Below are 72,089 nucleotides of genomic sequence, written 5' to 3' on the forward strand. Positions count from 1 at the left end.
CAAACACAATACGCCGCGTATAGACCTATACGCGGCGTATAGGGTACGATACGAAAAGCCTATGACTGTCGTTCAGGCTAGATGTCAGATCATACACTATACGCCGCGTATAGGTCTATACGCTACGTATTAAGGGGTGTCAAGGGGTCCCTAACAGGACCCTAATAATCAACGGGAAGGGAGGCGGCCCATGTCTAAAGTCTAAACTCACTCTAAACTCAAAAACTCTTACCCAGTCTACACTTGTTTATGTGTAGCGTATCAACCGAAGAAGAAGTAAACTCTAAAAAACAACAATAATAATATTCAACTCCACCACCGACGCCACCGGTCTCCGCCTCCGTCTCCATCTCTAATCCTCACACAATCACAATGATCTAATACATCTCGTCTCATCTCATCCCATCCCCCTTTAATTCGATTGAAACCCACTAATAATTCATTCCCATCCATCCATCCAATGGAAAACATCTTCTCCCAGCTCCCGCAAGACATACTCCACCAGATCTTCTCCCGAATCTCACTCCGCCAAGTCATCATCTGCAAATCCGTTTCCAAAACCCTCGACGCCGCCTTATCATCGCCGGCCTTCACCCAACTCCTCGCCGCCACCTCACCCTTCCCACTCCTCGCCCTCCGCCCACCCCATCGCCACCACCTCTCGCCTTCGCCTGTCCTCCACTTATTCGATCCAGCCGCCAATAAATGGCTTCAATTCCCTTTATCCTTCCTACCTTATCCCTCCGCCCACCCCATCGCGGCCGCCGGCGGGTTACTCTACCTCTGGGCCGACTCGCCGGCGTCCGATTCAAACAAATCGTTAGTCATTACAAATCCGTTGACTTTAGAACACAAAACCCTACCTCAACTCGGTTCCGCCTGGTCCAGACACGGCTCGGTGTTAACCGACTCGGTCGACAGCCAAGTCATTGTGTTAAATGAGCTCGCGGCGTTGTATTACTCGAATTTGAACAACGCGTGGCTCAAATTCTCATCGAATTTGCCTTCGAAGCCTAGAAGCCCGATTCTTATTAATAAGTCGATAATCGCGTTGTGCGATGTGGGATCGCCGTGGCGGAGTCAATGGAAGCTTTTTATTTGTTCTTTAAAAAGCCTCCAGACGTCGCAGCCGTGGAATACTTTGGAGAAGCATGAGTGGGGGGATGTGTTTGATATTCTTAAACGGCCGCGTTTGTTGAAAGGGTTTGGGGATGTGGTTTTGATGATTGGGGGGTTGAAGTCGTCGTGTTCGCTTAATGCGTCGTGTTCGACAATTTTGATATTGAAGTTGGATTTGGGGACGTTGGAGTGGGGTGAAGCGGGGAGAATGCCGTTGGAGATGTTTAGGTTTTTTCAGGAGTCGAGTAAGTTTAAGGTGTTTGGAGGCGGGAATCGCGTGTGTTTTTCGGGGAAAAGGATTGGGCGGTTGGCGTTGTGGGAGTCGGGTGAGAATGGGAAGGAAGAGTGGAGGTGGATTGATGGGGTTCCCGGGAATGGGGATGGGTTGTATCGCGGGTTCTTGTTTGATGCTCGGTTGGATGCGTCGCCTTGAGGGAAGTCTTGTTTTTGTTTTTGATTTATGTTATAATTGTTCATGTTTGATTTGGTAATTTGGTTATTTGTTACTTGGTTTTATGAATTGTTATGTCTTTTGATGCATAAACTGTTCAAACTTCAAACATGCTCTTTACTAAGAGTGATTATTGTTGATTTATATTGTATGATAAGTGTGTTATAGGTAGGAACAGTTGAGACAATTTTACATGTTTTGTTGATAGTTACTTGGTATTCTTCTTCTTGGATATGTGTTTTTCAATTGATTGTGATGATTTTAAAAATCAAACTGAGATTAGTTACTTAGAAGCTACATGTAGGGATAGTTTACTACACCGCCTTGGTTTAAAAAGGTGCGAAAGAGGCATGCTTAGGCGCTAGGGGCGCGCACTCAAGGAGATATCGCTTCTGACTGTGAGGCAGCAGCCGCACCTGAGGTGCCGGCTGCTTGAGGTGACTGTCGTGTACATGTGAAGTTTTATGTATAGGAGATGATACATATAGCGTTCATTTCAGAACTCCTAAATAATTTAAGAACTTTAAGCACTTTTAACAGCCAACCAATTTTTGTAGATTTTTTCGTATGTTAGTATTATTTGAAGATAGTTTTGTCGGTTATTATATGTAATTTTATGATTACAATTATGAAAACATATTTGAGCTAACGCCTTTAGCTCCAAACTTGCCTTGATTAGCTAACCTAAGCTTGGGTTGAACTTATATAAAAGTCAACTAGCTGATCTCGTCTCGAATGTTTATACAAGCTTTTTACCAAGCTAACTGTGAGCGAGTTACTGTCTTAGATTTTAGGCAGTGGTGAGTGGTCTGTACTTGATACCAACCACTTTCCTTAAAAACAGAAACCAAGGAATCTTTAGGCAGCAGCAAATATTATGTTCTTTTGGCAGCAAACTAAGCTTGATTGTATTCGTGTGGGTACAAAAGTCACGGGTCATATTTTTACCTTGACGCCTCCAACATCTGAATTTGAATCATATCTAATATGAGAAGTTTTGAAACACCAAATACAAACAAACATTGTTTCTTTTTTTTTTTTTTTTAATTCTACTTTTCATGGTTATTAGTTTTAAATAATACCGTTATTATATTTTTGCTTTCATGTAATTTTAAAAGCAAAATTATTTTATGCAAGAGATGACCCTTATTGAAACTTGTAAAGAGTATAGAGTAGAAACTTACACCGGATTCAATGTTATTAATCCTATTAATCCTTTAGTTGATTGCATATTTGCATGCCCTTGCCCAAGATAGATGAGCTTAATTGGTGTTGAGTCAGCGGCTCAGGCTCCTAAGGTTTACCAACCAAGAGTTGAAAACGAATTTTTCAAAAGTTAAGCTAATAAGCCTAATGAAAAGCCTAATCTTAAATCCAAACATGAACCAATAAGTTTTATGCATGGCAAAAGTAAGCATAGGTCAACATTCGAGACCAAAAACTTCAGTACCAAAGGAGTGGAAACATCAAAACCAAGTTGTGAAGTAGACAAATTTTGATGTGTGCTCACGCTCTGCACAACTCTAAGCAATCATACAAGTGCTGAAGCATTTAATTGTAAAGTGCAACTTCTCAAGGGCTTTAAGCCTTGTAAAAGGGTATGTTTCCTTTAGGATAGCAAAACAAGACAAAATTGTTCAAGCATGTAACTTATATAATGGTGAGAAAAGTTGTTATGAAGTTAGTTATGTTAAAGAGCTCTCAAGAAACAAACCCTTGAGCATACCTTAGCTTTGTTGTAAGAATTTAATATTCTTTTCACAAGACATTGCAAACCAGAGTTTTAATCCAAATTTAAGATTAAAGTTTGAAACTCATTTTATTTACTTCTTTTCTTCAACCCGAAAAATTCTTTTTAATTAATGATGCCTTGCTCAAAGTTGAGAGAAGATGGAATATATATATATGCTTTGGATATATATGAAAGATATGTCGGAGTGACATGTTTCCCTTTTCCAATGCATATATAGTTAAACATCTTTATGGCACAGAAAGTGAGCATATTACATATGTTAACCTCAAAATAATTAACAAAATTGATAAATATGAAATAAATTGAGTATTCTTACGAGGATCAGTGCACTATTTGCATAAAGATTAAACAATATCATGAGTAGTCTACGAAAAAAGAGGTATTACTTGGTTATTGTTGTGATTATTTTAGGTTCATGTAAGTTTTCTTCTAATCCTCATAACCAAGAACGAAAAGATTGTGAAACCACTAATCATATATCAAGAGACTCATCTACTGATCTACCAATGCTACCTCATGAGAAGTACTCAAACCAGTTGGCCAAAGTGCTTGCTAAGGTTAGGAGTTTCCATTCCATATATTTAAGCTAATTAACATGTTACACGAGCAGTTGTGAATTATCAATGATGCCATGAAATATAATTGGACAATGATGTGTGTGCTTACAACAATTAACAATTACAATTGGCACAAAATTTTTCATAAAAAAACAAATTGTTTTGTGGTTTATATATGAAAGATAGCTAACATTAAGCTCCAAAGATTCATTTCACACCTAAGGTTAATTTACTTTAAATAAAAACCCAGTCTACATTACGACATATAGATATAGATCGATTTTGAATGGATTACCCGACGACAACTTTTCTTTTGTGAATACAAAAGTAATAAAATAATTAAATAGATTTTTTAAAAATCTAATACTACTTACCCTTTATCGAACAAAGTGATCTAATAAACATTTGTTTTATGGAAAAATGGACAACGTTGAGCCACATGAATCATGTGTCTTGGTTTATTTTATTTTTATTTTTTTTTCTGATATTTTAAATGTTGTATGCATATAACTATATAAGTCTTCTTAAAATAAATATATATTAAATAATTTGAATACATAGTTATTGCAAATTTGAATAAATAAAATTATTGCAAATTTTGTAACAGAATTTCCCAATGTTGTCACGATTGAATTTTGGATCAGTCAAGCTATTGTGCGTGCCCGTCAATCAAAACCTGCCCAACTTGCAATTGTTAACATAAGTTAATGGGGTATAAAATATACTATATAAAATGGTTTGAATGTCTTCGTTGATAATTACATTTTTACAACATCAAAAAGAATATATTAAAACAAAACAAATTTATATTTTATATGAGAATAATTGTTCTAGCATGAGGTTGTTAAGTATTTAGAGCATGAAAGTATATCACAATGAATGATTATTTAGTACTTTCTTCAAAAAAAAAAAAAATAGAACGGGCATTACACGCACTTCTTAATTTCACACCACCTAAATACATAAATAACTTTTCAATCTTCACCACTTGTATGGGAAGAATTCACCAATGTCGTTGGGCCAAAGGTCTCCTGACAAGTATTTGGAAGATGGTGTTGTATTTACGATGGTGTGATCTGGTGACAGGTGATACAATTTAATGTTATATGCTGAGGACTTTTCTCCTGCCATCATTGGTTGTAACTAGGATTGTCGACGGTTATAGGGCCATTATTCTGTTAAGTTCCGTAATGCCAACCACGCTCCTTATGTAGCGTAGAAATCCAAATGTTTAAGGTTATGAAGAGTGCGTCATGTAGTATATTTATCGATTGTAGAGATCCAGATATGGATCATGTGTACATACCATTGAGATCTGGTAGTTAGCTGTGGAGTTTAACCAAACATGCGAAGTTAACATCATTGCTTCGGACCATGTGGCCTAGTTATTCATTATATCTGCAGGATCGTCGCATATTAGAGTTCTAATTGATTGTTTAAGACATAACATGGGTAATTTCATACGGTTTTTTGTCGTTTTGAATATAATTTAATTGGATTGGTTGGCGTGTAGGTGTTCCAACACTGAGGTTACGGGTTTAACTTGTGTCACACCCCGACTTAGGGCCCGGGTGCGACATCCCGGGTTGGTACCTGTTTCGAAAATATATCAGAGTTGCGGGTTATTAGCGGAAGTCTTTAAAATATAATATTCATTTATAAAATGTCGGGTTAGAATACCCGTTGAATATTGTATAATAAAATATCAGCGGAAGTTTTTCAGATAAAATATTATTATATTAAAAACTTGGGAGTTGAATACATATCTTTTGAAAATATTATTCTTTATAATATTTTGAATATCTGAGCCATAATGACTATGTCTCCAATCTTCTATCAGTCTTGCCTGTCAGTTCTATTCTTTACAGTTCCCTGAAATATGGGGGAAAATACGTCAGCACACAGCCGGTGAATGACGCTGACTCTATAATACCATTGTATAAACAATAGTAATACCTTTATGACAATACTCATTAGGCACCCAACTCAATTGGGTTAAAATTACCCTACGCACATGTACAATTAATCATATATACAATATCATTTCTCTGAACAGTCCGTAGACTTCCACAGGCGTGTTTGATGATATGCATGGCCTCGGGGAACTCCGAGTCACCATGTATGAATGGATCCAGACACATGTATATTCTTAATCTGAGTATGCCCGTTTCTTATTATTGCAACACAAAGTTTTAAGGATTCGTAAATCCTATGTAAATAGTTCAGACTCTAAAAGAGTTGTAAAAGTTTGGGGCGTATTCACCTTTTATGATTGTAATCAGTTTCTGATACTGACTCCTGTATATTGATCAGTTTGGGTTACTGACTCCTGCATGTAAATCAGTTTCTGTTACTGATTCCTGTTTCTGTTTTCAGTTTTTTGATTGATTGATTGACTGCTATCTCGGACCTATAGTACGAGATTAACATTTGTATGAATATCTAGATCAACGATCTAGCTTCAGACCCCGTAGTCTGCTTTGTATAGCTTTAACCTTGACAATTCGTTTGTTCAAAACATGTGGACCTTTAGTTCCTTTGTTTATTTATTAATTATATATCAGGTTTCTTCTTTAGGAAGAAACATTATTTTAACTATAACCTGTGTGAATGAATAGTATGTTTCTTAATCATAAATAAATACTATTTAACTATACCCCTTGCATGTACATGATTACGTTTTTTAATCATAAAGAAACTATAATTTGACTATAACCTTTGCCTATGAAAAGTTATATTATACTTAACAGTGATCAAGGTTCGGGCTATACCCCCGACTATGGACTAAGCCATAATAAAATATTATTTAAACAGAACCCCTACCTTGTACGGGTATTTGGAGTTAGCTAGTTAAGACTGATCGAGCGGCACTTCTACTCTATATCGCGTAATACTGCTTAAACCGTCAAAGCTTCGGAGCTTGGCACGTAAACCGAGACTAGTGTGTGAGAATGTGTGTGTAAATGTGTGTGTTTGAGGTGTGGAATGAAGTGCCGTGAGCCTCCATTTTTATAGCCGAAATTTGGTACCATCGCGTAGCGCGATGGTCCCTTGTCTTAAGCCATTGCGTAGCGCGATGGCAGGGGGTTGACGCGTGGCTGCTGACTAATCCCTAGCGTCTGCCACGTGTCCCCCTGTCGTGACACGTGTTGCTGCGTCATCATAGACCATCGTGTAGCGCGATGGTCCTGTGTGCTTGGGCTCATCGCGTAGCGCGATGGGTTCCGAAACTCAAATTTTTATTTTTAGTCCCTCGTCTTTGATAACTTGCCACTTCTTGATCATACTCCCATTTTCCAAAAATACTAAAGCGGCCCTTATGCGGCTCGCGGCGATGCGAGCATGCGAAGTGCGCCATTAAAACGCCACATTACGCTCATCGTCCGTGTCCGTGCGCGTCGGGTGCTTCACACTCTCGGCTAGGACTATGAGAGTGATTAGCCATATTAAAACATTTATATGGAAACTTGCTTTTTTATAAAGAGCTTTCATTTCTTTTTTTGTTTCCATGTAGGATGAAAATTCCATTCCTTATTCATGCTAATATGGAATGCCTCCACTTTCTTTCATCTTTCCATGTGAGATGGAAAATTTTGTTATTTCCTTAAGATATGATGCTTTCCTTTTCTTATCTTATTTTTTCCATTACTTGTCTTTGTAATTATTTTTTAATCATTTAACTTTCAAAGTTGACAACTTTAGCCCAAAATAAATATGGGTTTTCCGAGATGTTACAACTTGAGGCGTGGCGGTCTCCCTTTTCTACCCCCTCCCTCCCGCGTTTATTTTGTCTCTTTTTATGTTTTACTTTTAAATTTAAATTTTTTTTGTTGTTTAATTTTATGTATTTTTTTAAGTTAATTATCCTATATTACTTAAATTTATCTAAACCCTTTTTAATAATTTACGAAATGACTTTTCTCTTTTATTATTAAACTAAGATTTAATAGAAAAATGAATAATCTGTAAATTTTTAGGCTTGTTACAACTATATTTCTGGAATTTCTATTTCAGTTGTAAGTGAGTGTACTGAAACCGACTAAGTTTCTATCAATTCCATAAAAAATAAAAGTGGTTCATATATGTGATACGTATATATCTGGACAGCAATGCAATAATGCAACAATCAGTGATTAAGAAAAATATTTAAAGAATCAACTGATAGTCAATTACAATTTTCAAATCAAACTCTAAAAAGACCATTAAACCACAAAAATGATCTATAAAAATATAAAACACTCCATATTAAAAATTGTAAAGAAAAGAAATATATCTATAAAATTCACATTTACATGTACAATACAAATAACAAAAATCTCGGTGAAATGTCTTGAAATGTCGATAAGATATAAAGTAAAGTAAAGTAAAGTAAAGTAAAGTAAACGAGGCCGTGCTTATTATATTCACGGTAAATGAAATAAACCCATAGCACCATTACCCATTTCCGTCTCACGTCAACTTCAACTCTCTTTATCCACTATTTCAACTCATTCTCTCTCACACACAAACACCATAAACACACAGTGACGTCTTCTCTTGCTCTCCTGCCATTTCCCCAACCCAAACACTTTTCATAATCCTCAATCCTTCCGTCACCTAACCGTCAAATTTCACCTCCGTTTTCTCTGACGGCGACGTAACCGTAACGTTTTCCGTCAAATAATATCATTGATTGTAGATAGATATGTAGTAATTAAACGGTTGTGCATTTGAAGACATATATACATATATACGTACAGAGGTAATTACACGATTAGGTTATGGATTTGGTTGAAGGAGTCGGTGAGAGTTCATCGCCGCCGAGGAGTTTCGGAAGCTTTAGCGGTAATGAAGTGGTGGATGATGTGTTTAATCGGTTGCTGGAGATTGGCAACGAAGATGCTGCTAACTGTCCTGAGTTTCGTCAGCAGTTGGAAGCTCATTTCAGTCGGTTTCCGGCTAGGTATATAAGTTTGTTACGGATTTTGTATCAGTTTATATTACATAGTGCATGTGTTTAGGAATTAGGATTACGATTTAGGTTGAAATTGATTTTGTATAAGAGAATTTGTTCGCCAACGCTTTGGTTTTTGACAATTGGAGTCAAATTCAGTGATAATTTGTTAATGGAGAGTGTGTTTGTATTCCATTGCAAGTTAATGATGTGAAAGGTGTGGTAGTATGTTGAACAATTCGTATGAATTTAGGAAATAGCGTGATAGTATGTTGCAAATTAGTGCTGCTAATTGTTCCGAGTTTCGTGAGCAGTTGGAAGCTCACTTCAGTGAGTTTCCTGCTAGGTATATAAGTTTGTTACGGATTTTGTATCGATTTGTTGATAGCGCATTTGTTTTCATAGCACGATTTAGGTTCAAGTTGATTTTAGATAGGATAATGTGTTGTGACCGCTTTGTGTTTGCATGATTGGAGTCAAATTCGGTAATAATGAGTGTGTGTTTGTACTCAATTTCATCGTTTTCATGTTTGGACTTGAATTTTGAATCTATTTGGGGGGGGGGGGGGGGGGGTAGATTAGTGATGTGAAAGGTGTGGTAATATGCTGATAAATTCATATTAATTTAGGAAATAGTGTTAATCTAGATTCTAGATGAAAGAAGATCAAATTTGGTGTGCAAATGGTAAAGGGATGCTGTACACTGCTTTTGGTGGTGGGGTACTTTGACACTAATTGCAAGAGTGAGTCATGACTTCATGGTTTCTTTTTCTCTAAACTACTCACATATCATGTTTATGATACTTCTTTAATTGGGGTTTCAATACCAAGTCAATTATTGCATAGTTAAAATTTTGTTTTGAACAGGAAGATTATTGTGAAATTGTTTTTTCACCAAAATTGGATAGATAATCAATGATATGTTTATGCTAAGTTTGTTTTTAGTTCATGATTTGTATTCATTTGAAAATTATGAAATATGAGGATTATATGTACTAAATTACTCAAAATAGTTATCACTCTTAATGCACCAGTTATGCACTGGATGTGAACTTGGACAGAGCTGAAGATGTGCTTCTGCATCAGAAACTACTTGTGCTTGCAAGAGATCCTGAGAATCGATTAGCTTTTCATGTTCGCCTTTTGGAGGTAATGAATCTAACTTTTTAAGTTAAGGTTTCACAATACACTATGAATGTTATATTCCTCATCTTTAAGTAAAAATGTATGGTATTCTGTCAGCAATTTTCTTATTAGTTGTGTTTTAGCATGAATATTGTTTTATCTTCTACCATTTCTAAGCTTGGCCCTCAATTTGTGCTTTGTAGAACTTTTGGACTAGAGGTGATGATGGTGATCAACAAGAATTAACAGAGGTGGGTTTTGAGCCTTGTTTTAAACTTGAGGACCTAAATCTGGAGGTCAGAAAAGGTTGTATTGATAAGGATATAAAGAATCTTGAAGGAGAATCTTCTAGAAGGTACTGTGTATGAGAGTTTGGGTGTATGCATTCTCTTACTGTTCACTAATAGTGTTCTTTTATTATGTCATCTTCACTGTTAAGGGATTTTTTAAAATTACAGAAATAATTAACCTGGTTTAGTAGGTACTTTGGAATCTTTGTATACTATATATACATGTATAAACACACACACACATATAAATATACATATAATGTTTTTGGTGTTGTGTCTGTGTGTTTATCTTTTGTTGATTTTTTAATTTAGATCATAGATTTTTTCTTTATATGAGGAGAATGAATTGCCATGCAATGAATATCTGCAGAGTGGATGTTCCAGATATACCAATTCTTGAAGTCATATTTTCTGCTATTGACAAGCCTAAGCTCCTCAGTCAGGTATCTGGGTGAAAGACTACATGTTTTACTTAATCAGATTTTTTCACTGCATTCACATTTTTGCAAATCAGCATTTTGCGTGCCTTCTTTTGATCAAATTTCCTTAAAATCTTTCATGGGCGACTCTTATTTCCCATGGCTATGCCTATCTAGCATTTGATTAATTTCAGTTTGGAAGTTGAGTTAATAATGTAATAAGGGTATAAAATTGAAGTATTAAATGTTAAACACATCTTATCTGTTTCTTGCTATGTTATAAAACACGATCATAATTTGTTTCTTTTATTTTGTTAAAGCTTTCAGCTCTGCTTTCAGACATAGATCTCAACATCCGTGAAGCACATGTGTTTTCAACAACTGATGGTTATTCTTTGGATGTATTTGTTGTGGATGGATGGCCCTTTAAGGTACTAATTATGACTCGTTTTATATTGTTTGATATTTAATTTTTTACTGAGCTTCAATGTGCCTGGTTTTTTAATGTTATGGTCAGGAAACTGAGGCTTTACATGAAGCAATGGAGAAAGCAATTGCTAGAAACGAGGTACTTCATTTCTTGCCATCTTATTTGTTATTCATGAGTTTCGTTATGGGTCGCAATCATGAACCATTCTTTATATAATGGGTTGATTTGAGCAAACATAAGTTGTACATGGGTTAGCACCACCATGACCATTTTTGTCTCCACCACTGGTACCGTCGACGCAGATGACACCGCCATCAACACTGTTGCCGCCACTGCCCGCCATTTCCGCCATCGAAACCTTCGCCACTACATCCGGCACCGCCACTGCTCTACCACCACTTGAGTAGAGACAGTCTAATTTGTGCGTGTAATGCAACAAGCAAAAATGTTGACTTCTGTGTAGATTATATAACTATCATATTTAGTAGAATTGCCATTTGGACAACATGGAAAAATACAAAATAATTTTTTACTTCTTAGCGCCATATACATATGTAGTCTGTTTTAACCATATTGGTAGCTTTTTTCTATAATTACTCATTTGAATCTAACTCCATTTTGGCCAGAACCCGTTTTGACCCGAACCAAATCGATGCCTTTTTTAATGACCTGTTTTGACCCGAACTCATTTTGCTTAGAACCCATATCGACCTGAACCCATTTTGACCCGCACCCGATCCGCCAGTTTGCTAGGCCTACTCCCTACTCTGGATATAAATGTGCATCTGAAAAATCTAATATATTTTCTAAAATCTATCATTTGGAACATAATGATGAATGGATTCTTTAACATTTGGATATACCAATTTTTAATCAAGGAATGAACCTACATGAGCGCATGGAAACTTGAATAGCCTTTGCTACATGTCTTGGAGTTTAGAATATGCTTGTTAGTTCTATGATGTAAAATCATAATTTCTCAATAGCATTCCTTTATTATGTTCTTGAGGGTGAAAAGGGAAGAAATTGTTATGTTCTTGTAGGGTTCATGGTCTGGTTCTTCACATTTCAAATCAGCTGTTGAGAAAGAAGCTGATCATGCTGATGCAGAGATAGATAGAAGATTCCTAAAGATTGGGGAAAGAGTTGCATCGGGATCTTGTGGAGATTTGTAATCGATAATATTTTCTAGTTACATTTTTTGTTAGTATCTTGATCTAACTTACTATTAATATGCTATTGGATGGATTTCGTGGAGAATACTTGGGTCAGGATGTTGCTATCAAGATTCTTAGATCTGAACATTTAAATCAAACATTGGAGGATGAATTTTCTCATGAAGTAGCCATGCTCAGGTAGTGTTCTTATTATAACTGAGGTTGCATGTTATGAAGTTAGTGGTTATAATTGAATTTACCTTCACAACACAAGTATATAATATATTTTTACATACCACGTGGTATTTAACAATTCCACCATAGATATAGGCATATAGCTGTTGTCATTGGTTGATTCTTTTTCATATGAGGCGTTAGTGTAAACGAGCCGAGTTGAGCCCTAGCTCGCCCAAGCTCAAGGTTGGCTCGTTTCAAGCTCTTATGCCTAATGCTCAAGCTTGGGTCATTAATAATTTTTGTAGCTCCAACTTGGCTTATTTATTTTTAATATACATTCAGTTATTTTATTTACAAAGATGTGTGTGTGTAGGATCATGATCATTTCAGAACTTTCAAATAATTTAAGAACTTAAGAACTCTTCAACAACAATCATTTTATATATGTTTAATATTATTTGAGGCCTTTAGGGTAGTTTTGCTATTATTATATGTTATTTTATGATAGCATTTATGTAAATTGGTTATTACACATGTGTAAACTTCTGATTACATATATATTGTGAAGGTATATTTAATTACAAATGTTAAAACTACCCATATATATATATATGTACTAGTTTTAGAGCCCGTGTAACACACGGGATGATCTGAATAATAAAGTTACAAGTAAAACAAATAATTACATAATGTATATGGAAAAATGTATTACATCTATGTTTGTACCTATAATATGTGTACATAAATTGATTTTATTTATATCACAAAGTGACTTTTTTAAATAAACTCAATAAAAAAAGGTATATGGAAAAATATACTCGAGAACGCTCCTATTGAAAATTCATTCTCGGTATCATATATATACTTGAAAGAATTTCGGTTATGGACTAATTTCGAGAAGATTACTTTTCATACAAAAGTAGTTATGACCACTAAGCCTAAATATAGATGGAGCGTTATATTTATTGATAAGTCTATCAATTTACCACACATAAAAGGAAATGAGAACGTTAAATTGTAACAACGTATGCTCTTCAAGAACCATGCTTATATGTGCTACACTTGAAAAGAATTTTGATAAGTTTGAAGGGGCTTCTCGATTTGTCATAATGATAACATAAAAAATAACATGTTAACCCATTCAATTTTGTGAATATTTTGCTCATTTGAGCATACTTTTGCATAGTCGAGGGGAAAATAGTCCATTTGTCAAATCCCGAATATTTTGATTATTTTCAAAAATGCCATTGAAAATAAATCTGAAATTCGAGTCATGTTTAAAATTCTAACTTTCTTTGTTTGACATTTTCGAGTCAATATTTTGAACCCGTAACAAATTGACCATAAATTTATTTGTATTCTCAAACTTATAAAAATACTCAGATTTCCCATTTTTGACCCGTAACAAATTTTGAGCCAGATGTAGTTAACTTGTACCAAACAATCTATTTACCAACTTTTGATCTATAACAATCAAATTTAAGTTTCACAAAAAAACCCAAAACAATCCTTGATAATAAAAAAAACCGAAAAACTGGATCGGATTTTAAGCATATATTTATAATTTAGTGATTAAAAAATCGCTTTGTAAAATATATATAGTTTACTAAATTAACCAAAAAAATAAATGGATAGATTTAAAACATATTTTTAGAATTTATAAATTTATAGAACAATTTACAAAATAATAATAAGAATAATAATTGTCAAATGGATTGATTTTAAAAAAATAGATTGAATTTTAAGCATATATTTATAATTTAATGATTAAGAAAATCCCTTTGTAAAAAGAAAGCATATTCGAGTTATGTTTTTCTTTACAATCTTCAAAATATACATAGTATAATATGTTAACGATGACATTTGAAATTATATTCTTTACAATCTTTAACAAACATGGTTTTTTGTTGATTTTTGGATTTCGATAAGTATATTTTGAAATTTATCGTAACATAATATGTTAATATTTATTTTTATTAATTAAAATGTATGGATATACTATAAATAAAATGTAAAAGGAAAGTGAATAATCATTTATCTATAACAGATATTAGATTAATTAAGATATTAGTTTAGGAGGGAAAAAAATTGTGGGGTTTAACCACAACGCGACACGTGTCACAATTATTTTCTTTTATTAGAATAGGTAGATATATATATATATATATATATATATATATATATATATATATAAATATATAAAAGTGATTAGTTGTTAAGAGTTCTTAATAGAACTACCCTTGTATATATAATAATTAAATAAAGTGATTAGTTGTTAAGTGTTGTTTGAGTTTTAATAGATCCAAACCATGTGTGTGTTTATATATATATGTATATGTATTTATTTTATGCCGTTTCAATAAAAGGTTTAAATTTTATGTATATAACAAGATATACATTATTTTGTTTTTATTTTCACAATTGTATAAATAATAATATTTAATATGTAATTATATATTTGTATAAAGCCTAGTCAAGCCTGGTGTACGAAGCTTGCGCCGATTAAACGAGCTCCAATTTAGGCTCAAGCTCTGGATTCGAGCTTTTAGCTAGCCGATTTTGGGTAGGTCACAAACGACTAGGCTTATTTACACCTACTTGTGTCTTCGCAGGGAGGTTAAACACAGTAATATTGTTCGTTTTATCGGTGCATGCACAAAACAACCTCCTTTGTGCATAATAACAGGTAAAAATTTCTTCAGCTCTCTTTTGCTTCTGTTAAATACTTTTTTGGATTATTTTATACTTTTATTACCTGGATAGTTGCAAATTCCTTGCTAATGCTTGATGCAGTCAGTATTGATGTTCTTTGAAGATATATAAAAACTTGTGGTGCAGAATACATGACTGGAGGGAGTCTTTATGAGTATCTTCATAAAAATCATCACACATTGATGCTTCCCCAGTTAGTTAAGTTTGCTATAGATGTCTGCAAAGGAATGGATTACTTGCACAAAAGCAACATAATACATCGTGATCTGAAAACTGCAAATTTGCTCATGGACAGCCAAAATGTAAGTGTTACATTATTCATCTATTAGAAATATTGTAAAGGATGCACTTAGCTTTTTTCACCTTATTAAGTATCATTATTATTATTATTGTTATTATTATTATTATTATTATTATTTTGTTTCATAAATATCTTAGGTTGTAAAGGTGGCTGATTTCGGGGTGGCTCGGTTTCTGAGTCAAGAGGGTGTTATGACTGCTGAGACTGGAACATACAGATGGATGGCTCCCGAGGTTTCTAAATTCCTTTAGTTTCCCGTTCTATGAACTATCGGTTTTTTGGATTTTATTTATTGTTGTTTTTATACGTTCTTTCTGTTTGCAGGTTATAAATCATCAACTATATGATCAAAAGGCAGATGTTTTCAGTTTTGCTATTGTTTTGTGGGAGCTTGTGACAGCTAAGGTAACACATAATATTAATATCTATTTAATTTCTTATTGATATAAAACTAATATGTATTTGATAATGTAAGTACCGTATGAAAACATGACACCATTGCAAGCGGCCTTGGGAGTAAGACAGGTCAAAGCTTTCCACATGTTTAATATTGATAATAATAATAATAATAATAATAATAATAATAATAATAATAATAATAATAAATGTATGTTGCAGGGACTTCGTCCAGATGTTCCTACGAATACTCACCCGAAACTGGTGGAGTTGATGCAGAGGGGTTGGGATTCTGATCCCGATAACCGCCCTTCATTTTCTGAAATCAAAATTGAACTTGAAGGACTAAAGGAAATTCAGGTAAAAACTTTTGGAACTCTTTGTAATTATTACTTTGTTCATACAGCTTCTACTTTATTTATAGAGGAAAAAAGTGAAAAAATTAGTATTATAAAACCGTCTGTATGGCCACGCTAACCATAAAATGGTCGTCATTTGATCATAAAATATGTTTGAAAGCACAAAATGCAACTTGAGCTATTTTAGATTTTGAAACCAATAAGAGGGTGACATGTTTTAGATGGAGAAAGTAACGCGATATGGCATACTCTTTCGTGGTATTCTTTTAGACGGTCATGGTATCCATAAATGTACAACCACCAAAGAAAAATGTACAATGCTTGACACATACACAAAATACTCCAAAGCTTTTGAAGAACATCTAGTATCTTGAGAATTTCATGATATGCAAAAATTAACGAGATTTTTAGTATGACATGTGTTCATATTATTGGTGTAGAGTCGCTCCATTTTCATGTTCTTGATTTTCAAAGTGCTTTTCTTTTTCTTGTCAAATAGCCATTTAATATCTTTTAGGTCCACTCCCAAATACTATCATGTCAATACTTGTTAAAAGTACAGAAATAATGGTATGCTTCCTTTACAGTTAAATAAAATAACTTTTGAGAAATAGTTTATTTTATTATTGTACTTTGTATTATATTCCAATCATCGGTTACAAAAAAAGGCCTACATTTTTGGACACTTTCTTCTTTAGTAGGAAAATAGGACCAGCTATGGTTGGGAAACGAGGGACAACCTTTATTGTATAGTGGCCAAAGTTTCTTACTACATGTATTTAGCCCAAAAGTAGGACTATTGATAAAACATTTAGGGCGCGTTCGTTTCACGGACTTTTTTTTAAAGGATTTGGAATTGGAATTGGAATGGAATGGAGTGTTTGAGAATCCCTATCATGTGTTTGGTTGGTTAGTATGTATTGGAATTGGAATCTTCTTTTGTTTGTTTTTGGTCGGTTACAGATTCGTTTTCGGCCTTTTGTTTCGTTGTGGTCGGTTTTTTCAGTTTCATTTCTGTTCGGTTTCAGTTTTTTTGTTTCGTTTTGATTGATTTTTTCGGTTTCTATCAATTCGGTTCAGTTTTGTTTTGTGTTTCGTTTTCGTCGACTTTCGGTTTCAGTTCATTCCTCGGTTTTTTTTTAAGAACGAGGGCAAAGGCGGAAACATTTTAGTTTTTTTACATTTTTCGTTTTTGATGTATATTTTGATTTATGATTTTTTTATTAATTTTTTTGAATTTTTTTTTAGGGGTTTTTATTTTTCATAACAATCCTTTCAAATAGGCGGGATTTTAAAATCCCATGAAATGTGGGATTTAATGAGATTTAGTTTCCATTCTCATTCTTTCATTTAATGAAACGAACATATCAATTTATGGGATTTAAAATGTCATTCCTTAGAATTCCTTCCAAATCCTTGAAACGAACAGGACCTTAGCACTTAGGTCTACATGGCACATATATTTGTCGGTGTCAGGGTTGACACGAACACGGCCCGTTTATCTCTCAAAACTATTTTTGTATATTAAGGGTATACGTAGTGGAAGTGAAAAACTTTTCGCCACGTAGACATGAGACTTTTTCTAGTTTTATGTGTAATGGTTTTAAGTCATGTAATGATTAAATCATGTTTAAATCAATTAACCAAATAAAAATTAAAAAAGAAAAGAAAACGATGTGATTGGCCCTTTGATCAAACTCTCCACCCAAACGCAGCTGGAAAAAATGCCTGGAACCAAAATTGAAGAAAAACGCCCCACCGGTAGTGGTGTGGGGCCTTAATACTCTAAAACTGCAAATAGGAAAAAAAAAAGTGTATAATGCCAATTTCCCAACTTTTAAATTTTGCAGTAAAAACTGAACCGAAGTAAGTTTAAGTTATTACATAAAACACAATTTAAAAATATAAAGTAAATGGGTGTACCTGCTAATCTGAAGCCAGCCTGTTTAGCTAGACGTGTTGGCTCATGAATTTTGTGCGAGGTACTTGATGTGTTTTCTTGTCATGTTGGAGGTTAACACCCAATATAACATGTAACCAGAACATGTTGCCCATTCAACAAAAACATATTGCTTGTCCAACAAAACTACGCACTCCTCTTCATATAAAACATGTGTATGATCATACAAAAATAATAAAGTAGTTTGTGATTTTTTTTCTCAATCATAGAAGCAACTTTAATCACTATTCACCTTAATTGTACCAATCAGTTCATACAATAATAACCAAAATTATTCGGTCTTAATCTAGATCAATCAAAAATATTTTATGTAAATATTGTAACTCATTATTTATGATTGTGGGTTGGTTGACAGGACTCGGGCGAAACACCGAATGGCAAGTAGGCATGTTGTACAGATCAAATTTACTTCTACGAGCATCCGTTAACTTTCCTCGTTATTCTAGGCATGTTGGTCTTTGTTTTCTTTTTAATTGGTAGCGTGCGGCATTGCTCGTATGAAGAGATTGAAAATTAGGCGTGAACATATGTGATGAAGAAGAGAAGCAATGTGAATAAATAGATATAAAGTTGTCCAAAAGTGTGGATGGGTGATCAAGTCATATATATCTGATTGATAAGTGTGTTTCTTTTATCTTTTGAAAGGTAAATTTCTTGTATTTGCTGTGACTTGAAGAAACCTGAGGCATTTTGATTTTTGAGGCATAATCTATGTTTTGGACCTCCACATGATGTTTACCTTAATAAGTTCCTAATATTTGTTCTTAGAATTTAATTTCCTGCTACTCTTCTCCCCTTAGAACATGTGGATTTTTAAGGAATATATGAAACTATGTCCTGCTTTTGGTATACCCTCTTTTGGAAGAAACGAAGAAATTAGAAGATTCTCTTTAAACAAAATAAACAGAATTTTTTTTACACGATACATATGCTTTAGTTAAAAGTAGGGATGAGATCGGTACCGACCGCCACCGGTACCTATACCAAAAATTCCAATCCCGAAAATCGCAAATTCCAGTACCGAAATTTTCGGTTCAGTACCGGTACGGTACCGGTATTTAAGGTAAATTTTGGGAAATTCCGGTACCGGTACCAATTGGTACCGCTACTGAAACTCAAAATTTTGGTACCGATTCAGTACCGACGTCCGACGGTACCAAATCGATACCGAATTTGCTCATCCGTAGTTAAAAGAGTCATGCGTCTTTAACTGTACGTTTTATGAATTATGATTATGATTATGATTGGACTTCACACAAAATAATTATAAACTTCAAACCTATTTTTAGACATGATGGTGACAAGATTGGGAGGCAATTATTGATTATTTTGATGATTGTGAGACAGAATTTGTTAATAATAACTATGAATAATGCACCGTTAAATGACGTTGCAATTGTTTTTTTGTTTTTCTTTTTGTTTTTGTTTTTGTTTTTTTTAAGGAAAAGAATACCAAAGTTTATACGTAATAGTAAGCATCTTCATGATATGTAACAGTAACAGTTGAGTGTATCTACAACGCAGTTAGATATGTCACACATTCACTTACTAGGCGTGGCATCTTTAAATTTTGTATGACTAAAAATCTCTGTCAATTCTACTAATGATATGTTAGAACTTAGAAGAGCTGTAAAATTTGAAAACATTTTGGCCTATTTGAGGTTAAAGCTCTAAATCAAATATATACATATATATATATATATAGGGGAGGGATATTTTAAGAACTATGTTGTATTTTAAAAACTTAATAACTCAATTCTTAGCAACACATTTTATTAAATGGATTGGATTGTGTGGTTGAGATTAAATCTGACTAAAAAGTCAAAGTAGGAGAGAGAATAAAGTTGCAAGTGATTACACTAATTTTTACGTCCGTTACACATGTGTAATAAGTCAACTCGGCGCGTAAAAATTTCTGTAATTTTTTTACGTGTATACAACTTACATATATTATGTATGTGTAAAAAAAATTCGAAAAAAAAATCGTTACACTGAGTTCTTTTGAGTTCTTAAAACTCAAAGGGAACTCATTTGAAATCTTCTCTCTCTATATATATATATGAAGTGACGTGTCCTAATTGACTGACGTGTTTGGTTTATGCAAGATAGTTTGTGGAGTTACTAAAAATCTTTTAGTGTACAACTATAAAGGTTACGGGTCCAACGTATGTAATAGCTTCAAGCTTGTCTTTTATGAAGTTATGGATATTGATACTAATTTAAATAATTTGATGAATGAAGAAAACATACACTATCCACAGACGAATATGACTAGACAAAGGTTTGGTAAATGTTGGGGGAGATAAAGATATATATATATATATATATATATATATATATATATATATATTTTCCTTTTGTTGTTATATTAGGATCTCTTCTGGAACCTAAAATTTTCGAATATAATTTTAAGACAAATTTGATTTTGAATAAAAATATGATGCCAAAGAAAAATTATGGTTAGAACATGTGTAGTGGAAAAATGTCAAAACACCCCCACCTACTTCTTCATTGGTTGGCTTCTCTGTTTGGCCCCACCTTTCTCTTCAAGTTGCCTTGTGTAGAGAAACGTTGAGAGTTTTTTTTAAGCTCAAAATGCCTCAAAACTAGACTCACGAGGAAGTTCTTTACCTCATCCTAGTTGAAGGCTTGAAGAACTAAATTGCAAATATAGATGGTTTCAAAAGTCATAAAGGACATTATTGATGTGAAGGATGTCATGGAAAAACTCACCGTACTGGTTAATACTCTGCTAACAACGAGATCAGTTAAATAAGTGGAAGCAAGATTCGATGCCGAGACCTCCTAGAGAAGAATAAGATGTTTACCACTACACCCATCTAAAGGTTGATATGTCATTGAAGAGATGATCTATATACTAGATTCTTAAGTTTAAGTTAACGAAATCGAATACTAGCTACAAATGTTAAATATGCTTAAAAAAATTAATTTTAGATTCATATAGTTAACTATGTATCCCCAAAATGACACTTGAAATATCCAAACATGTTGATTGCCTATACATGTGATGTAGATTATATGGTTAGCAATGTTCTGGATGATCTTCTAAATTGAAGTATTTCAATGGTATTCTTGAAATCTCATTGTGATAGTTTATAAAAGAATCAAGAATAGTCAGAATATACATTTATATTACGAAATTGCGTGCTCTTGAAATATACCAAGACTTTCATTTTATAGGTTAGGAACCATCATAAGATTTACTGAATGACATAATGTCTCATGCAAGAGTTTTGGAAGTTTTTATAATTATTGTAAGCAAGAACTTTGTTTGTTGTTACTTCGTATGATTGACTGCTTCTGTCAGCAGTAACTTAGTTGTATGTTACCCTGTTGATTAGTTAGTTCCTACCAATCAATAGTTCATATTGATGACAAGTTCCTGCTTGTAGATTACTTGGTACTAATGATAAGTTCCCGTGGATTATCATTTCTTATAGATGACTGATTAATGGATCAACCAAACGACGTGATCTTAAGCAAGTTTGACGCGCTCTTAGCTTTGTAATCTAACTTCTGCTTGTTGTGGGTGTTTCAAGGGGCTCAACCTTTGGACCCCAGAAGGGCGCTACCAATGGACCTCGCTAAGGAGTGCTGCCTCCTTATACAGGAAGGTTCCTTGGTGTTAAAAATCAAATTAGTCTGCAACGAGCGTGCCTTTCACCCCTCCTAATTGTTATCAATATTTATTCGGATTTCCCATTCGTCTTAAAAGTAAATTTCAATTAACAAAAATGATTTGATGACACTAAAATAAATAAAGTAGATGGATTGTAACAAAGTTGTAAATGAGTAAAATACGTCCCAAGTGAATGGAGAGGTTATGACATGTTGTAAAACGGTTGGATGGGTGAACACATAAGTTATAAATAATATAAGTTGTGTAACTTTAACTTTATATAAGTTGAGAGGTTAACCAAATTAGTTTCAATACAGTCTACTTATCCCGCCTAATAATGTCAAACTAAAATGTGACATGTTTATTCAATAATAAGTTGGTGTAGAATTATCTTACTATACTATTAAAGCAATACAAGATTTCTATATGGCATTCAACTAGTATGTCCACATAGGCTTCCAACTAATCAATTTTTCATTTATATAATTTTTACATGTTAATTTGAACGTTAATTTTAATCATTAACTCCTAAGTTGAAGAAAGTTTCAAAATATATTGTTATAATCATCATTTATTGAGTAATAAAAATAATTAATTGTTTTTATGGTTGTTTTTTTAAAATTTGGGACTTTGTTGTTTATTTTTTTGAATTTTGGGAAATTATTTATGAACGTTTGGACTGGATGTTTGGATTGAAATAGTGGTCTAAGTCACGATGTTTAGATTTTATTATTGCTTTATTAATCGCACGGTTTAATAATAATTATATCTCATTGCTATATTCATATTTGTATTTTTTATCTTGTGTATTTAAATGTTTTATAATTTCAATAAAAAAATAGTTTTTATAACACACAACCTATGTTATAACATCTACATGTTTACGCTTCATAGTTTATAACATATAACTTTAGTAGATGATGAAGTTTTAACTAATATGTTTTTTTGTTTCATGGTATAAGTTAGAAATATGTGCCATAACTTAGAATTGTGTTTTAAATTGTTCTATTTCTCTATTTGTCTTTGTATGTTGTGTTCTTTTAATAAAATTAACAATATGATACCTTATAATAATCTTACTATACTATTAAAACAATATAAGGTTTCCACAATGTATTCATCTATCATTTCCACATAGGCTTCAAACTCATTAATTTTCCATTTATATAATTTCCATATGTTAATTTCAACATTAATTTTAATCATGAACTCCTAAGTTAAAGAAAGTTTCAAAATATATTGTTATAATCATTATTTATTGTGTAATAAAGACAATTAATTGTTTTTATTGTAATTTTTTTTTATTTTGAGACTTTGTTATTATTATTTTTTTTGGATTTTGGGAAATTATTTATGAATGTTTGGGCTGGATGTTTGGATTGAAATAGTGGTTTAAGTCACGATGTTTAGTTTTTATTGTTGCTTTATTAATCATGCGGTTTAACAATAATTATATCTCATTGCTATATTCATATTTTTAGCATTTCTTATGTTGTGTACTTAAATATTTTATAATTTCAATAAAAATAGTTTTTATAACACACAACTTATGTTACAACATCTACATGTTTACGTTTTATAGTTTACAATATATGACTTCAGTAGATGATGAAGTTTTAACTAATATGTCTTTTTTGTTTCATCCTATAAGTTAGAAATATGTGATATAACTTAGAATTATGTTTTAAATTGTTATTTTTCTCTTTTTGTCTTTGTATGTTGGGTTCTTTTAATTAAAATAACAATGTGACACCTTATAATAATAATAATAATGCTATAATATCTGACGTTTACAATTTGTTAAAATGTATAAACTCACACGCGCTCGCGCTCGCACACACACATACAAACACAAACACGAACGCACACGCGCGCACACGCGCGCACACACAAACACACACACATATATATGAAGTTTTATATATTTTCCGTCTGTGTGTAACACGGGATCTAACCTAGTATATAGTAAAGGGATTGTAGCTTATTAGTATCTAGACGTAAAAATATGATGTCACTTAAGTGGGGTGAGGGTTCAAGTCTCCTTATAGGTAAATGGTGTTGATTATGGATGAGCAAATTCGGTACCGGTACTGAAATCGGTATGGTACCGGTATTTCCCGAATTTTTACCTTACAATACCGGTACCGAACCGAATATTTCGGTACCGGTACCAAAAATTTGTGATTTTCGGGATCGGTATTTTCGGTACCGGTACGATACCGAGCTTATCCCTAGTGTTGATTTATTGCTATTAAAAAAATAGAGTTACATGTTTTATTTCTTCTTTACATTTAAAGATTTTTTTTTATGTTTCTTTAAATTTAACACTGATTAATTAATATTATTCTATAATACTATAACCTAGTTAGTCAAAAATAGTCTGCAATTGTTAAACACAACTGTTAAAAGTTATCGATAAATGAATGTGGTGGCTTGAAATCCACGTACTTGGCTTAATATCACACGTACCTCATCATCCACTTCAATGCTGGTTTCATTAAATATGTTTATGAACACTAGCACTAACCATTCAATCCACCTACCATGTTTTGGTCTTGAGTCACATAAGGACCTTTTCTCATTAATAAAAGACGTGCAGGTTATCTCTAGGTACAATAAAATGAATCTAGAGCTTTATATCTTTATTTTTATTTTTTAAGATCTTTAATTTTCAAAACAAAATTAATAATTATACATTTGTAGGAATTTGAATTAATACGTGTGATTTGAGCGACATTTAATCTGAATTATGTATTGTTGTATGAAAAGGTGTGAGAAATTGCATTACTCATGTATTTGCAAAAAAAAAAAAATTTAACTGATTTATTTAGAGTGAAAGCAATATAATTTTTTTACAACAAGACCTTGTTTTTAAATATCGTTTAATCCACCTTGATTTATTTGGAACTAGTCTTTTCTACCCGGCACGTTGGGCCAGGGCAGCTGGCAAAACCGCAGCGTTGAAACACGGGCGTTGGTAAAATCCGAGCGTTGCGACGATGAATCGACACGAATTTAGTCAGTATCGGTTGAGTTCGTTATGATATGGACATGAATTCGGTCGGTAAACTTGCCTATTGGTAAAACCCGAGCGTTGTCGGGCATGGGCTTTAAATAAGGCCGCGAGTATGCATGAACTCGGTCGGTTTCTTTCAAGTTTGTTGTGTTACCGGAACAAATAAAACAAAAAAAAAATTAATATTTGGTCGGTTTCCATTACATTTATTATGGTAGCTGAACTAAAAAACAAAACTTATCGACCAATACGGTGCCGCCAAGTGGCCCAATAGGCCACTTACGGCACCAAACTTCTTGTTTATATCTATCTAACTAATATATTAAAGCAAAACCAATTTGTCCACTTGTCATTTTCCTAGGGTGTCCACCTAATGTTCCATGTCATTCATTTTCCATCCTTATAATTTCAACATAATTAATCAATTAATTTTAATCATAATGCTAGTTAACATTTAAACCAATATATAACACAAGCATTGGTCAAACTTAACATTTAAAATTTTGAATTCATAACTTAACATTTACTTTGACTTTATTACATTTAATCTAATCTAACTAATATATTAAAGGAAAACCAATTTGTTCACTTGCCATTCTCCTAGAGTATCCATCTAATGTTCCATGTCATCCACTTTCCATCCTTGTAATTTCTACATAATTAATCAATTAATTTTAATCTTAATGCTAATTAACATTGAAACCAATATATAACACAAGCAGTGGTCAAATTTAACATTTAAATATTTGAATTCATAACTTAACATTTATTTTGACTTTATTACATTTTCTAGAATCATAAACTCACTAATTAATGTTTTCTAGAATCATAACTAACTATTTCTTTTCAAACGATTTAAAAACTGATTTTGACTACAATTAATTATTTATAACTAATTTTTGCTACCTTTTTTAGTATGACTATTACTTTAGCAATTTAATGATTTGTATATTTATATAGTTTCTCATTCACACCATTTATACATATTTTTCCTACATCTTGTGGTTTTACAGAAAGCAATGTAAAGAATTCTTAGGATAGCTACATATATATATATATATATATATATATATATATATATATATATAGGGGATGGTTCATGAGAGAAGTCATTTTATTATGAGAATGTGAGAAATCAATCTTAGCCATTGATTAAGTGTAATCTACGGTGCATAATAAAAATGGCAGTTTTGTAATTATAAAGAGTTTTTTATAACTTAATTTTATATGAAAAGGGTAAAATCGTCTAATTTGTGTAGCAAAAAAAGGAAACGTAGCAGTCAATTCCCAATTTTGTTGCCTTAATTAGTTTTGAAGACCTCACACATTAATTTCATCAATCTTTAAATTTTAAGATGATACGATTTAGTTAGCAAAATGGCATGTTTCAAAATATTTTCAATCATTATGAGATACTCTAATTTGTGAATTTTTAAAATCAAACCTCAAATAATCTGTAACATTATATTAAATGCCTACATCTGAATTCTTGTAATAGTACCAAACATAAAGGCATTAAATTTTCGTTAATTGGGTTTTTTATTAGTTCAATTGTAGATATACCTTTGTCTGCATATTATTTCACATACTTACGCTCAACTACACATAGACGTTGTGAAGGATGAATTTTAAATTCTAATCTTAGTAATAGTTATAATATATATTAGCTTCATTTGTATTGTTTAAAGATTCTAAATAAGCCTTTATCCCATTCAGTAACACATTAAGGGCTGTTTGTTTACATCTGAATGGAACCATTCAGATGGAAACATCTGTTTCATTCAGACTTCAGACTGTTTGGTTCCAGAGAAAAAGACATCTGAATAGTTAAAATTGGGTCTGAATCATTCAGACTCATGTTGTTGCTGGATGGGACAGAGGTTTATTTAGATCTGGCTCATTCAGATCTAAATGAACCAAACAGCCCCTAAGTCTGAATGATTAGACTCTTAATTTTATTTAGATGTTTTTCTGTCTGAAACCAAACAGGCTGAAGTCTAAATAAATAAGTCAGATTTTTTCATATGAATGGTTCCATTCAGATGTAAACAAACAACTCATTAGTCTATTATAAAGCGTGTGCCTATGTAAAAAAAATTGATGGTATTCATATGTCTACATATATGGGTGGCTTTTCTTTATATTGTGACGGGATAAAAAATGAAAAAGTATCGGGATTAAAAAGTGAAAAAAAATATGACTAATTTATAAAAATCTAAAAATTTTGTGTCCATAATTGAATTACTGACACTTTTTTTTTGTTTTTTTTTGCAATTTAAAGTGTAAAGGTTTGTAACTAAAATAAACAACCTATCTATAAGTCTATTCAAAAATTCTTTTATACAATATACTTATATTTATATACAACTATCAATCTATATAAATGTCTAACAAAAAATTCATAGGTGTTGCTCTTTAGTTGCTTCCCACCCTCTCTCAAACTACCATATTGCTTGATTTGTGGTTTGAATATTTTCATATATTTGACCCGAATTCGCGGATATGAGTTTCACCAAAACCCGTGTTGCCCTTAAATGAGTTATAACATTTCATTTATCTGTGAAACATTTTATAATCAAACAATAATTTTCGTGGGTCATGGGTTTCACTAATGCGGATAGCCTTTAAACAAGTCATAGAGACTCATTTATTTGTGAAATAACCCCTTAATCATCATACAATAGTTTTCACGGGTCATGGGTCTCATAAAACCCAGATAGCTCTTAAACCAATTATAACATTTCGCTTATTTTTGAAACTCTTTTATCATCAAACCTTAATTTAATTTCTCTCATTTACATATTCTCCGTTGTCGGTCTATCATCTTCATCATCGGTTAACTTCCTATAACCACCCACCATCGTCAACCCCATCTCTCATGCATCAGCCACCATTGTAACCCACATCAACCGCCCCTTTCTCATAAGACAAATATTTATGTCACGTTTGGTCGTTTAAAAAGAATCAACATATTCATGTTCGTTTATGTTCATTCGTAAAAATCTAAAAAACTTATACATCTCACTAGAAAGAGCTCAAATGTTAAATAAATACAATGAACATAATAAACTAATACATCTATATTAAATCAAACTAAAACTACGTTAAAAAACAGAACAAATCATTACAAAATATAAAATAATTAAAAACATAACCTAAATAAACCCCGCAACAAAAAGGACTCGACCTTGTTATATGATATATGAATACTTTATAAATTGTGACTTCACATCCACCTAAAAAAATGACATCATTTGAAACATATTTGAAGCAACATTTTTTATAATTTAAATTAACATTTTAAAATACTATTCACTTTTCAAAAACATTTATTTTAGTTTAAACATATCTTGGTCGGTTATGTTGTGGCCATATGAGTTAAGATTGTTGAATTAAAACATTGTTCAATATTGAACGTATGAAGTATAAAATGTTAGATTTAACTTGTAAATTATTGGACCGAAAGTTATTAAAATAAAATGTACCTCACCTCTTAATTTTAACACCATTAGCACAACTATACTCTCCTACAAAAACTTCAACATGTTTTACTGTGGCAGATGTAGCACACAAGCAAACGAATACCGAAATACTTCTTAACTTTTTTAGCGAAGTGTAAAATCAGTGTAATTTTTTTTCTTCTCTGTTTTATATGTCGGGTACTCTAAGCAAATATTATAATATTCTTAGGTTTAAAATGTTTCTTTTAGACACCCTTTAATTTTTTCTAGACTCATTATTGTATGTTCATATATTGTGTCTATAACATTAAATATGCCACCGTGTATCTCATCTATATACGTCCGTATACATGAACACATGAATGTGTAACCATATCTATCTGGCCGTATAACTCTATCTTTACGTCCGTATATAGATATTGAATCAAATCACAACAGGAGCATGACATATATGCGTGTATAGTTAACCGATGTGAATTATAATAAAACATTATATTCTTAACTTTAATTCTTTTTTATTAATTTGCTAGTTTTAGAGCCCGTGTCATATATGGAATAATTCAAATATAAAATTATTAGTAAAACAAATAATTACATAGCGTATATGAAAAAAAAATGTATTGCATGTATGCTTGTATCTATACAATGTGCATATAAATTAATTTTATTTATATCATAAAACGATTTTTTTAAATAAACTTAATAAAAAAAATGTCCGTGCAAAATCGTACCCGAGAATGCTTCTTTCTATTGAAAAATTCATTCTCGGTGTCATATATGTATAATTGAAAGAATCTTGGTTATGAACCAATTTCGAAAATAAGACTTCTCATACGATAGTAATTCTAACCACTCAGCTTAAATACAAAAGAAGCGTTACCTTTATTGATATATTTATCAATTTACCACCCATCAAAGGAAAGTAGGATATTAAATTGTAGCAATGGATGCTCTTCAAGAACTGTGTTTTTCTGAGCTACACCATAAAAAAGATTTTGATAAGTTTTAGAGGGCTTCTCGACTTTGTCATAATAACAACATAAAAAATAACATATTAACCCATTCAATTTTGTGAATATTTTGTTTCATTTGAGCATAGTTTTGCATGACATGCTTCCCATACAACGTTCTGATCACTATTGAAGGAAAAATTAATGTTGACATAAATATTTCAAATTTGATAAAAGTTAGAAGCATTGATAGGCATGGGGTGGCATGTCGAAAGTGTTCGCAATCTTTTCTTAAATTTTAATAGTTGAGGGAAAAATATTCAATTTTCCAAATCTCGAACCTTTTGATTTTTTCAAAAACGCCGTTAAAAATAAACTTGAAACCCGAATCATGTTTAAAATTCTAGCTTTCATACTTTTGACATTTTAAAGTCAACATTTTGAACCCATAACAAATTTGACGATAAATCTATTTTGCATTCTCAAACTTTTAAAAATACTCAAAATTTTCATTTTTGATCCGTAACAAATTTTGACCTAAATGTAGTTAACTTGTACCAAACAATCTATTTATCAACTTTTGACCCATAAAATCAAATTTAACTTCCACAAAAAACCCGAAACAATTTTCATTTGAGAAACATGATTTGTTGTTGATTTTTGGAATTCACCAAGTATTTTGAAATATATAGTAAAATAATATGTTAATATTTATATTTATAAAAATATATAGATATTATATAAAAAAAGTGTAAAAGAAAAGTAAATAATTATTGATTAATTACTTTTATTAGGATATATTAGTTTTGGAGGGAAAAAATTATGAGAATTAACAAAAACATGACAATTGTCCTCATTTATTTTACTTTATTAGAATAGGTAGATAATTAAAAAAATGGGTAATTTCATAAAAATAGTAACCAATTTTAAAATAAGGTCACTCAAGTTTAAAAAGTGTTCCAATTAAGTTACTCAAATTTCATATTTTATTAAATTAAAGGTTTTAACATGTTTTTTTAGCATTTTCTTTTTTATTTCACATAGAAAATCTTTTTATCTTTTTTTTTTAATAGAAACCCATGGTCGATCCTCACATGTAATATTTTGAGAGACATAGATAACTTAATGAAAGAAGATATATTTATGATTTTTGGTTCGATCTTTAAGACGTATGGGTTTTACCACCGTGCGAATGATTTTTTTGCCATTGAATTAGGGGGTGTTTGTTTTTTCTTCAAACATCTTCAAGGGAGCTAATGTCTGCAGGCGCGCAGACATTACCCTTGAAGACTGTTTGTTTTTTTTCTTAAAACAGATCTGAAGTTATCTTCTTTCATCTTAAAAGAAAAGCAAGGAAATCTTGCTTAAAACATCTTCACAAAAAAACCCTACTCTTCTCCCTTTGCAGCCACCCTCTCATCCACTGCTCCTACCACCGTCCGCCAACACCACCACCCACCGTACGCCACCACCACCGTCCACCACCCACCATCCATCACCACCACCGTCCACCACCCACCATCCATCACCACCACCGTCCGCCACCACCACCACCATCCATCACCGCCACCACCACCATCCATCACCCACCACCACCACCATCCATCACCGCCACCACCACCACCATCCATCACCGCCACCACCACCGTCCACCACCCACCATCCATCACCACCACCGTCCACCACCCACCATCCATCACCACCACCGTCCGCCACCACCACCACCATCCATCACCACCACCGTCCACCACCCACCATCCATCACCACCACCATCCATCACCACCACCACCATCCATCACCGCCACCACCACCATCCATCACCCACCACCACCACCATCCATCACCACCACCGTCCACCACCAACCAAAACCATCCATCACCACCACCCATTGTCCACCACCACCATCCACCGCCACTACCCACCGTCCGCCGCCACTACCACCATCCACCACCACCACCTTCCACCACCCACCAAAACCAAATCGGCATGGAAAGCAAAGACTAAAAACTAGATGTAACTTGAATAAATGACTTCTATCTTGTGAGATAAGTTTGACAGTTATGCAGACAGTATCAGCTTATAAAAACAAACAGTCTTATATTTTCAGCTTGCAGATCTTCAGACCACATCTTCAGTTGCAGACATAAAAACAGATGAAATCAGCTTGCAGACAGTTTATGTCTGCAAAAACAAACAGCACCTTAGTGTATAATAATTTGTGAATAGTTAAAAAGAAAGAAAATAATAATAATAATATAAAGGGAGGCAAAAGAAAAAGCAAGCTTTGGAAATAGAACTTGTCTCCTTCATTTCATTATTCTTGTAATTAATATTAACAATAATAATAATAATTCATTTATTTTCTTTGCTGAAAGGACGAATTCTTCTTCTTCTTCTTCTTCTTCTTCTTCTTCTCGTTTTCGCCATCTTTGACTCTCAAATACCCCCCCCCCCAAATTCTATACCATACATACAATATCTTCCGTCTGTTATCATCTCAATTTCAACTGAACACCATCCCTTTGAGCTCAAGCTGATCATCCAGGTCGCGTGTAGATCTAAGTTTTGGACTGTTTTAAGCTCTGCTGTTACGAGGTGAATTTGAAACTGAAAGGTTGATGACGGCGATTGTGTGTGGTATTGATTCATAATGACCGACGGAGATTACAGGTGGTCCGGTGAATGGATAACGCCGATCCTCACATTCACCAGGTCTATGTTATTTATGGATATATATTTGAAATGCTTGATCTTACTAGATTTTAATATAATTCATTCATTCTTGTTAAATTGGGATATTTTAGCGCATATATATATTGTTGTAACAACTTGAAAATCTAGGCCTTTTTTGAGAAATTTTATTTAGTTGATAATGTTGGGGAGTTTGTTCATAAAAAAGTGTTAGGCTTTGTAACTTTGTGGTGTTTTTCTTATATGGTTTGCACTTTGAAATAAATGTCGATTCGGGTCTTATCGTGTTTACCAAGTTAGAAACGGCACTCTTGACACAAGTATCAAACATGAAAATGACTATGTTATGGCTATAAGGCAGTTTTAAGTTTCATGTACCAATAAGGAGAAATGAAATAATGGAGCCTAGCCTACTATTTTCAATTATTTAAAAAAATCACATAGCAGACTTGGGATTGAGTTTGAAAAATGCTTATTGGCTTTTTCAAAAAGCCATTTTGAAAAGCCAGGGTTTGGGGCTTTTGGAAAACTGCTTTTTAACCCTTTCAAAAAGCGAAAATAAGAAAAGATTTTTGTGATTGCCAAGCACATTTTAACTTTTTGGCTCTTTGAAAACACCAATAAGACAATAAGCATTTTTCAAACTCAATCCCAAACATGCTCTTTTTTGATTAAGAGGTGCCCAATTGACAGCCCTAGAAATAATCATTAAGGTTGCACCATTTCCTTGTCGACCTACCTTAAAATGGTCAAATATTTCATTTTTACATTTAGCCTAGGGTCTTAGGGTGTATTCTTCTGTTACCATCAGCGTAACATTTTTCTTAATACAGTTGATTTGAGTTCTGAATGGTTTGTAGTTTATATAATGCTAAACTTTTGTATTGATTTTTAAACTTTGTAATCCACATGATAACCATGGTCTTAATGACACAAAGCCGCAAACTAGTAAATAAGGCGTGGTGTGTGGGACTTGCATCGCGCTTTACTGATAAAACGGAAGTACATTAGTGATTAAAGTAAATCTATTAGAGTATCTCTAATGATGTTCATCATTCTTATCTAGTTCTCTTATCTTTTGCAGGCGTTAATTGCTCTGAAGAAAGGTGCACACTTACTTAAATATGGTCGCAAGGGGAAACCGAGGTTTTGTTCATTTAGAATTTCTCATGTGAGTTTTTCATCATGTTTTCTTCATCTTACCGCTCTTTTGCTTATTAGTTATTACTATTTTTTTTTTATTTTTACGATTCAATCCCTGATCCCCTTAATCATTTAAAAAAGAAAAACATGCAATGCGATATTTAAAAAGCAAAATTCACGAACCACTGATAAGTGCATAATGAATAGTAAACTATTAACAATAAACATACTTGTTTATATGCGTAATTGTAGGGAAAAAGAAGCACGTTTTGGTGTACATTGAGTTTTATGTATTTACAAGTGTACACATATATCATATATGCATAATGAATGCAATAGATGGATAATGTTAAATGTGTGCTTCTTTCTAAATACCAACTGCAAACATAGCATAAACGCCAAATGGGTTATCTGAGTATACGTGCATAATAAAAAATAATAACTGATATTTGCTAAGTGATCAACAGTAAATTATGCCGATGTTTGTGTTAGGCAAGACTATGAAAACTGCGGCCATCGACTTATACCACAACTATTACTTGCTATGATAATTAAACTTGCTTTCTGCTTGTTTCTTTGTTTTCATCTTTAAATACTATTAATGGCTTGAATTTTTAATGATTAAATCCACAGGATGAATCATCTTTAATTTGGATATCTAGCAGTGGTGAAAAGAGCTTGAAATTAGCCACAATCTCTAGAATTATTCCTGGACAAAGAACTGTGAGACTTCCACTATCGTTAATCTCTTAGTTTCTTAGATATCGTCAGTAATTAGTCATGAGCACAAACAAAAATAATATATTCGTTTAATGCGATCTTTAGGCTGTCTTCCGACGTTACCTGCGTCCTGAAAAGGATTATCTTTCATTTTCTCTCATATACAACAATGGGAAACGATCTCTTGATTTGGTTAGTGATTTATCCATCTATATCACATTTGTCACACGCAGATAAATTGTTCATTTATTTATTATTTTTAAACTTTTGTGTTTATTAGATCTGTAAGGACAAAGTAGAGGCTGAAGTGTGGATAACAGGTCTTAAATCACTAATTTCATCTTTACAAGGAGGCCGATTAAAAATCGATGGATGGAATGATGAAGGCCTTTACATTTATGTATGTTTAAGTTTCTTGTTTGTTATTATTAATATACTTATTTGCACAGATGGTCCATGTGGTTTGACCAAATTGCAAACTTAGTCCAAACATTTTTGAGAGGGTTGCACGTTTAGTTCCCACCGTTAATCCGAGTTAGTTTTTAGGGTTAAGTGAGGGTATACTTGTCATTTTACGTTTTTCATTTATTTATTTAAAACATAATTTTTAAAGATGGGGGGACTAAATGTGCAACCTGCTCACAAATATTTGGACTAAGTTTGTAGTTTTCAAAAGTTGGGCCCCCAACATGCAATTTCATTAAACCACATGGACCATTTATGCAATTTTCTCTTATTGTTATTACTACCACTGTTATAGTATTTTTCATGCTTGGTTAATTAACGACAGGATGATAAAGATCTAGCATCAAACAGTGCGAGTGACAGTTCGGTTAGTTCAAATCCAACTACTTCTCCAGTGGTTCCCACAAACATGCAACTAAAAGGTTCCAATTCGGATGCATTTCGCGTTAGCGTTTCTAGTCAGCCTAGTACTTCTAGTCATGGGTCGGGTCCGGATGATAATGATTCATTAGGTGATGTGTATATATGGGGTGAAATAATATCTGAAACGGATTATTCATCTACACGAACTGATGTTCTTCTTCCCCGACCTTTGGAGTCAAATACAGCTTTAGATGTTAGTTTTATTGCGTGTGGGGTCCGCCACGCAGGTTTAGTAACTAAAAAAGGTGAGGTTTTCACTTGGGGTGAAGAATCCGGTGGTCGGTTGGGCCACGGTATCGGGAAAGATGTGACTCACCCTCGTTTAGTCGAATCTTTATCGTTATCCTCCAATATTAATTCGGTTGCGTGTGGTGAGTTTCACACGTGTGCGGTTACATTGTCGGGTGAGGTTTACACATGGGGCGATGGGACGCATAATGTCGGGCTTCTTGGGCACGGGACCGAAGTCAGTCACTGGATACCGAAGAGAATCTCAGGCTCATTTGAAGGTGTTCAAGTCGGTTCGGTAACGTGTGGCCCATGGCATACGGCTTTGATAACATTAACGGGCCGGCTTTTTACGTTTGGTGATGGGACATTTGGTGTTTTGGGCCATGGTGATCGGGTTAACGTATCGTATCCGAAAGAAGTTGAATCGCTTTCGGGTTTGAGGACGGTTTCGGTTGCATGTGGCGTATGGCATACAGCTGCCGTTGTTGATGTTATTGCAACTCAATCAAGTTCAAATATTAGTTCGGGAAAGTTATTCACATGGGGTGACGGAGACAAAAACCGTTTAGGTCATGGTGACAAAGAGGCTCGACTTCAACCCACATGCGTGCCCGCACTTATCGATTACAATTTTCATAAAGTGGCATGTGGGCATAGTTTGACCGTCGGTTTGACCACATCTGGACATGTTTACACAATGGGAAGCACGGTTTACGGTCAGCTCGGAAATCCCGACTGTGACGGGAAATTACCGTGTTTAGTTGAGGGTAAATTGGTGAATTCACCCATTGAGGAGATTTCATGTGGCGCGTATCACGTGGCGGTTCTAACATCAAAAAACGAGGTGTATACATGGGGAAAGGGAGCTAACGGAAGGTTAGGACACGGAGACATTGAAGACCGTAAAACACCAACCATTGTCGAATCGTTAAAAGACCGATACATTAAAAACATATCGTGTGGCTCAAATTACACAACTGCCATTTGTGTTCACAAATGGGTTTCGGGTGCCGAGCAATCTCAGTGTTCGTCTTGCCGACAAGCGTTCGGTTTCACTCGAAAACGACATAATTGTTATAACTGTGGGCTTGTGCATTGCCACTCGTGTAGCTCAAAAAAGGCCCCACGAGCCGCGTTAGCTCCGAACCCTGGAAAACCGTACCGCGTTTGTGATTCGTGTTTCACAAAGCTAAGTAAGACTGTTGAAACCGGGCCCACCGGGATCAGTAGCAGACGAAATGTAAAGCCGCGGTTATCAGGTGAGAATAAAGATAGGCTCGATAAAACCGAGTTAAAATTAGCAAAATCGGGTGTGCCTTCAAATCAAGATTTAATTAAGCTTTTGGATAATAAAGCTGTAAAACAAGGGAGAAAGGGTGATGTGTTTCTTGGTCGGTCAACTCAAGGTCAAACCTTGATGCAGCTCAAAGATGTGTTATTAAGTGATTTTCGCCAAATGGTTCCAAAACCGGTTAATATTTCGTCTGGGGTAAGTTCGAGGTCAGTTTCCCCGTTTTCGAGAAGATCGAGCCCACCACGTTCTGCAACACCGGTTCCTACTACTTCCGGGCTCTCATTCTCTAAAGGTGCAGCAGACAGTTTCAAGAAAACAAATGAAAACTTGAATCAAGAAGTTATTACATTGCGTAGGCAGGTATATTATGAACTCATGAAAGGGTGTTTAGTCTTGTGTTTTGATTGATTAATTGCAGTTAGGGGTATAATAGAGCCAAGCCCGAGCTCGAGGAGCTCGGCTCGTTTAATATACGAGAGCTCGAGTCATTTGTAGCTCTATTTCTCAAGCTCCTAGCCCAGCTTTTTTGTTATTTGTGAGTTTTATACACATTTTATTGCTATTTTTTATAGATATCTTAATTATAATTTTTGTAAAAGATAGTTATATTATTTACTTACTTTTATCCAAATTTTATATATAATAATACTTATTACATAAATATCAATAATATATTAAATAATGTAAAGAAGAGGATGTTTACTGACTGAATGATTAATACAATGGTGAACACTCCTATATATACAAGGAATAAACCCTAATGACATCAAATAATCGGCCCATGGGCTTTGTCTAACCATCTAACTATATACGGGCTAAACCCGATATGAACTAACTAACATTCCTCCTCAAGTTGGAGCATATATGTTAATCATGCCCAACTTGTTACAAATAAAATCTATTTGAGGTTTCCGAAGAGGCTTAGTGAGAATATCCGCAAGCTGAAAGTTTGTCTTAATATGAATCGGTTGAATGGATGGAGGATCTGTTTGTGTGCCTACTACCCGATCTCTGATAAGATGGCAATCAACCTCAATGTGTTTCGTCCTCTCGTGAAAAACTTGATTCTTGGCTATATAAATGGCTGATTGATTATCACAGTATAGCCGCATCAAGTCTTTAGAAACAACTCCAAGTTCTATTAGAAGACGACGAATCCATGTCATCTCCGATGTTACATCTGTCATAGCTCTATACTCCGATTCAGCGCTCGATCTAGAAACCGTGTGTTGTTTCTTACTTTTCCATGACACAAGATTTCTTCCGACAAACACACAATACCCAGTAGTAGATCGTCGTGAAATCGGACAACCTGCCCAGTCTGCGTCTGAGAAACCTGATATCCGACCATCTCCCTTTTCTGTGAAAGCTCCCACTCGACAATGACCCTGATCAGAATATAGGATGCCAAGGCCTGGTGTGGCCTTGAGATATCTTAAGACACGAAGAGCAGCATCCCAGTGACTGGTGCATGGTTCAGCCATGAATTGACTCAAAACACTGACAGAAAAAGAAATATCCGGTCGCGTGACAGTTAAATAATTAAGTTTACCAACCAACCGTCTGTATCGCTCGGGATCCTTCATCGGATCCCCTTCTTTTGGGAGGAGCTTCTTTGTAGGAAGCATTGGGGTATCAACTGGTTTGCAACCCAGCAAGCCGCATTCAGTCAACATATCAAGGACATACTTCCGTTGAGAGAGAAGTATTCCTTGTGGAGAGCGAGATACCTCTATGCCGAGAAAGTACCGTAGCCGACCTAAGTCGCTAACCTGAAACTGAGTCTGAAGGAACTGTTTGAGTTCAGTGATCCCAGTAGTATCGTCACCTGTGATTATGATGTCATCCACATAAACAATTACAATAATCCTTTTCCCTTTGTGGTGTCTAAAAAAAACAGAGTGATCATATGCACTACGAGTCATCCCGAACTGTCCCATAACACTCGAGAATCGACCAAACCATGCCCTGGGAGACTGTTTAAGACCATAAAGAGAACGACGTAGTCTGCAAACTTTCGATGCCTCCTCCTCAACAATAAACCCTGGTGGCTGCTCCATATACACCTCCTCCTCAAGAACACCATTAAGGAAGGCGTTCTTGACATCAAGCTGGTGGAGCGGCCAATGATTAATGGCAGCAAGAGCAATGCAAATACGGACAGATGGCATTTTAGCAACCGGCGAGAAAGTTTCATCATAATCAATGCCATATGCCTGAGAATAACCCTTGGCGACCAATCGCGCCTTTAAGCGATGTAAAGAGCCATCCGGGTGCAGTTTGACCGTGAATACCCAACGACAACCAACAACACGCTTCCCTACAGGAAGCGTTTCAAGATCCCATGTATGATTGGATCTAAGAGCCCCAATTTCCTCCTCCATAGCCCGCCTCCATCCTGGATGGGCAAGAGCTGTCATCACATTCCTGGGAATCGGGTAGGAATCAAGGGTAGTAGTGTAGGCATGAGATTCAGGAGACAGATGAGAATAGGCAACATAATCGTGAATCGGGTAACGGGTGCAACATCGAGGCTCTTTGCGAAAGGCAATAGGTATATCAGGAAAAGGGGCACCTGGAGGATCATATGGTGTAGTGGAGGTAGGAATAGGTTTGGGAGTGGGTGGGGGGAGGTTGGTCTCAGAAGCGGGAGGTGGTGGAACTGAGGACAAATCATGGTCCGGTTGGGAATCAGGAGGCTGTGACGAGTGATTACGACGTTGACGACTATATGTGAAGAGTAGAGGTGGAGGGTCTGTCGGTGGACCCGTAGGAGCAGGATCAGAAGTAGTTAAAAGTGTAAGATTTGAACACCGAGCAAGAACTAATACACGAGCCGGGGCAGAAAAATAAAAGTGTCCGAATCGGAAAACTATCACCACAGGGAGGTTCGGAGGTGAAAAACAAGACGTCTGGAAAAAGTCCGGTGGCCGGAAAAGGGGCCACGCGCCGTCACTCGCCGGCGCGTGGGTGGCAGCGGCGGAACAAGGGTGGCACGTGGGGGCGCGTGTGGCGTCGGTTCGGCGGCGGGTTTTCGGGTTATCTAAAACGAGGGTGTCCGGGGACGATGGTGGTGGCGGTGATGGTTTGGGATGTGTAGGAAAAAGATCTGTGACAGAACAGGAGGTGGTGGCTAGGGTTTGTGACTGAGCAGAAAAAAAAAAGGTGGCGGCTAGGGTTTGTGCAGGGGGATTAGAACTCGTTTTTTCAGACTAGGGTTTGGATCGAGAGCCGTAGCTCTGATACCATGTAAAGAAGAGGATGTTTACTGACTGAATGATTAATACAATGGTGAACACTCCTATATATACAAGGAATAAACCCTAATGACATCAAATAATCGGCCCATGGGCTTTGTCTAACCATCTAACTATATACGGGCTAAAACCCGATATGAACTAACTAACAAATAAAAATTATATAAAGCATAGGCTCGTTATTAAACAATCTCGATTTGTGAAGCTCGGGCTCGCTTATTAAAGAGGCTTATTTTTAGGCTCAAGCTCAGCTCATTTATTATTTGTTTCATACATTTATATAAGTATTTATATTTTTTTCTTTATAATTTATATAAATCATAAGATATATTATTCTCTCTTTTTTATTAAAAAGTTATATATAATAATAATTGTTATATGAATGCGTATTTAATATTTTATATAAAAAGTATATAAATAACAAGCTCATTTAGGCTCGCGAGACAGCTCGAGCTCGATAAGTAAAGCTCAGGCTCATGCTCGTTAATTAAAGAAGCTTATTTTTAGGCTTGAACTTGTTTTAACTCGGCTCAATTCAAGCTTTTAGCTAGCCGATCTCGAATAGCTCACGAGTCAAGAGTGGCTTTGCTTGTTTACACACCTAGTTTCTTCTGATAATCGAGTTACCACCGTTAATTTTTCAATAATAAATAATAACCTAGTAAGTGAAAGAATCTTAAAAAATATATATTTTTCATAAAACTCCCATCCTAATTTAACTTTTTAATATTTCATAAGTTAAACCGGGCCTATCGCTTAGAGTATTTATAACAGCCGATTTACCGTAAATCCATTCCCTGAAATACATTTATACAGTATAGCACTTTAATCTTAGTTACTTGATAATTGATTAGTTGTTGAATATCGACTTGATTTATGATCCCTATATTATTTGGATTTTTGTTGTGTTTATGTTAAACGAGGATACACTATTTATTCCCTATGATACATCATAACTTCAATTTTTGATGTTTTTAAGGTTGAAAGCCTGAGGAATCAATGTGATGCTAAAGAATCAGAGCTTCAAAAATCAAGAAAACAAGCTCAGGAGGCTATGATGTTAGCAGCTGAAGAATCTGCTAAATGCAAAGCTGCAAAAGATGTGATAAAAACTCTTATGGCTCAGGTGATTCCTTTTATAAACATATATGTTTTAATAAATGTTTTTTAATTTCACTTTATAGTTTCTGATGGTTCTATGTGATTTGCAGCTGAAGGATATGGCAGAGAGACTGCCACCCGGGTCATACGACTTTGAAAGCATGATGCCAGCAAACATGTTGAAGCAGAACGGTGTTCTTCATTCTGCTGATGTAAACGGATCACCGGGCCCCACTGAAACACTCACAAGAACCACAGAAACTGCAGAACCTATGCGAGATGAGTATCCAAACGGAGCAACGGTACAACCGGTAACCCGTAATCCTGTCGAAAATAGCGTTCCCACACCACCAGAAAACGAGGAAAATAATAATAATTACAAACCTAGCAGCCCGGTATCTACTGTCACTACAACTACTACTCATCATGTGGAGTCTGAATGGATTGAACAATATGAGCCTGGTGTGTATATAACCCTCACGGCTCTCGGTGACGGGACCCGAGATCTCAAGCGGGTCCGCTTCAGGTAGGCTGTTTTATATGTTAAATAATAAATAAATTATTGTATTTGCGGTGGATTTTTTGGATGTTTGTGTACATGTATTTGCAGTCGGAGAAGATTTGGGGAGCATCAGGCGGAAATATGGTGGTCAGAAAACCGTGAACAGGTGTACGAGAGATATAATGTGCGTGGATCAAATAAGTCATCGGTTTCTTCGGCTGGTGTGGACCGTAGATCAGGTGAATCGGTTGCACCGCCAGCTCGGTATTAAACTAAAAGCATCACATCTACCAGTATGATTGTTACAAAGTAAAGATAGATACCCTCCAGTCCACCACCCTCCTCTTTTCTTTTAGTTTTTCAATTATTACATTTTTGTAATATATATTTAGTGACTGGAATAGTGTTGTAGCGTATATATTATTTATGAGCTCAATTATTTATGATCCCACCACTGTGTGGGTGAGTGAACAAGAATGGCAAGTTAGATATGCATGAAAAAACTTATTAATATTATTAGGGGAGTTAAAATAAGCTTGACAGAGTTTTCGAGCTGAGTCTAGGTATCTTGGTTTGTAAATGAGCAAAGGTTGGCTCGCTTGAATCAAGTTAATGATGGAGGTGCGAGTTGACCCTGGTTCGGCTTATGAAAACCAACTTGTCGGACTCAACACACACTAACCCAAAAATGCTACAAATTAGTTTTAAGATGAGGATCTCACTAAACTCATCTAACATTTCTGCTTTGTGTAGCAAATAATCGTAAGTTGTTTCATTTTTTTTTAATGAAATCATTTTCATTAACTAGGGGTAAATAAATAACAAGCTGCGTCGTAACTCACTTTTAAATAGTAAACCCGATCCTGTTAAAACCGAACTTTTGAACTTAGAGGCCGAAAAAGTATCATATACGATCGTTGGACTCTAGTAAAAAAATTAACGGCTTTCGGGGCCAGAAAACAAGCAAATGAGGAAAAGACGCGTCGTTCTCTAAATGGTAGTTAAAGTGGTGAGTCATATGACCAAAAAAATTGATGATTCAAATTTATTCTCTATATATATATATATTTTTTTTGATAGTTAGAAGTGGTGAGTCATATAACTAAAATTGATGATTCAAATTCTACAGTAATACAAAATAATAATAATAATAATAATAATAATAATAAATAAATAACAAAACAAACAAACATTTCTCTCTTTTCTGTTCTCATATGTTATGTCCACCATTTTCCCTATATTAATTAGGAAACGAAGGTTACCTAATTTCAACTTTATTTGTACTACATGCTATTCAAGTTAAAATATTTTTTATAAACAATGAATTTATTGTGTGTTAGGTCATCGTACTTCTTAATTTTAGGAAGTCTTATTGTCACATTTTGGCCTGATTATGTTATCTTAATTGGGCCACACTGACTTTCAGAATTTGGTTTGGGCGTTACCTTGGGATACCACTGTTGGGTTTGAAGTCCTTGGCCATTGGGCTTTTGGTTAGAAGATTAATGGTGAGCCGGTTTTATTAAGTTAATTAAGGGTCTATTTAGTTTTCTTGTTCACCAAGATAGAAACCCTAATTCTATCTCTATATATAATCATGTCATGTAATTGTAACCTTTGGTTATGTGCTAATAAAGAGAAACCCTAGTTGCAGCTCGTGGACGTAGGCCCCCCACTGGGGCCGAACCATGTTAAAATTTTTGTGTCGTTTATTATTTTCTGTACCGCGTGTTATATCGTTTGTGCTCGTTTGTGTGTGTTGTTACGCTTCCTGATGCTAGACTGTCGCTATCTAGTAAAAAAACAATATAAATCAATGTCCTAATCACCTTAAACTAGTCAGGGTAAGTAGGGTGTCGAACCACGAGGAGTATGTGGTCAGTGTAAAGTGTAAACGATTCCTATCATTATGAAGTAATTCAATTAAAGTGCTGATCACACTAGCAAACAGTTTGTGTTTTATAATAAACGAACAATTAATCAAGTATTCAATCAATCAAACAAAGCAAATCACACCCGGGAATTCAAGTAAACAAACTAACATCAAACTCATGCACATAACAGATAAACTATCACTGTGTCAACTACAGACTGACTAACCGGTTAAACCCTAGGCATCCACGCTCGCTAACACATGGAACTGGTTATCAAACGGTCCCTGCCAGTGTGACTCAACTACGGGCAAACGTATGCTTTCTCACAATTAACAGGTCAAAAGAATCCTATAAGCAATTATCATAGCAACTGGCACACTAATCGTTCTGATCGAAATAAACATAAACTGACGTTGTGTACAATAATACTAGACATCAATACTCATAGATTAACATCAAAATAATTACAATCAATCGTTCCAGTACATGAGAAAATAACTGAAAGATTACAAACTATACATCCCGGGTATGACTCGAAGGATCTAGCCGCGTCTCGGCATCTCTCGGTCTTCGATTACGAGGTTATGGATCATATCTATGGCCTTGAGATTGTCACACCCCGACCAATGAAGGCGGAAATGTCGAGGCGCGACATGATTGCTCATTGCACAATGACACTATAAAGTTAGAATATTTAAACAACTCATTTAAATCCATATCATTATAAATAACACAACAATTGTTCATACAAAATGCCAAATAGATAGATAAACAAATAACTTGTTCTTTTATTTTCTAATATCCTAAAGCCAAGATAATAAGTTTCTTCAAGTAATCCAATCAAGCTAACATCAAACCTGTAACATTGCATAAAATAGAGTTTGTCAACACGAAGGTTGGTGAGCAATTTTCATAGTTTTGGACAATAAGTATATAGTATGAAATCCACAACTAGTATATGAAAACAATAAATAATAGCAACAATTTAGATAAATGAAACCGTCAATAAGAATACATTGACGACAATAATGAAATCGTCAATAAGAATACATTGACGACACCTTTCTATATGGGGATACCATATATACTCGGAATTAACGTATGATCATACTTTGATGAGGCTACCCGCATTAGCATTCAAGAGGCTACCCGCCTTAGCATTCAAGAATTTGCACATAATCATGTAAAGCATATAACACAAAATCGAGCATTTATTTAAGTAAACATATACAATACGTGTTGTGGTTTAAGACTCAAGTATAAATCATTTGAATTTGAATAAGTATGCAATGCCACCCCCAAAACGAAAGATGGAAAACGGGGGATGAAAAAGTACTCACATTAACAAGTAACTTGAAAGATAGTGTCGTGAATAATCGGAGAGATCGGTTTAACGAGCAAGACCTATATTAAACGGGTCTTGTGTTAGTAGGTAGTCTTGGAAGGGTTTAAAATAAAATACATGACAAATAAAGTAAATAAATAAATTTTAGGATATAAAATGTAAATATTTGAGAAATTAAAAAAAACGAGTTTCGTAAAATAAGTTTACTCGAAACCGGGTCTCGGTATTTTATTCATTAGTTTTTTTCTTTTTTTTACTCAACCTATGTTAAGTAATAATGTGGGTTAAAATGCGATATTGCAAAACCTTTGGTTATAAGAATACCAAAACGAGGTTTAAACGAGTGTTCGGGTTTGTAGGTTCGAGACTTGATAATTGACCAAGCTCACAGTTAACTTCCCAAAATAATAAATGTTATGAGATAACTCAATAAAATCAAAATAGACTTAACCAAGTATGTAGTTCTATTGTGAAGAACCTTAACGTTCGTTAAGCGAGTATACGACCTTATCGGTTCGAACTTGTTATAAGATCAAGTTGGTTACCGACATGCCAAGTATGTTTAGAAATTAACTAAAATTGATTTAAAATATAATCTTGAAGAAAAATATGAGTTTTGGTGGCTAAAAACACACTTGTGTGTCTTAAGCGAGTGAACTCGGTTTAGTTCGGTTTTTGGTTCGGTCCTTGACTCGGAATAAGACCGAGGATGGTTACCACATACCCAATTACCATGGAACTTGTAAAATAACTTATAAATAATAATACTCAAGTTTTACATTCAAAAAGTTAACAATAAAGCTTTTAAACAAAAGTTCGGTTTTTGGTTCGGTCCTTGACTCGGAATAAGACCGAGGATGGTTACCACATACCCAATTACCATGGAACTTGTAAAATAACTTTTAAATAATCATACTCAAGTTTTACATTCAAAAAGTTAACAATAATGCTTTTAAACAAAAGTTCGGTTTTTGGTTCGGTTCTCAACTCGGGATGAAACCGAGGCTAGTCACCACATACCCAATACCATGGAACTTGACAAATATGAAAAATAAACTAAAATATGTAGAATTTAAGCAAGTATAGCAACTTATATGGTTAGATTTGTTAAATATATAAACAAGGACTACAAAGTCCTCCATGTAACCTTGCCTTACTAGTCCGACATTTCAACCTGGCCGAGACCGGAGAAATGAAAGCCCGAAGGTAAACAAGGAGTGTATATTATATATATGTTGTAACATCAAGCTTTAAGTATTGAGAAGTTAGTTAAAATGAAAGATTAGCTTATGAAGAACAACCTTAGAATTCAAGAATTTGGGAGAGAAATGAAGAAATGAGCAAGCACAAATGAAGAAGATGGGTGTGTATATATAGGGTAAGTTGAATGGGTCTTTCATAAAGGGTGTTTCATGAAAATGGGTTGGTTATAGACCCAAGAAAGCACAAACTACAAATGGGTCCTTCAAGTCTCCATTTTGGTAGTTTTAGTCCCTGGAGTTCGTTTTGAGCGTTTTCGGGGAATTTTAAGAACCGAAAAGGGTGTTTTTTTATCCAACAACTATAAAACAAATACTTAACATACAATTCATCATTTTGATAATATCGAAAGGTTCGGGATACAAAACGGGTCGGGTTTACATTAAGAATACAAGTATAAAATAACCCGAAATTGACAAATGTCACAGAGATGATTGGAAGTGATGGTAGGCTACTCTCCTTCTCTAAAAGTGCTCTGGAAACTGAATTCTGGCCTCTAGGGTCGTCAAAACGAATATAACATAAAAACCCTAACTTTTCCGTATGTGCGGACCATCGCGTATCGCGATGGTCATATGACCATCCCATCGCGCTACGAGATGGTAGGTAACCTCATTGAGAAACCCAAAATTCATATATTATGGGTTCCGTAACTCATTTTCTAGCTCAGGATATGCTCGATTTACTTCCTGGTCGCTTTTTGTGAACTCATCTTGTTCTGTTTTAGCATTGGCTTTGGGTTTCTCATCCAAACTTCTCCCGAATCCTTCTAACACTTCCTAAGACTTCAATTTATGCTCCGGTATTCCCGAGATATCATTTCATGCTCGTACAAGTCTCCAATTTAGCATCTTTAACGATCAATGACCTGAAATACAAAAGCACGTATGAAGTACCAAAGTTCTAACAATATACTAAACAAAACTACATAATTAACACACTAATATATATACAAAATACCCGAACATCACATCCCCACACTTATCTTTTGCTTGCCCTCAAGCAAAACTCTAAAGTAAACATCAACCGCCATCATAGGTCAACCAATTATCACCATTAATACTAGCAAGGTTTAAGGTCATACCCAGTTTCTCAGTGTAACACCCCGGCTAAAGCGGAAACGCCCGAGTGTGACGTACAGATTTCTCAAACACACGTGGCACTATTAAGTGACCATAATAACATTAATTCATTAAATAGCCAAGTACACAAGTTCAATCAAGTAAACAATACCAGTTTAATTCAACGATAAACAATAATCAAAACAATTGTCTCGTTTATTAAATAACCTAGGTATTCTAAGCGTCTTCTAGTCCTTCATCCTCTAATCACAGTACCTGTAACATATGTATAAAATATGGTTAGCTATAAATATAGTTGGTGAGATTTCCACAGTTTAAATACTACGTAAAAACCATACAATTCCATGAAAACTTGTGAAAAGCACATAAGGGTTCTTTACACTCGATGAAATGGACCTGAGTGTAAAGAACAAACGTAGGTCCTTTCCAGTTGGGGCTACCAACGTACTTGGATAATGAGGTCCCTTTTCCACTCGATACAAATGGACCTGAGCGCAAATGGGGGCGTATGATCATACTTAATGAGGCAACCACTTGAATTCCACGTATATAACAATTAAACAAATAAGCACACAAGTCCATGATTGAATTGTAGTTTGTAAGTAATCGAAGTAATAATACTTGAATTTCAAAATGGATACATATGCCACCCCAAAACATTAAAACATTTAAAAAGGGGTTGTGAAAACTCACCTTAGTATATGAAGTGAAAAAGAAAATAAGAATAACTTGAAGGCGTCAAAGGAACCGAAGCGATCAATCCGTATGAACTATAAATAAGAATAAAGGCGACGTTTAACGACTACTCTATCGAGATTTTAAAGTTGATCATATGAATAGATTAGTAGTTAGTTATTGTTTTATTACAAACTTTACGGCTATTTGATTATTATATTAATATTTATGTTTTAACGGAAATCGGTTATTAATATGGTTTAAGTATTCTAACGGCGGGAAAATGAAGTTTAAACGTTCGATATACTTGAACTATTGTTTATAAGTCATAATTATAATTATTGCGTTAACGGAACGATTTTTAGTAAATTAAAGTTTACTTTACGATTAACAAACGATTTTTAGTTACGGTTTACGAAAACGAGAAAACTTGGTTTTAAGTGTGAAATGGTGAGTTATAATTTATATTTAATTTACATAATTTTTATTTAAGTTAAAAAGGTTTTTATAAATTTATTTTGATTTTTAATTGATTAAAATGATTTATTAATTATTAATAAACTGGAAAAATGTTTAATAAAAAAAATATGGGATTGACCCGGTTTTCGAACCCGAGTCTTGGTGGTATAAGTTCTGGGTATTATCCAACTGCTCTGGTGACAATATTCGTTTATGGTATGGTTTTTAATACTTAAATATACCATTAGCTTTGAAATGGATTTTAATAATAATAATAATAACAATAGGGCCCAACACAAAAAGAAAAGAAGCGCTTGACCCGGGTTTCGAACCCGGGTCTCATGTTTACAATGTTAACGATTTAACCAGTTGGACTAGGAAGCAATTCGATGAAGTTATGGAAACAGTTTACTTTAAACAGATGTTCAACTTCATCTTCTTCATCTTCAAGAACATAAACCCTAATTTATCAATTGGGGTTTCTGTTCCATGTTCGTTATAATTAGATTAGGGTTTTGTTTATTGGTGTAACGACATTAACAGGCATATATTAATTACCTTATAAGGTTTTGTTTTGACCGAAACCCAGTTGCCGGAAAAGTAATAAGAAAACTCTCAATTACAGATAAATCGGTGTATTAGAGGGGGATTGAGAGGAATGAGCGAGTTGTTCATGAGTTTAGGCGTCTATTTATACTAGGTGGAGGAGCGTCTTCACATTAATTCGTTGATTTGATTATCCGGATTTTCCGGCGACCATTACGGACACGATTACGGGTTGATTAACGTGATTAACGGGTTGGTTATGATGTATTAACGAGGAGAAACATTTTCTAATATTAAATTTTGGTTTAAAAAGAAGGTTTATGGTGGCCGGCGGCCACTCCGGCGTCGGATTCCGGCGGCCGGAGGGTCATCGGAAAAACGTGACGGGAGGGAGGGGAAGGGATAGGGTTGGGTTATTATAATATTATAATTTAAATAGAATTTACAGTTTTAGCCCCTAAACTTTCAAGAACCTTTAAATGATAATATAAATATCTTCTAAGTTAAATAAAGTTTTCAAGTTTTACACTTTTAACCCTAAACTTAATAATCGAATTAAATAGTGTTCGGTTTTAGATTATTTACGCGTTTATTCGTACGTTAAGGCTCGGGAATTTATAAACAATTGAATAACAACGAATAATAAACATTAAATGTCGAGGATCACTTTATTAAAATATTTAATACATCGAAACGACCCAACGGGTCGGGTTTACAAATACGAAAATGAATCGAAAATTGACGAATGTCACACCCAGACTGACACTTTCTAGAACCATCCAGACAAGTGTACTTTGTTTCCAGTTAGGGCATACATGTTCACACCCCTCACACTATCAACACTCCTCTCGGTTTAATATATGGACTAGCAAAAGATGTGCTAGTATATGTCTCTGCCCTCAAAATACCTAATATGAGTTACAACTTAATACGCTTGCAGGTTAGTCTTATCTCCACCCATTAACCACCGGTTACATAAAGACTCGGATTGAGGGTTTTGCTGAGGCTTAGGTTTGGGTGCGGATTAGGCTTATTTAGTGACTCAGGTGGATGAAACCCAGTTAAACAAACCAATACACAGACTCACGAATACAAACGAACTAATTACACAATCAACCACTATTTACATACTCAACTGCTAGTAACAACTGAAATACTAAACTGATAACTTCTTTTTGTCTTTTTGCTGATTTTTCGATTTTTTTTCTTTTTCTTTTTGTACCAATAACTGATAATTACAGCTCAGAACTTTACAGCTTTACAACTCGTCTGACTAAATACAACTCGATATATATATATATATATATATATATATATATATATATATATATATATATATATATATATATATATATATATATATATACGACTCGATAACGAACTGGATTTCATCACACGGGTTAAAATAAAATAAAGGCCAAGGCTGCAATGGTGTGTAATGTTCAGTTTAGCAAACGAAAAATGATAAGGTCCAAATGGGCTCCTAGGGGATAATATCAGGTAAGGAGTTTATTTAGTGAGGAAAATATGTACGGAACGGGTTTTCTAAAGTCCTAATCTTCATGCAGGTGGTGGTATTAAGATCTCGAAAAGCACGTGACAAACAAGTTCTAATTCTGTAAAACATACCGGTTTCCCTCAATAAATGACAAGACATGTTTTATATTTACTATATAATATGTGTATTAAGTATCTAATCTCACAATATGTCTGGAAATAAGGGCTGCCGATATGAAACATGTATACCCGTCCCCTTGACACGTTATCCCCGCCTAAACGATTCCATTTTCAACTTCTCATTTTTAAAAACATTTGTCGGAAAAACTATCGAGAAGCTGAAAAACCAACCATGACTAAAAACCTTTAACTTGACATTAATAGCAATAAGTGACAGTTAATAACTTAAGTTTCTGAATACTGTTCGAGGTATTATCGGGCTAAAATTTTTCAATTTTCCCCATCCCCACACTTGAGGTTGACATTGTCCTCAATATTAAAATTTTAAAACAATTAACGAACATTTGAGGGACGAGGTTGAAATTGAATGTTTAACAATTTAAAAATCGGGCTCTAATGTGATAGTTCTAACCCAAAAATCTACAATTACACTCTCAACATGTAAACTAAAATAACAAAATAGATTATGAAACTGAAATCACCTAATATGGCTGATAAGGCAATACTAAAAAAATGGCTCGCAAACCCTCGTGAAAACTCGTCTTCTCCAAAGACTAAAACTGAATCTGCAAAATCTCAAAACGTATAGAAGCAAGCTTCTTACCATGTGTAAGACATAGGTCTTTTAAGAGTTTTGCAAAACATGAAGTATTAGTTCATTTTATTAAAAATTATTACCGACCCGAATTAGTTAAGTTTCATAATAAATTTTGTTAAATGAGTTAAAATGCTAAAAGACCTAACTCACTTTCGTAGGAATCACGGTTGCATTTAGTATATGCAACAAGCCCTTTAAGCCCCCCGGTAGACCGGGTGGACGAGTGAGGTCTCGTGAGGGTTTATAGTGAACTACACCCACAAAATTCCAATACAACAAAATATACACGTAACATGAAAGCACTTTGAGTAGCTTAACTGAAACCTCGTTTTCTGACATAAGTTTACCGCACACATCAAAATCCCAACTTTTTCCTTGCGGTATCCCACACTTAGCTTTTTCTATGATGGTACGCTTGAAATACAATTAGTAATATAAAAAAAATGCAAACTAAAAATATACAAAATGTACAATTGCCACCCTTTTGAAAATTTTATGACATTCAAGGTGGGCGGCTGGCCCGTTTCCATGCAGTCTTCTCGTTACATATAAGCTCATCCTCAAGAGGTTGCTCCCAACCTTTTAACACACCAGAATCCGGCCCAAGCATTTCCAACCTCCATTCTAAATCACATTTAGGTGGTTTCTTTACCTCTTTCCTTTTCGTCTTCTTTCCCTTTCTTGTTGCTACTTCCTTATCATCTCTAACTCCATGCAATATCTCATTCCATCCTTTCACCTTCATGCTACCATTCAACTCATTCCTGTCATTCACAGCACCATCCTCTCTCGTTTGATCCTTGTTTACATATACACACTAGTCAACAAGAGGGTTAGTAGCATTTTCAAATAGTAACAACCACTTATCACGGTTCTCATATTTAATTCCCAAAACTCCCGTAGCACAATCAATTACCGCATGTGCTGTGGCCAGGAATGGCCTACCTAGTATGACTTCAGATTGTTTAATATTCCCTTTCGCATAATCAAGTACAAGGAAGTCAACTGGGTAGCTAAATTCATCCACCTGAACCATTACATTAGTAACCATGCCCCGAGGTAGTGTATGAGTTTGATCCGCCAACACCACAGTGGTGTTTACACTCTCTAACGGGTCGAACTCATACTGATCATATACACTGTCAGGTATGATACTAACGCATGCTCCAAGATCTAGAAGTGCCCGATCAGTTTTAAACTCCCCAATTTGAATTGATAACAATGGCACTCCTGGGTCTTGGAGTTTACTCGAGGTGGTATTATCCTCCACCTCCTCATTACCCGTGTTGGTCAATTTGCTATTTAAACATTTTTCACAAGTGCAATTTTCACAAAAAGACAATTCATCTGTTTTTAATTTCAATTCATTTTGGAAAACCATTTCATTTTGACCAACACAGTCGTTCTCATCACTAACATCATTCACCACCGCCTCAACAAACTGCGGTGGTGAATCAATTTCAACACAGGTAATTTCAAAATGAGGTACAAGACTTACCGCGTTGATGTGCACACTATTACCTTTCTTAGAGCTTGAACTGGCATGTTGCGGGTTCACTGTGGTATCGCTCGGTAGCTGACCCACGTTCTTCTGAAATCTCGCCACGTCTGCTGCGAGCTGACCAATCTGCTTTAACATTGCCTCTGAAGACTTATCCCTTAACTCAAACTGTCTCTGCGTTTCCTTCTGATTATCTGACACAAGCTTCAACAACGCATCGAGTTTTGAATGGACTGACTCGTCTGAATTTCCTGCACTACCCTTCTGCTGGTCCTGATTCTGATTACCCGAAAAACTGTTACCCCGGAAACCATCTCTATTATACCCCCTACTGTTACTCTGAGCGTTCGAACCCTGCTGATAACCGCCCTGGCGGTAGCTGTTTTGCTGTCGGTTCTGACTGGACCCCTGAAAGTTTGGATTCGACTGACTCGAAGCGTTCCCATATCTGAAATTCGGGTGATTCCTTAGGCCCAGGTGATAGGTGTTTGAATCAAACCCTTGGTCTTTGGACTCCCCGTACACGTAACTGACTTCTTCCTCATCGGAATCTTCATCCTCATCAAACCCGGGGCAATTTTCTGTCTTATGCCCTAATTCTCCAAATCTGAACAAACTGGGAATTTCACCTCGACTTTACCAACCTCTTTCTTTTTCTCTCGTCTATAACCCGCGAGTTCTCGTTCCAACTCTGCAATTCTGTCTGACTCGCTCGAGGCTGATTTAACCGATCGGCTGACCCCAACCTTTCGTCTTCGTTCAGCAGCTGCTTCTGACTTGGAATCCTCACACATAAACTCAAGGAAATCCCAATCATCCTCTTCGGGTTGGTTCAATAACATACCATTACATGACGATTTCAAATATTTTCAATCCTCGTAAGTCAACCCGTCAACGAAACACTTAATCAACTCCCACAACTCAATCTGATGATGCAAGCACTTCCTGATCATTTCCTTATAATGAGTAAATGCCTCATGAAATAACTCACCCGGTAACTGTGAAAAATATCGAATCTCCATTCGGGTTGGATATTTTTTATTTATATATATTTAAAATATATATTAACTCCCTCTTTGATTGCATGCTTTTCTAAGGCTAACTTCTTTTTTTTGTATATCATGTTAATAATAATAATAAATTTCTTACTATATGTAATAAACTTATATGCGTTAGTCGTGGACCGTCGGTAAAAAAACACACCTTTAGTTGAGACCGTCACCAGTAAAGTATAAAATTGAAACTGTTATTTGTTAATAAAATATAATTATAATTCTTTAAAACCAATTTTCAAAAGAGCATTGCAATGCCCTCTATAATCTCTATCAACCTCATTCACACAACAGTCATAAACACATTAAAAATAAAATCAAATGATAACTTTAAAAAAAATTACAATACTTGTTAAAACAACTACATAAAATTAGCCATGAAATCCAAATTTGATTTGGCATCATCAAACTAAATATAACTTTCAATCCTTAATATCCTTTATCTCCAAATCCAAATTCTCCTTCACCATTACCAACATCATCTTTAACCTCCCCAAAAAGAAAAAAAAAACACATACATTAATTTGTCCCACCCAATTAACCTCCTCAACCCTAATCCCCTCTTCCATCTTCATCTTTTTCATCCATTTTTCCTTGTTGGACACTCGGTGGGGGTCCCACATCCATCCATATATCCCCACATGCACCCCAACGAGCCTCCCATTTCTTCCCAACAACATGATCAACCTCCACCACAACCACCGGTGAATCCTCAGCCACCACCACCACCACCACCATGGCAGCAACCATCAACAATGGTATTGCCACCACCTCGACACTACAACCCTCCAACGATGTTTCCGATGGGAACACCACCACCACCGCAATTCCACCACATGCCGCAGTCGCCCGCACCGAATCATGTGTACCCTGATCATGAACGGGATTGGTCCACCGGGCTTTTCCAATGTACGTCCAACATGAAAAACTGTACGTCATCAAACATATATAAATGTAACATTTATAATAATAAAAAGTTCCAATTACAATTGGCGTAATTATTAATAAATAAACAAATAAATGCTTAGGTTTTGTGACGACACTTTGTCCGTGCGTGACGTTTGGGGAGATCGCTGAGATATTGACGGAAGGACATACGCGTAAGTTTATGTTCAACATGTTATGTTTTGTTAACACAATATTGATTGTCATCCACAATGCATTACATTTCATGAAAGAAATAATTGATTACGAGAACCTGTTACGAGGGAAAAACTCATGGGTCACACCAATACTTTGTTGGACATGTGATTTTTAACGGGTTAAGACAGAAAGCGTGGAAAGTTGGATTTGAATTAGAGGTGTAAAGGAGCTAGTCCGGGCCAGAGCTCAACAGGGATCGAGCTCGGTTCGTTTAACTTGTGGAGAGTTAAGGACGAACTGATATAGCTCATCAAAATGTAAACACACAATAATTAATAATTTAATATTGAATAACTCTCAAGTCTCAATATTATATAGAGGAAATATAACTCAAAAACCCCTATTACACAAAACTCGTGTTTCTCTAGATGAGCTCTAACTCCGTTGCATCTCACGTGTTCTAATGTTGAACCATGACTTGGTTTATATAGACTAATCTAATTTTGCTAGACGTTACCTATTATAATTACATAACAATTAGGAAGCATTTTGTAATTAGAAAACATAACCAACTATGACATACTTGTGACTTGGAATATTAAATTACGTCCAACAGAGAGCTCGAGCTTGGCTCTTTTCGAACTCTATTTCTAAAGTTCAAGCTTAGCTCGTGAGTACCTTTTCAAGCTCGAGCTCTGCTTGTTTATTATTTATTAGTTAATTTTTATATGTTATACATATATTTTTTAAATATAATTTTATTTATAACATTACACCTATTATTTATCATAATTTTATATATAATAATTATTACTAAATAAAGATATATTTAACATATTTGATAAAAAAAAAGTTAACAGGGGGTCGTTTAGGCTCAGGTGTCAAATCAAGCGTGATAAGTGAAACTTGAGCTCCGTCTTATTTATTAAACAAACGTATTTTTAGACTCGAGCTTGTTTACGCTTGGCTTGATTTGAGCTCTTTTGTGAGCTAATTTCGAGGAGCTCGCGAGCAGCTTGGCTCGTTTACACCCTTAATTAAACCTTACACTATTTCAAATTGAGATCTTTATTTTTGTGCATCAATTTTAAACCTTACACTGTTTCAAATTGAGATCTTTATTTTTGTGCATCAATTTTTAATACAATTTATGCACATTTACTTATGTTTGACTGGGAAAATGGATGCAGCGTGGTATGAACCGGCGACATTGTGTGCATGTTTAGGAGCCGCGAGCTTTATTTTTGTATTCTTGTTGTGGCTAACATTCCCCTACACGTGCCTATATCGGGTCAAAATGAGAAGAAAATTCAAGTTAAAAGGAACCTTGATTCAGGATTGTGCGATTAATGCGTTTTGTGGTTGGTGTGCCTTATGTCAAGAATATCGCGAGCTTGATCATCAAGGGTTTAACGTATCCATAGGTACTCTCACACCTTCGACCCATTAATATTTTTGTACTTGATTAACTTTCATTAGTTATTGTGTCAAATGAAATCTTACATTTCTTTTAGTACAAACTTAGGATGAAAAAAAAACCCCTTAATTTAAGCCAAAACTAGATGCTTATAAATGGGCCTTATTTAAGGATAATTGGTTTTGGGCCAGTTTTGACTTGTTGATCATATTTCTATTTTTCTTTTTTGTTATTTTTAATTATATTATTTTATATTGTGTAAATTAGGATGGCATGAAAACAAGAGGAGGGAAAGACAAGCAGTAGCAATATTTCGGTTGATACCACCAGAAGAACAAGAGATGACAAGATGAACAAGATTAGTAGTAATAGAAGTAGGGGAATTAATTTATTAATTAATTATATTAAAATTAGTACATTTTATTTATTTATACATTTTGAAACCAAAATATGAAATAATGAAAGGGTCCACATTGAGTTAAAAGTCTCTCTTTCTCATATTTTCTTCATTATCAAGAAGATCTTCAAACAATTTAAATAATAGTTTTGACTTATTTTGCTATCCTGCTACTTTGACTTTTCAAGATTTTTGCAGTAATGATTGACTTCTTATGATGACCAAAATTCAAGACCATCACTTTCGTTTGACTAAAATCACCACTATCTTTGTATTTTATGTAGTGTTTTTCCTAACAATTATGACATCGCATTAGTATGTTACCATGTTTGATGAATAACAAGTGAATGAAACTACTAACTTATATAGTTAATCAATACCATAAATAAACGTTAAGAGAATATCTAACGTCTCGCAAATTGTATGAATAGTTTGCCGTTCAAAAAAAAAAAAGAATATGAAGCTTGAAAACTAAAATAAAATGTATCTCTTATGAATAACATAAATGTGACAAGAATATGAGTTCCGGAACACATTTAATCAATCATACCAATCAATAGTATTTATTTATCCATTAGACTGGACGTACTGGAACTTTGAATGGCGCCAAACTTGATGATATAGCTCTAGACAATTAGTTAAACCCCATTACACCACCTCCAAATATGGCGCCTCGGCCCTCTAATATTTCCGCCATTGCTTTAACGGAGTTTAACATGGTGATGAGATTCATATTATGACCGTTGGGGGTGCTGAACAATACAACTTGTTTAAAAAAATAAATTTATCAATATATATATATACACACACACACGCACACACACACATACTACTTTCACATATTTTCTACCGTACTCTCATAATTCACTCTCTAATTCTCTAATATTTTAGAAATAAATGGATCAACTACGCAAAACTTTTAGTTAAGCACGGCCAAACATCAAGTATCCATTGTTTTTTTTCTCTTCTTTTTTTTCTTATTACAAGTATCGTCTTTTTATTCCTACATCATTGTAACTTTTATTTTATTAAAATGTTATAGTATTTTATTGCATGTGTTGTTTTATTATTTAAAGTGTTATGTTTATTGAATAATAAAATACGAAGTAATAAAAAAAAATGATGAGTAGTAAATGCAATTAGTTAAAACCATTAGATTTGATTTAGGAGGGGCTTTAGTGAATTTATTTTTGTTTACATGTTAAATACATAGCATTCTAACTAAACAACTAGTTAAAACCACTACACGTAATCTTAGAATTCATGAATCATGGCTATGTTTTTAGTTGAATGAGTGAAGGCTTACAATAATGCCACTCATTCTGAAATTTATTCTACACGAACACGTTTAAATACAACATTCTCATCTCATTCAGAGCACCCAAAACACTTTAGTAATATTTAAAGTAAGACAAATTTTATGACACAATAAAAAGTAATACGTCACCTTTCATAAGAATAAAATCTCTTAATAGTTCCTTGACATAAGAATGAAATCTCTCATTTTGGAAGACATAAAAATGTTTACTTACAGCCAAGGAGGCAACGAAAGAAAAAAGGAACTCACCAGGGCCATCTCCGAGAATATAAATACCTAGGACGAGTATAAAAAAAAGACCCGTGTGCCTAACAAGTAACGAAATATATAAGATATTTTTTTAAACGACATTAACGTACGTTATAACGATAAAATTAGCAAAATTATAGTAATAAACTCAAATACAATAATAGCTAACGTTTAACGGATAATTTGTGAAGCTCTTCAATTTCCCTCAAGTTTTGTGGAAACAAAAATCCAAATAATTTCACATAATTTTTGAATAGATCAAATCTTGTCTCAAGAGAAGTAATAGCTTGATCAATAATATATAAAAATAATTTACTCTAAAATTCTCTTGAGTAGTAAATGAAGCTTCTTGGCTTTGAACACTCATCACTTTGTTTTTCCTTTTAAATACACGTTTTTGTGCAAATATCGGGTCAATACCCATTTCAAAAGCGATCTTCTCAGCTTCATCAATCGCTTTTGAAAAACCATTTTCTCTAAAATCCTTGAAGAAGTCAATCAATCGGTTTATTAGTTATTATCATTTTTTTATTAGTTTGGGCTCAATACCACAAATGGATTATGGTAACACAACATTGGGCCCAATATGTAATAAGGGGATTAAAATTTATTCCTATTGTATAAAGAAATTTAATATATATATATATATATATATATATATATATATATATATATATATATATATACAGTGGCGAAGCTTGAACGTGAGGGCCGGGGGGCCAGACTCAAAATGTAAAAAATCATAAAACAGGAGGGAGAGACCAGTGACGGAACCAGAACTTTTCAGTTGGAGGGTCGTAATAGAAAATCCGCCACGTCACTAATTCAATTTATTCTCTTACTCTTTTATCGTTGCTTTTATTATCATTTAACAGATTTGATGAAGCTAATTGATTTAGTTCTTTTACCCAAAAAAAAGTCATCTCCTGATTATAAGAAAATTTTATTACGTTGTGTATGTATGACAAAATTATACAAAGCGAGAAAACAATAAATAAAAATATAAACACAAAGGGTATTAATTTTTATTGACATATACATATACATATATAGACTAAAAAGACTAAGAATGAGTGGCCATTATTTCCTTTTAGCCTAGAGTCTATATCTTTAGTATAAATTATTGTGTTAAATATATTATTTTATCTTTTCATCTTCTACCTTTGGTCCTCAAGTAAAATTACAGACATGAGACACGCCAGAAAACTCCATTGATGCTACTGTATATAATATATATATATATATAAATAAATTTTTGTGCCCCCAGAAAGTAAGTGCCCCGGCCGGTTGTCCGGGTTGCACCACCCAAGAGCTGGCGCTGGACCTCACAATAGCAACTGTTCCTAATAACCTTTTATTTTAAACTATTGTGTTCCCAACACGAGTTGCACGGGAACCCGTATATATTAAACACGGATATACAAATACATCATAACGACTATAACTTTGACACAAAAAAAATTAGTTTATCTAAATATCAAAAGAACTTGGTCGTGTCAGTTCGGCTCATTACGATATCGATGTAGAACTGACACTTGGTATATAGCTTACGATATAAAAAAAACACTCAGTTATAGTATTATGAACACAACTCCGTTCTCAATCAAACTTATATACTTTATTGCCACTACACTTCAGTTTTAACAGCGTGACATAGATTAAAAGAAACATGCATGTCATAACGGGATACTAAAAATTTTAAAAACTTACTATGTTAACCATTAAAAATGAATCAATAACTAAAATCTATAAAAAATAACAAAAATGAAAAAAAAAATGTCTACAATTTAAAATCTTGAAAACTTTGAGTAAATTGTAAATTAAACAAAGTTTAATAAAAGAAAATGTTATGTATTAAAGATAAAATAGTTTAAAACTTTGGAAGGTTAACTTAAAACACTTTAAAACTAAAAGGTCTGAAATTGTCAAAGTCTTTATTGTAGCAAGTATGTTCGCTTTAATATATAGTATAATGTCGTGATCATATATTTTTTTAAAATTTTTTTGTAAGAAATGTGAAATGGTAAGATTCTTCTACATTACCAAACAATTCAAAAATAAATCATACTCGATTGTATTCGAATTATCTTTTAAGATACATATCATTTAAGTAATGAATTCATAGCGAAAATGATATTATTAAACAGTCTTAGTTTTCAAAACATTTGGAATTGTGAATGAAAGAAATGCTAGATTTATACTATTAAAGTAAAACAATTCTTTTAGATATCATTCAACTAAAGTAGTCAACTAAGATGCCAATTAATACTATTATTATTTATAGAATTACTACCAAAATTACAAATGTAACTTTAAATGTTGTATTAAAGGAGGACTTTAAATATTTATGAATTAAAAAATTTAATTTATAATTGTTTATATCTTTATGATTTTCACTACTAGAAAATTAGGTAATTGCTACCAAATTTGTTATAGAAAAAAACGGTAGCAAATTTAGCAACCAATTTAGCATATTTGCTACCAAAATTTAATTTTTGCAACCAATGACTAAGCGGTCGGAGTTTTTGCGACCGTGATGGCTAGGCGGTCGGAGTTTTTGCAACCGGTGGCTAGGCGGTCGGAGTTTTTGCAACCGATGACTAGACGGTCGGAGTTTTTGCAACCGGTGACTAGCGGTCGGAGTTTTTTTGCAACCGATGGCTAGACGCTCGGAGTTTTTACAACCGGTGGCTAGGCGGTCGAAGTTTTTTGCAACCGATGACTAGGCGGTCGGTGTTTTTGCAATCAGCGGTCGGTGTTTTTGCAACTAATACTATGGGGTCGAAGTTTTTAACCTTTTGACACCGTACGTAGTTTTTAACATGTTATTTTATTATTACATAAATTAGTATACATACATTTAATAGAACCAAGCAAACAGATTCAACAGTTGACTGAATTCAGCATACCACAACATACTCAAAGCATACCACAGTTCTTAACAAGGTGAGTATCACATATGTTAATAGAACCAAGCAACCAATACTATGTGGTTTTTGACTTGAGATTAACACTTTACAGCATACCATAGCATACTCAGAGCATGTGATTTCAGATTCAACAGTTATTAACAAGGTGAGTATAGTATTTTTTTGAATTTGTGTATGAACACCTTCGTCTACAACAGTTTATTTGTTTATGAGATGTCAATTGATTGCATGCTTAATTTAATTATGAGATTCTTAGCTAGGTTTATATGTGATTTTATGGCTTAAATGATAGAAATTACTTTATTTTTTCACCTATTTCAATCGTGCACACCAGGTGTTTGATGAAATGTCCAAGTGATATTTTTATCGGAAGGTGTTTTGAAAGAAACCCGAATTAAAAATAATGTTTTTAGGTTCATTTAGGCAGAATCAGAAAATACCCTTAAGTTTGTTTTCATAATTTGTAGTCGGTTATGAATAAATTACCACTCAAGATTTTTCATGATAATCACTCACTCAAACTTTTACTTTATTTGGAGACTTTTAGTAATTCTTGTTTTGAGACATACTAATTTTTGTGGTGTATTGAAGTTTTGAAGGTGGATAGTTTCCAAACACTTTGATTTGGAAGGGCTTGGTACACCGATCGAAAGTGGATGTATGAAAGGATTGATAGTGACGGATTTCTTAATTCTGAATATTGTGACAATGTGGATTTGTTTTTGGACTTTGCATTTTCTAATGATGTTGTTGATACGAGGGTGAATATGCGTGGTGAGACCATATGTGAAATAAAATGTCCGTGTTATAAATGCCAAAATATAAACTTTAGAGATAGAGCCACTGTTCAGTCAAACTCGCGTATCTTAATATCGAATGGATGTACATATCCCTAAAAATGTCTTTTTTTTTCACATTGTAACCCAAAAAAGTTTATACGCAAACTTAGATGTTGTGTAAGACATGCCTAGTGTACCACGAAGAAAATGGCTACTTTCTAGTATTTATTTTCTGTTATAATCTTATTGTTGCTATTTATTCTTTATCCCAAAAAGTTCACAGTTTATACGCAAAGTTGATGTTGTGTAACACGTATATAACAATCCGATATATAATTTTTCAAATTATTTTTTTATTAAATATAATAAGATATATCACATGTGTCTGGAAAATAAAAATATAAAATTGTTGTTACATCGAGTATTCACAGATGTTAAAAACTTTTCATTTTAAGTTTCCTTTCTCCTTTGCCAATAGTGGTGGAGTGGTAAGTAACAGATTTGGTATATCATGTGACCCAGGTTCAATTCCTCCCACATTATTTAGTTTTAGAGGCACTATGGTGATGATGAGAGACTAGGCGACTAGGTGGATTTCACTTGTTGGATCTTTGAGCTGAACGGGTTTTTCTCACAGCACTTTCGTGCCTTCGGGCGAGTGTTTACGGGCGTTGGCCTTAGGTGAGGGTTTTTCCTTATCGAAAGACGAGTGTATCCCAATGCGATGAATTTAGCTAGTAACCATTTGACGGATTCGCTGTCCGTTCAAAAAAAGAAATATATACTACTATATACAATATATACGCCTATAATTCATCTAACTAGTTTCTAATTTGAATTTTCTTTTGTTCGTTAATTTTTATTTTTAAAAAGCTGAATATGCGGTTCTATTTAATTTTTTTTTTCTCAATATTTGTTGAAAAAAGGAGTTCTATTCAAATGGGGTATTTTTTGTTATCATAAGGTACATCAAGGGCAGACAACGTATTGGTACCGTGATGAACGAAATTGATACCAACTGAACAACATCTGTACATTTATGATTATTATTAAAACCAATTGGTACCTTATTTTTTAGGCTACATCAAACAACTTTTATGTTACAAAACCTTTGTTAATAAGCATTTTCTTTTGTATCGTAGCGAACTGAGTCGTGTTCTTTCATAATGCATTTATTTGTGTTGTATTGATATTATCAAGACCAGTGTTAATATTCGCTTTATTGGTTTTCGATCAACATCCATATTTTATTTCTTATCAAATATCACGATTTGTAAAATTCTAAATATACTTACTTATATTTATCTACGTTTCTATATAAATTTTATTTAAAGCAGTATCGCCGCAACATGCGTGCTAACATAAACCACTCATTAACTAATTGTTAATAGTTTGGATTTTATCCGACTATGTTGATTTTTTTCGGACTTCTATATGTTTTTACGTCGAATTAGAAGGTAAATGGACAACAAATTATATCACTAGCTATCTTTTGGATTGCAAAGCCATGTTTTTTAGAAACTATATTGATTGTTTTTGGAGTCATAGCAGTGTTACATATAACCTCAGGACTACTAAGAATATATGTATATTTTTTGTTGTTTTTATAATGCTCTATTATTCTCAAGAATTTTAGAAGGGGAATTCTAGGGACACCCCTATTTTTTGCTAAAACACACATCAGTATGTCCTGTATGAGGCTATACGAGGTGTATTGGGTCCACGTATACCTCCGTATATAGGGGACCCAATACGTCCCGTATAGCCCTATACAGGGCGTATAGGGGGGGGGGGGGGGGTCTGGGTGTCCATAGTGGGACCCTTTTACAAATATTTTGGCAGCATTTCCGATAACTACAGTTATCTGAATATCTGAAAAAAATAAGGGAAAATCCCAATAATAGGTATTTTCAAAAACAAGTTTTAAATTTTAGGTACATTTGCAAAGAGTATTTTAACTAGTCGTGACGACTGGATTTTTGGTGTCAACTGGTCGGTACAAACTATTTAAGGCTAAGAAATTTCAAGAACGGGACGACTATTTTAGACAAAAAATAATCTGGACAAGTTTTTATGAATTTTTTATACTTTTCTTAATATTATATCATTATTATATCTAATTAGGATAAATAGTTTGAATTTTAGAAATCCCATCATAGTTTCTCATCGTATTGGATCACTAAAATGTAATATTAACTATTTATAAATGGCTAACATTTTTATTCACAGATTTATTATTTGATACATTTTTTTAGTCAAGACAAATGATACGTAAAATATTATTAAATGAAGAATAAAACCGACTCTAACAAAACCACCTAAATTAACATTGAGATTAAAATGTTTTTATTTTATATTAGTTATTTTATTTATAATTAATTTTATCATGATACAAACCAGTTCTTAATGAAAAGAAACATTACTTCATTTTTCAGAAGTAGCATAGAAAGAATGATAATACACAAGTTGTGTTACCATTGAAGTCATAAATAAATTAGTAATTTTTAAAAGAAAGATAGAGAAAAAAACCTTCATAGTGAACTATATAGTATAAAGTTTCATATTCTAAAGCAAAAAAAGTAAAACAAGTAATTCAAGGAACAAAATAAGAACAATGGCCGATAGCTAACTATTGAAGATCGCTTAACCATATACAAAAAGACAAATATACCCTTGCAAAACGATAGTTCTTGTTCATGGATGCATGCTGTTGACGCCGATGGAGTTGTGGTGGTGTGAAGGTCCCGATGGCGGTATCGGTAACGCCTTTGGAAGAAACCCGTTAACGGTGGCACCGTCATACACATACTTAACTTTTGGAGGCATTTGAGGCCTCATTGTCTTGAAGAATTCTGTTTTTGACACTCCTCTTGAAGACCCTTTTGTTTTAGTGACACAAGAACATATTAATATCAACAACATCATCCATATGAGCAATGAAGGGCAGCCGGGTCTTTTAACACTTCTCATATCCCCAAACTTGACCATATTTCTTAGAGACTTTTATGGTTTTTGAGGGAAGATTGATATTAATATTTGGTGTGTGTATGGAGATGACTTGTGTCTGAAGAATAAGTAATGAATAATGAATAGCAAATGAGACATGGGGAGGGGTGGAAACATGGCTTATTAAATGATGGGCCATACTATTCAAGACTTTTTCCACACCTCACCTGTTATTTAAAACCTTGGTTTCACCGTGTGTTATTTTCTAGTCTTTTTTTATATTTTATTTATATAAATTACATTGATTTATATCAATAAAGTTAACCTCAAGTTTTCAACATGTATGCAAGAGCCAAAGGATAATGGTTTTGATGAAACGTTACATGACTTCACATATATATAAAATTAAACAAAAGGATCTAGTAAAATCCTAATTCAAAAGCAACTTATTTGTACTTTTAACTATAGGTAATATATATCATCCATGCAACTTATTTTATCTCGTTACAAAAACACGTGAAAGAAAATAAAAAAAAAAGGATACTTAATAGCTTACAAATTATGACATTTTTTATTATTTAAAATATTAAGCCATCGTTTAACGACACTCCTAAATTACGTGACTCATTTATGATTTATCTAAGTTAGGTAAACAAATGAAAAAAAATAAATGTATGTCCTTAATAACATACAATTACGACACTGTATTATTTAAAAATGTTAAGCCAGTTTCTAAAATAGTTGTTACATTTATATTTAATACATATGATAGTCATCAAACTTAAAAAACATGAACAAAAAATGTTTTGATCCTAACTCATTATGAGTTATTACACGTAGGTTTCGCTAACATTACTTCCTTAAACTTTCCAGAATGTTTTGCTTTCTGGATAGCTCAGAGGCATCATATTTTGTTTGTAGCTAAATAGTCTTAAAATTATATGTATATAATAATAAAAAAAAACATTTCAGCTCAAAAAAATATATAATAAAAACATTTAAGCATTACATGCGTGTACAATAAAATAAAAATATACGAACGATAGACAATATACAAGTGCTATGCTGTAACATGACATGACAACGAGGGATGAATCTTTATGGGTCGCTACGTCACTGTATCAGTGTACCCTACACCTACACGGGTTCTAAAAGTGCGGAAAACCGGGTCTAACCAAAACTTCGGATCCGGAATTTTATAAATAATTAAATATTGTGTCTTTGAAATAAAGGTGGCAATATATTTTGAAAGTAATCAATCAACAGTTTTCAATAATTAAAAATCACTATAATGTTTTGTTTGTCGTCCTTTTGTTTATCGTCCTTTTTTAAAGGATTGGGTGTACTCGCATCGAATTCTAGAATATCACATACTTTCAAAAATCTAAGATGATTTTGTGACCTAATATGTCTCACACAAACATGTGTTATCCCTCTAGTACACTTATACATACATATATACATATAACATACATATAGAGAGTTGAGTTGTACAAAGGGTTACTACCGTGACAAGCTACGAAGCCCATCAAAATGCGACACGTGGTTGAGCCAAATGGTATATGTGCTATAATTACACACATAGTTAAATATTAAATAAATCACACACAGTAATTACACAACTATGACGAACAGGTATGTTAATGGATCAACGTACAAGGCCCTGGACCAAAACCAAATAAGTTCAATATCAAGGACCCAACCATGTATAATTAAGTCAATCTCAAGTTTATCAGGTCAATTTCGGTCTGACTGTTATGAAAAAATGATCAAAGTGATGTATTTGTTGCATATTTGTGTGTTTCTTGAAGGTAATTTGATTACAATCATATAACTTGAAGCTAATCTTATGGCCCGCATAAGTCTTGGAAAAGTTTTTATTTTAATTATGTAACGACACAGAGAAGATTTACATGGCCCACTATAACACCGTAGGCAAATCTCACATTGGCTGTTGATATGAGAGATTCTTGGTTCATATGGAATGTCTTGCCTCACCGACACAGTTTGGGCTTAGTTGGTTATGGCGCAGATGAAAACTCCACGGTAAAGCATGCTCAAATGAGAGTCATATTAGGATGGGTAACCTCCTCGGAAGGCTTCATCGGGACAACAAAAAATAAATCCATGAGTTCCTAAATGGGCAATCCATCAGGCGCAAAGTGAACAATATTGTTGAAACGAGGGGTCGGATCTTACAAATTACTCACACAACCAAAGCAATGGAAATGTTGTTAACGTTTATACTATGTAATGTTTCTAGGAAAGGTTTGTTTATCATCCATTTACTTCATGCATTTGGTTTCATAACATCATCACCTGATTAACAAGGAATTGGATTGAGATCAATAAGCTAATAAATGTCAAACCTTGACTAAGGGCCTAGAAGTGTGAGGGCCTAGAAGTATGACACCCGATTGCTCTACATACTTTGTAAATATTTCAGAGTTGCGGTTTTCTTTAGCGGAAGACTTTAATTATTAAAATATTAATTTATATTGAAATCTCTCGGAAAGTTAATACCCGAGTATTCTTTTACAAAATATTTATTTCATATGATTACAAGGATTTTAATTAACAAAATCGAGCCATCTTCGTATTGCGATAGTCTAATTTCATAAATTACTCAAAATCCTCGTATATGCTTCTTAATCTTAGTTACTTGAAATGTTTATAAAATACGTCAATGATATACTAGTGAAACATTGATAGACTCGATTAAAAGTTTAATTAATCTTTCGTTAAATACAAAGATAGTTTTCTATACAACTCAACGAGGATATCTTTTTTCGTCAGGATTTGTACCACTGCCCTACACACATAATTCAAGGGTCCTCAAAGAGTTGCGCTCGCTGGAGAACTGGTTATGACTGACATAGCGTACTAGCTTGGTCAGTTATGTTCGGGTCTAGACACATGTATAATCGGTCTAAGTTGCTTTTATTTTCTATTTTGCATTGTAACGTTTTTAGAAATCACGCACCCTCATGTAAATGTTTGACTAACCCTTTAAGATAAACAACCTATTCATCTTATAGAGAAAAATTGTTTGATTACTTGTAAAGGTTTAACATATTTACCTGTCTTGTTTTGCGGTAGTGACTCGTTTGGAAACCTTCTGTTTGTGTGATGCTTAACCTATAAATAAATAAGTTTACATAAATACCTAAATCGTGTCTCTTGATCCAGCTGTAGACTACGCTGGCATGGTTTTATCGTTTGAAATATCGTTTATAAAGACTGGTTCGATTTATAAGTTTAAAACTTAGTTTCCATTAAAATAATAAAATTTGATTTGAGACGGACTTTATCATTATGAGACGGTCTGCATCACTTTAGTTTGATCCTTCTGACTGATAAAGGCTAATACGGGGGTGTCATATGCTTGAGACGGTCCGTATAAGCTTGTGACAGGCTGTATAAATAATTGACTTTGACTAGTATCAAAGTTGGTTGAGATGGACCGCATCATTATTAGACGGTTTGCTTAATATTCTATTTTGGCCCGTTAAGGCTAAAAATCATTTTAACATGCTTTCGAGATTCTTTTAAGTGTTATATGTCCTTGAACATGTTTGAAAACACTTATGCTGTAAATCATTTTTTTTCCGAGATTCGATCGATAAATGCTTGGATACTCGCTTAAGCTAATAAAACAAACTTTAAATGAGTGCTAGAACATGCCTACCTTACTTTCAAGAAATTACAGAACTTAGGAATGACTTCTCTGGAAACTTGATCAAAAGCCTTCTATTACCTTAGAACACCTTGAACCTACTTGAACTTGCTTAGAACTTCAAGAACACTTGCTTAAACTTGATTTTTGAGTGTGTGATTGAAGAAACACTAAGTGAACCCACAGGCAGATTATAGATAATCTGGGGGTTAAGTAATGTTTCCCACGATGAGGTCCAGCAGAGAAGGTTGTTCTTCAGGGGACCTGCAAAACAGACACCGTAAGCTCGTCACTGAGAAGGGGGGGTTCCTCCTTGTGACCACCCTCCGGCGTGAGAATCAGACTAGATTGCTCTGAATATAAGTGTATATTAAGAGATTGCTAGATAAGATTGAGATATCAGATGATGTCCTTACCATTCCAAGGTGTTGGAGTATTTATAGCCGAAGGTAGGTTTCCAAGCAGGTACAGCCGGCTGAATAGTATTCCTGTTCTACCAACAGTGGACTACGCACAAGCCATGCTGGTTGGTGGATAGGTTACGGCCAACAGTAATAAGTTCGGCTGTATACTGTTCCTTTACTGCCGGTTACGCACTGTTCCACCAACTGTAGGCTGCGCACGTCCCATCGTAAGGGTTGGTGAGTAGGCAGCGGCTAATAGTGACAAACAGTACTAGAGGGTGCTCCTCCTCGTATTGTTGTCGGTGAGCTATCACCCTGTGATTAGTTCATGGGCTGCTCTGGTCAAATTGTCTGTTCCGCCCATACCTTAGTAGGTATAGTACGAAAGACCTTCCAGAAGCATACGGACTGGCTCATTTAGGCGGGAGTATTCCCGCCTTGCTCATTCCTTCATGTGACTACTGAAGTAACGAATGCCTTGTGCGTGTAGCCTTGCTGTTAGTGCGGGTAGCCTTCCCTGATGGCTTGTATCCGCAGCTGCGGGAACAGGCGGGGTACTTCACCATTGGGAGGCTTTTCCTGCGGATACAGCTGGCGTACTGCGCGTAAGGTTCTTTGAGCATGGTGGGTCCTGCTGGAGCAGTTGGTCATTGCGCAGACGTCCCTGTTCAAGGTGAGTCTTGCGGGTCCAACTGGGCTCTGCTGGGACCTACCTCTTCAAGTCCCCCCAGTCCAATGTTCTTCTCATGAATTATTAATAAGTGAGGTGAACTTTTGGACTTAACAAGGGGTTTTGAAAAGGGTTTATTTTTTCGGTTTTCCGTGGTGATTCATCCCGCGGTTTTCCTGATGTCACGCAGAAATTCCCGACTTTTCTGCTTGATCTTTGGGTGTGAAGCGGGTAGGTTTGTAACCTCCTCGCACGTCAGGAGCGTTGAGTCCCACTTGTGTGGATTCTCCATGGGGTCTTGGTAGTTTTCAACATAGTGATCAATTATGCTAAAACCACCAATTCCATCTTGGAGTTTCAAACAATATAGTTCTCGACGTTCCCGTCGTGCGGGGATGTTATTCCCGTTTCCGCAAGCATGGCCCAGAAGATCCTTCTTGGTTAGAATTCCCTGCAGAGTGCTAAGTACGTGAAGGGTTTTGCCTTGACACTGTACCCGCACTCGTCTTACGGTTACTTTACTTCCAAGGTATTCCTGGCGTCAATTCCCTGCGGGTGCTAAGTATGTGAAGGGTTTTGCCTTAACACTGTACCCGCATCCGTCTTACGGTTACTTGGTTGCCAAGGTAAGGGGTATTTTCCCGCTTACTTTTGAATCATTTTGAATTTTGAATTTTGAAATTCGAAGAGTTGGTGAAAGGATAAGAACAGTCCAAACCTCTGAAATGTCGTGCGACGGTTTCTTCTGACTGTGTCAGGACGTGCAGGAAGTTATGGTGACGTGACAGTACATGGTCATTCCAGACGCTTTTTCAGGCGCGTGGGCGCGATTTTTCAGGCGCGTGGCCGCGAAATTAATGGTATGCGTCCTGTCAACAGCTGTTGCCAGCTTGCTTTTTGCCACGTGTCATAGTTTCATTGCACCTTCTTTTTCTCTCTCTTCCGCATTAATTTCATCGCATTAATTGCGATTAGTATATAAAGGGGGAGAGGGTTCTTTGTAATCCACACTTTCACTCTTCTCTTCATCTTTTAAGCGATTTCCGGCGAATACTCCCCTTTTCAGGCAAGCATTCTCCCGAAATCGTTTTCTTCTTTCCTTCACAAGATGTCGTCTCGTGATGTTGAATCCACAGCCGATGACAAGAGTACTGCTGGCGAGTGCCAGTGTGCTCTGCCTGGCGATCTGTACCGGTATGTCGTCAGGAAGTTCATGCTCGAGTCTCTCGAGCCTGAGTTTCCTGAACCCCATCATACTGTGTACGATGCCCCCAGAGGCAAGATCGGGGTTTATGCAGCATTCTTTGTTTATGGGAATCTTAGGTTCCCATTGACAAAGTTTGTTTACCGTGTCCTCGAGAGGCACGGTGTTCATTTGACCGAGTTGCACCCCATGGCGATCGCCAAAATTCGCCACTTTGAGTGGGTGTGCCGGATACTGGGCGTTGAGACCTATGTTGACCGCCTGATGACCTTCTACACTTGGAGGTGCATCCAGGGGTGGTACACGTTGACAACCCGGATTAAGGGTCTAAAGATCTGCGCGACCGAGCGCAGTCTTCGCTCGTGGAAGCGGGAGTTCTTTTTCATATCCGCTCGCGCCATCCCCATTGCCATGAAATTCAAGAACGGGCAAGCACTTCCCAGCCTTCACGCCTCCAGCTACCAGGAGGAGGAATGGTTTGCGAAGATATCTCGGGTCCAATCTCCGGTTTACCGGTTTGCGGAGTCCGGGATGGTGATGCTGGGGATGAGCCGGGTGTGGAAGGAGGCTGATGCGCGCAAGATTCCGATCGTCCTCGAATACGGTTCGAACTCTGTTCCTTACGGTATGCCTTTTTCCCTTTTGATGATTTAGAATTTCTTCTAACTTCTTTCCTGTTTATTTCAGAGGGGAACGACTTGCAGTCGCTCCTGAACCCGCGGGAGGCTGACGGTCCCGCACGGATGGGTACTCGCGCTCTAGATGAGAACGAGTTGCCTATCCTAGAACAAACGGCGGATCGGTTCGTGGAGGTCTATCCGCTAGGCCATGAGATCCTTAGCGCCCGTCGGCCAGGTAAGGCGCTCTTCGACCCTCGACCCCTCAATGTTGAAACCTCTGCTGGAATTCCTCTAATCGTATGTTCTGATGAGGAATCCGCAGATGGTCCTCCGTTGGTGCGGAAGAAGAAGGCTGCCGGCGGGAAGGGGAAGGAGAAGGCCTCCACTGCCGATCCAGCACCTCGGTCTGATTCGGAGACCGAGAGCGAAGAGGTGGCGGGGAATCCCGGTGGTGATAAGACCACTGCTCCGGAGGCTGCGACTGTCACCTCCGGAGAGCCCAAGAAGACGACGGTAACCGGCGCAAAGAGGCCGGCTCCATCGGGTTCGTCCCCGCCTCTCCGTACCTTCCGGCTCAAGAAAACCCGTAAGTACAATTTTCTTTTGCTTTTATCTTCATAGCTTAATATCGTTAACGCTTATCTTCTTTACGCAGGCGTGGATGTTGACGCATTCCAGGGTGGAGCGCAGAGTGGTACCTCCCCGCCAATGACGGTAGGCCCGGTCAGCCTACCTGAGGCGACGACCCAGGCGGCTGCGCCTGCACCTGCATCCGCTGGTTCAGTTGCTCACTCCTTTGAGCCGACTGTTCCAGCTGTGATGACGTCACCGCCGGCTGTGAGTGCTATTTTTACAGCATCCTTCACCGAGCCGGCGGCTGCTACCATGCCCCCGCCATCGGCAACGACGGCCGATCCATCAGGTACGCATGGGGCTTCTCGCCAATCTCTGCCACCTTCCCATCCGCCTGACCTCTTGGATGGTTTTCCCTTGGGTTCAGGTGATGGGTTGGGCGGCTATCGGCCTGTAATTGACCCTACAGGTGCATAGGGTTCTTTGAGCATGGTGGGTCCTGCTGGAGCAGTTGGTCATTGCGCAGACGTCCCTGTTCAAGGTGAGTCTTGCGGGTCCAACTGGGCTCTGCTGGGACCTACCTCTTCAAGAACACTTGCTTAAACTTGATTTTTGAGTGTGTGATGATAAGAAGTTGTGTGGTGGAAATGGACGTGAAGTGCCCTAATTTTATAGGCCCATACATCTAACATAAGTCACAATCGCGAAACAACACGCAA

General features: G+C 35.0%; 1 protein-coding gene, 1 long non-coding RNA gene and 2 pseudogenes across 2 annotated transcripts; all 4 read left to right on the top strand.

Annotated features, from left to right (window-relative positions):
• The first annotated feature begins 460 nt into the window (after positions 1-460).
• LOC143590454 (SKP1-interacting partner 15 pseudogene) lies at positions 461-1,640 on the top strand (annotated as a pseudogene).
• Positions 1,641-8,627: 6,987 nt separating this feature from the next.
• On the top strand, positions 8,628-16,817 carry LOC143590455 (serine/threonine-protein kinase STY46-like; annotated as a pseudogene).
• Positions 16,818-32,977: 16,160 nt separating this feature from the next.
• Positions 32,978-41,336, top strand: LOC143590452 (PH, RCC1 and FYVE domains-containing protein 1-like). The gene is made up of 8 exons (XM_077070930.1): positions 32,978-33,070; positions 33,676-33,765; positions 33,868-33,954; positions 34,043-34,162; positions 34,553-36,535; positions 40,412-40,558; positions 40,644-41,059; positions 41,144-41,336. Exons 5-8 carry the CDS (start codon positions 34,637-34,639, stop codon positions 41,304-41,306), a joined length of 2,625 nt encoding a protein of 874 aa, XP_076927045.1. The 5' UTR covers positions 32,978-33,070; positions 33,676-33,765; positions 33,868-33,954; positions 34,043-34,162; positions 34,553-34,636; the 3' UTR covers positions 41,307-41,336.
• Positions 41,337-54,132: 12,796 nt separating this feature from the next.
• On the top strand, positions 54,133-55,985 carry LOC143590457 (uncharacterized). The gene is made up of 3 exons (XR_013145474.1): positions 54,133-54,204; positions 55,378-55,611; positions 55,872-55,985. It is a non-coding gene; the product is annotated as an uncharacterized LOC143590457 (long non-coding RNA).
• Positions 55,986-72,089: the final 16,104 nt, after the last annotated feature.

Source organism: Bidens hawaiensis, unplaced genomic scaffold (assembly GCF_021521415.1).
Source record: "Bidens hawaiensis isolate Kalapana, Puna unplaced genomic scaffold, B.hawaiensis_p1.1 tig00038600_1, whole genome shotgun sequence".
Taxonomy (NCBI): Eukaryota; Viridiplantae; Streptophyta; class Magnoliopsida; order Asterales; family Asteraceae; genus Bidens; species Bidens hawaiensis.

Bases quoted from the DNA above. Each gene is read 5' to 3' on its own strand.
- LOC143590452 (XM_077070930.1), top strand. From the start codon at position 34,637: ATGCAACTAAAAGGTTCCAATTCGGATGCATTTCGCGTTAGCGTTTCT. The intron at 36,536-40,411 runs GTATATTATGAA...GATGTTTTTAAG, and splicing joins TTATTACATTGCGTAGGCAG to GTTGAAAGCCTGAGGAATCA. The intron at 41,060-41,143 runs GTAGGCTGTTTT...ATGTATTTGCAG, and splicing joins CTCAAGCGGGTCCGCTTCAG to TCGGAGAAGATTTGGGGAGC.